Genomic DNA, 72,089 nt, shown 5'->3' on the forward strand with positions numbered 1-72,089 from the left:
AATCCACCCAGTATTTACCAATGATACTCATGTAATGTGTGGTTTTACAAATACTCAGATTACACCCATCCTTGTGACTGGATTTAGTGATACTGGTTATAGGGGACACTACACATATATTGGTCCTATGGTAAACATACTGGCCATCCAGGGGTATCTTTTGAAGAAAAGACAGCATATGAGATGTCTAGACGAGCCAATCTTACTGGACCCTGGGACTCTTAATAACTGTTTGGACATATTCTTTAAATGGAACTTTCTCTAACAAGCCAGTCATTGCCACAGAACATCTGCCAATACCTTACTGTCATAATCATTCTGCAATAGAATTTGGCACATTTCCTAAATGGATAGACTGTGCAGATGTCTTGCCAGTACAACAAAAAGGTTCTAAAAATAGTGGATATATTTTAGACTGGTCTCCAAGAATAGACAAAAGAAAATCACATAAAGATGCCATGATCCCTGGAGGTTTTGTTGGTAATATCCTAACCTTCAGTGAAGGCAGTATCCAAAAAGATGTTTGGTGCTTAATTGTAGCCTCATATTTCCTATACTACACTGACAGCCCTATGCCTGACTTTGTAGGCAGGGGGTGTAAAGAGGTTTCCTGGTATGGCCTGCAGGCCTGGTTTAATCTCCTTATGCTTTAATTACTGGAAATGTGAGAGTTAAGAGAAAAGATGTTAAATATCTTGTAGCCTGTAAAAAGTGCAGTTTACCTGATTGCATCTCTAGATATAACAAGGGAAAGGAACATTAATCCTTCACCAGTCTTCCTTTGTCTTACTACCAGCCAACATTTCAGAGCCATGGTATGCTGATGCTGGTTTTCAGGTTTTACAACAGACACATGCTCAGGTGACAAGACTCAAGCAAGCTTTTGGACTCATAATTCTTGGTTATAATTTTTCAAATTTTATTTAATCTCGTTCAACTGTCTACAGTTACGTTAGTGGCTAGATCTCAGAACATTTAGCATGCAAATTTTCTTAATAATTTGGCTCAAAATACTTCCAAGGTCTTCAATAATCACAAATATTGATTTTTGAAAGTATTGAAACTTGAATGCCTTAGAAACTTCTGTCATAAATATTGGTAACGAGCTTTCTGCTCTCTCATTTAAGGAAAGGTTTAAATGCCATCTGACTATGAAGGTCTCTGTTACTGTAACCAAATATAATGCTTCCCAATGGGATTTGGAGAAGGTTAAATCATCTAATGGGTATTTGGCATAGCAATAATAATAGACTGGATCTTATGGAGTTACATCACAACAGGATGTTCAAAAAAGCAAAATTGATCTTTTGGATCCTACTTCTCTAACTGGAAATACTTCAAGAATGGAATGGCTTTAACCCTGGAAACACGCTGAAACACTCTGCATGGTATATTATTGGAATGAGATGTTCGCTACTAGTTCTTTTTTGTATTGTGATAATAGGTTATCACACCCTCAGAACACAAATCTGGGAACTTAAAATAGTGGCTCATCATTTTCTATTGCAAAGAAAAAAAAGGGGAATATTCACGGTGCCACCCGTGAATTACTTGAGGGTCTTCTCTGGGTATGGAGCCATGGAGATTTAGGTCTAACCTTGGGAACTATCCGCAGCTCCCCAGAGTGCATTAGATTGCCCAAGGCACATGACTCTATCTCTGCTCTACCAGGAAGACCCCTCTTCTAGCTCTGAAGTTGGGCATAACCCGATGGGAAATGCAAAGCCCACTTTCTACCTTATTTGGCAAAAAACATTACATGGAAAACATTTGATATTCCCTGATATAAATAAAGCAAACATAGGTTCCATTTTGCTCTTTTGAGTTTGGAAGCTTCATCCCTAAGATCGCCTAGTCCATCCCACCCCTGCTTTTAAAATTACTTTCTGTATCCTGTGGGGAATTTTTGTCCCCTGCTTTACCTTTCTTAGCTTTTATTTTGCAGCCAGACCATTCCACCAAGAGAAACTCTATTTTTACCACCTGCAGTTTTGAATTAATGACACTCTTACCTCAGCCTCCCGAGTCACTGAACTACTGTGGCGGGCTCTTGATTGCTATTTTTATATTTTTATATTTATTTTTATTCTCATCCTGTCTTTGTTTTGGAATCTAAAGTGAATCTGATGTAGACAGCAGAATAATTTTGTTTGACTCTAGGTTTTTACCCAAGGGTGCCTTAACACTGGGCTACATCTCCAGCCACTTTTTAATATTATTATATTTTATTTTCAGACACTGTTACACTGAATTCCTGATGCCAGCATCAAACTTGTGATCCCCTAGCCTCAGTCTCACAAGAAGCTTAGTGACAGCATTGAGCCACTTTGCCCAGATGATGATGAGTTAGACAGGATCTCCATAAGTCACCGAGTGTGCCCTCAAACTTGGAGTCCTCTTACCTCAGCCTCCTGAGTTTCTAGAGTCAGAAATGTGTGCTGCATGCCCAACTTGATCAATATGTTCTCTAAAATTGGAACAAATTGGATCTATATGTAGTGATAGTCATGAAAAAAGTATTAGTAATGAACCAAATGCTTCTGCTATGTTGCCACTTGTTTTCTACCTATATGTTTTTTGTTCATCAATTTCCCATTATTTCCTATTAATGATTCATTTTTCTTGTGTACCATTTTTATTTCATTTTCTTCTTTTGTCGCATGTTTAGCTTTTCCTTAGTGATTGTTCTGGGAGCTCTAACATCTTAAATTCATGACAATCATTTTTTATTCATGCCAAATTAGTTTCAATTGTATAGAAAAATTTTGCTAATCTTACAGATTTGTCCCTCATTCCTGGTTTTTATATTTGTCATAGACTATAAATTCATGCATCGTGTGTCTTCTATGGCTTGGATATCATTTGTCCCCAAACAAGCTTAGGATTTGGACACTTGTTCATCATTATGGTAGCACTGAGGCATGGGAAACTTTCAAATGTGCTGTCTACTGGGCATTAATTCAGTCACTGGGGACACCACCCTCAGGAGGAATGGATGCTAGTCTCTTGGAATGAGTTTTTGAGAAAATGAGTTGTTATGAAAAATCAAGTCTGACCCTCTCTGGTCTGTGGCTCAAATTGGTCCATATGATTTTCCCTCTTCCACTTGTCCCCACTCTGATGACAGCCACCATGCTGGAATAGAGCAACATGGATACTCCCCAGAAGCCAAGTGGATGGGACTCTCAGACTCTAAAATTCTGATCTAAATGACTTTTTAATCACAAACTACTCAGTCTTAGGTATTTTTTGATAGCAATGAAAAATGGACTCTTGTAGTAATTCCACATCAATGTTTGTTTGGTTCTAAGAGTTATTTTTGTGTTCTAAGTGTTATTGTTGCACTCATTTATTTAAAAATCTTTTTAAATTTTATTTTTTAAATACACAACAGTGTAATGCATTGCAATCCTTATTACACATATAGAGTACAATTTTTTACACTTATATTAAAAAAAAAAGAGTTAGAAACTAAATATTCCATGGTACTGGCTATACTTAGCTACCATATTGAGCTAATGAGCTACATCTACCATTACTTCTCATTATTTTATTTGGGCTCAAGGATCTGTCTTTTATCATTTCCTTTAACCTTGGTGGCTCTATTGTCATTTCTTGAAGAGTTGTTTACTCACCACAAACATTTCCTTGTACAAATCTCCCCTTATCTTTTGAATCATAGTTTTGTAAGTAGAAAATTATTGATGGTTTAAAAAACAAGTTCCATCATGTCCTCCCACTGCCTTCCAGCTTGTTGGATTCTCTAGGGAAACCCACTAATGCTATCTTGTACCTGAACAACTGTTTCTCTCTGACCACTCACGAGATTGCCTCTTGGTATTTGTTTTACAGCAATTTGACTCTCATAGCTCCTCTTACCCATGGTTTCCCTTTCTGTAAGCTATAGACAATTCCAGAATGAGCAACTCATGAGTTTTAAATTGCAAAGTGTTCTGAGGAGCATGATGCAATCTCTCCCCACCTGACCCCATCCCTCCAGGGGCATGAGACTCTGCCTTCTCCAGCAGTTTCCCAGTTGATATACTGTTTCTGGAATACCTTCCTGTTAGTGGCAAGTTGCCATCTTTGTTGAGAGACTGACAGTTTTGATAGTGCTCCACATGTGTAGAAGAGAACATCTCTCCGATTACTCATGCACCACATTCTGTTTGTGTCCATGTTGCATTGTTAGCACCTTGGAGCTTAAGAATAGAAGACACACCTTGACCCTCTCCTAAAGAAAAACATGATTTCCCATGAGACTATGACCCAAGAAGTTGAGATATGTTTAATAAGTTTAGGATGAACCTCTTTCACAAATAACCTCAAGAAAAAGTACCAGTAACTAGGAAGTCAATTCTATTTGGTTGTAATGCTAAAATGTCCACCAGGAAGGAAGTTGAACCTCATTTCCATAGCATATAGTTTTATGCTAAAATGTCCTTAAGAATAGTTAGTGTGTAAACAAGGCAGTCTGGTTCATGCTTAACTCCCAGGATGGAACCTAATTTCATCTGACAATGCAAGGTAACCCACCCCGCCCAATGCCACCATGATCTGAGGGATGAGGTATCAGTCCCTGGGCATAATGAGGACCCACTGGAGGCCCTTGTTTCTCTCCAAAAGGAAAATGCTATAGTCGTCATTCATGGAAGAATACATCATCATTTGTCAGGCACATGGACAGACCTATTTAGAAAAGCAGATACAAATTCAGGAAAGAACGTGAGGGGCCCAGGATACAGTGAGGTCGGTAGTGCGCTTGCTTCACATTCACAAGATCCCAGGTTTAATCCCCAGCACCACAAGAAGAAAGAAAGGAAAAAATGTGAGAAACTATAAAAGGAGAGATGGCAAGTACAAGGTCAGAGGTGTTGCTATTTGGAGAGGGGCATTTAAGTGGGGCTGGACTAGAGATAGGGCCAGAGCAGGCTTCTGTAATTTCTCACCCATTTTTCTAAGCTTGCTCATATCATGCTAGTATTTGGGGGTCCAGGAAGTTGGTCTAGGAGAAATGCTGCATTGCAGGGAGTTGCTTTTTTTTTAAGTTGATTTTTATTTTTAAAAATATTTTTTAGTTGGACAGGATAACTTTATTTCTTTTTAATGTGGTGCTGAGGATCAAACCCAGTGTCTCACATGTGCTAGGCAGGTGCACTCTCACTGAGCCACAACCCCAGTCCCTTGTTTTTAATTTCAAAATTTTTTGTGGGCATTCCTGCATTCTGGTGATTTATGACCTTCTCCTTTGAGGTTCAGTGAAACTTTCTTCTTGGTATCCCAACATTTCTGCCCCAACCAGACATGTTCCACAGATCTTTATGGAAATCAAGTGTTACTAGAGGAATGGATAAATGATCATTTACTTATCAAAGCAAATAGAGCAGTGTTTTCAGGACAGAAGTCTTAAGAGAATGCTCATTATTAGATTCCTACTTTTACTTATGTATTTAGCCATGGACTCATATGTTTTTTGCAGTCATCCACAAATGGGGTCCACAAACCAGCAGATTTCAGAAACTTTTAATGTTGACACATATTTTCAAATGGTTGCATCTGATTGAGGCACATTTGACTTAGGGTAAACATTAAGATGCTTTTAAAGTGCTCATGAATTTTCCTGGCTAGAATACTGCAGAGGGTTTTGCCAGTTTTGTTGCCACTTTGTTTATCTCATTGGTGTTGAAAAACCTCTCAGATGCAAGGAATGCACCCCAGAGGCAATCTCCTGCAGCTGGCCACCCACAGACCCCCACACCCACTGATCCAATTCTCCATCACACATTAACTGGGTGTTGGGTGCTGTTGGATTGTTAATTATTGGGTAAAATCCAATGTTTTGTCCCCAAGGAGCCCAAGGTCTAGCTTGTTGGTTATTGGAACCACTGGGTTGGTTATTCACTTTTCCTTTCCTCTCAAGACAAATCTGAGCTCCATCAGGGACCTATATCTAATGGCACTAGTAGCTTAGTAAAATTTCTCATTTTGTTTAAGAAAACTAACAGCAAGAATAATATCCCTCATGGGGGAAGGAGGGGTTCTGGCCCCAAGGTGTCCTCAGCTCTTTCCCTCTTCTCACCCACATAATCTTCTCCCCATCCTGCGCAAGACAACTGTGTACTGCTCATCCCTGGAATCCTGGGCATGTGTCTTGACCTTCTCAGTCTTCCTTCAAGAGAAAAGTTCCCATTTCACAAATGCAGCAAAACTGGGCCCCCAATTATCTGGGCTGCTGTTACTGAGAAGCAAAAGAAAAAATACTGAAGATGGGGACTGGGGCTGGGGCTCAGCCCTTGAGCAGTCGCCTAGCACGTGCGAGGCCCTGGGTTCCATCCTCAGCACCATAGAAAAATAAATGGATAGAATAAAAGTATTGGGTCCAACTCCAACTAGAAAAAAATATTTAAAAAAAATAAATACTGAAAAGGCAATGTATCTAGCACTTAGGGAAATGCAAATTAAAACTGCACTGAGAATCTCTTTGACTCCAGGCAGAATGGCAATTATCAAGAATACAGTAACAATAAATTGGTGAGGATGTGGGGGACAGGGAATGCTCACACCTTGTTGGAAAAACTGCACATTGGAGCAACCCTTCTGGAAAGCAGGATGGAGATTTCTCAAACTAGGACTGGAACCACCCTCTGACTCAGTTATCCCACTCTTCAGCATAAAGAGGATAAAATCAGCATACTACAGGGACACAGCCACATCAATGTTTATGAGAGAACAACTCACAATAGCTAAGCTATGGAGCCAGCCTAAATGCCCATCAACAGATGAATAGATAAAGAAATTGTGGTGTGTATACACGGTGGAATATTACTCAGTTTTCAAAAAGGATGACTTCATAATATTGGCCTGTATGTGAATGGATCTGGAGATTATCATTCTAAACTAAAATAAGGCAATCTCCCAAAACCAAAGGTCACATGTTTTCCATGACATGCATTATCTATATCACAAGGAAGGTGGGGGGCAAAAAGAGAAGTTCTGTAGATGAGACAAAGGGGAGCAATAGGAATGGAGGGGAGATAAGAACAGAAAAGACAGTAGCATGAAGTGACCATAATGTTTCTATTTAATTATATGAAAATACCTAAGTGAATCTACCCATCATGCCCACCCACAAGAATGGGGTCCTAAGGGAATAAGGTATATTTTATGTTTGGATAAATTTACCACAATGGATTCTATGGCCATGTATAACTAAGGAGAACCAATAATATAGAACAAGATTTTAAAGTACTGAAAAGGACCATGGGACCAAATTGATAGCATCCTAGCCGGATGAGGAAATGTCTTTAGGTACATTCCAGAATTTTCTAAACCGCTCCCCCATTGAATGCTGCCAAAGGTGTTGGAGCCTGAGGGAAGGTGGAGGTACAGGGTGCTGCATGAGTAGAAAGGACTCCCCCCCCACGCATTCATCTACAGGTGCAGAGGTCCCAGGGGGCAGGTAATCTCCAGGCCTCCACTGTTAACTAAGGCAGAGAGGAGCAGGGTGCATTGAGTCTATGGAGTTATTTACCAAATTAGGAAAACCTGGAATTGGCTTTCCTGGACTCCCAATCAAACGCAAATTGTTTTTCCTTAAAGAGAGAGACCCTTGAGCCCATTTTAAGGAGAAGTCTTCTCTGTATTATGTGACTTTTTGCACTACTGAATTGGGGGGACAAGACCAGAGCTCTCTTTGGAAACACATTGACTTTGTTTGCATCAAGACAAGCAGGTAGGGTCTCTCTTTTTTTTCTTTTTTCTTGATAAGTGCAGCATATTCAGCTGATACTAAGGATGCACACCTGGGCAGGGTGTCTCTGTTTCTTTGGAGGAGGCAGGATCCCATTTCCTGGGATCCAGGGGGACCGCTGGGAACCGGGGAGAGCACCCAGGGTGGCCTTGATCTGTGCAAGGCTGTTATCCTGAGGCCACCGCAGGTATTTCTCTCAAAAAGAAAGAAAGAAAAGAGTGGTACATGCCTGTCATTCCAGCGGCTGGTGAGGCTGAGGCAGAAGGATGGCGAATTCAAAGCCAGCCTCAGCAAAAAGCAAGGGGCTAAGCAACACAGTGAGACCCTGTCTGTAAATAAAATTCAAAGTAGGACTGGGAAAGGGGCTCAGAGGTTGAGTCCTCTGAATTCAACCCCCAGTGCATCAGGGAGCAAGGGAGCCTGGGTGCAGCTGGGGTTTACCCAGGTCTGCGTTCTCGGGTCTCTTCTGTGCTGACCTCCTTACTCTGCTTCCAGCCTCCATGTGGGCAGGAGATAGATTCTACTCAGCTGGAGGAACATCAGCTCTCAGGCTGCTAACTGGGTGGCAAACTCCTCCAGGGTGCCTGCCAGGCCCCCAGTGAGCCTCCACTAGTGCTGGCCATGACGCACTGGGCAGTTCCCACTGGGCGAAAGACCAGTTCTGCTTGGAGAATTTTGCACAGATGAACAGAGGACAAGTCAGCACCCTGAAGATGCTTTGGGTGGTCTTATTATAGGAGGAGGCCCAGGTGGTGAAACTTTCCAGAAATGACTTCAATTTCCTAACATCAAAACCCAGCAGAACTTAGAATTCTTGTCACCCTAACCCTAACCCAATGCCCAGACCTCAAAATGAAAAGAAAAAAAGCTGCACCCAAATCCTGCCATTCTGTCTTCCTTCTTGCCTGAAGCGGATATCACCCCGCTGTCACTCAAAAAGAAGGCTCCCTGGGCTCAGGTTGGGGAGAGAAGAGACTGACTGACGCCCTGTCCAATCAGAATCCCCCGTGCTGAGCGCTGTCCAATCCTGAGCGCAGCCAGCGAGCAGGGGGCGGGCCTCCGCGCTCTGGGTGGGATTTATTTCTCCCTGCTCCGTGCTTCTAGGATTCCTGCAGTTGGACTCCAGGCTTCCCTCGTGCCCAGGATCCAGGGTGGCCCTGCCATGCAGGGACTGAAGCTCTCCAGGGCAAGCTTGGCTTCTGGGCACCAGGAAATGGTGAATATGCAGTGGCACCTGGTGCCTGGACAGGGAGGCTCAGGAGGGAGATGGGGCAGGGAGGCGGTCTGGCGGGTCCTGCTGTGGCGGGAACCCTAGTTGGCCCACCCGGACTCTGGGCGCTCGCTGCGTCCACAGGTCTGAGCCCATTGTGGACAGCGCCCCTCAGTCCCCCTGGCCAGCCGGGTGGAGAGCATGACAGTGGCGGAGACCCCTCGCAGCATCCCCATCCCCTGGGGCAGCCTCAGCCCCTGCTGGAGTCCTATCTATCTGGCAAGTGAGCATGGCTGCCTGGCATCTTCCCGGGCTGTGGTGATTGACAGGTGGGACCAGGACAAGAATCCAATTCCAAGCCAGGGGATCCTGCACACCTGTCATCCCAGTGGCTGGGGTGGGGGCTGATGCAGAAGGATTGCGAGGTCCACAGCCTCAGCAAGTGGGTGAGGCAATTAGAGACTGCTTCTAAATAAAATGCAAAATAGGGCTGGGGATGGGGCTCAGTGGTCAAATGCCCCTGAGTTCAATGCCACGTACCAAAAGAAAAAAAAATAATAATAAATCTCCAAACACCGTTCTCCTGCAGGAGGGGAGCTGCGGAGTACAGGGACCTCGCTTATTCCTGAGCTAGTTTGTGGAGTTTATTTGTTTTTGTTTGTTTGTTTTTGTTTTGTAGTTAACAGAAGGGTGCTTTACCACTCAGCTCTGTCCCTGGTAGTTTTTAGTTTTTATTCTGACCGCTGGTCTAGCTAAGTTGCTGAGATTGGCCTGGTTAAGGTTTGATTGATAATGACTTTTCCATTGCAATTAAGTGTATGATTTTTACACACTCATGGGCTCATGGATGGACTTTGTTGACGTCGTAATTCCTTGATGACAATTGTTTTTTTTTTTTTTATTGTTGGTCGTTCAAAACATTACATAGTTCTTAATATATCATATTTCACAGTTTGATTCAAGTGGGTTATGAACTCCCATTTTTACCCCGTATACAGATTGCTGTATCACATCAGGTACACTTAAAAAACTATTTCTTAAAAACTATTTCTTAAAAAACTATTTCTTCATTGATTTACATATTGCCATTCTAGTGTCTGATGTATTCTGCTGTCTATCCTTTTCTCTACTATCCCCCTTCCCCTCCCCTCCCCTCCCCTCCCCTCTTCTCTCTCTATCCCCTCTACTGTAAATCATTTCTTCCACTTGTATTATTCTTCTCTTACCCCTCCTTTCCTCTTATATGTAATTTTGTATAACCCTGAGGATCACCTTCCATTTCCATGTGATTTCCCTTCTCACTCACATTCCCTCCCACCTCTCATCACTGTTTAATGTTAATCTTCTTCTCAAGCTCTTCATCCCTACCCTGTCCTTGGTTACTCCCCTTATATCAATGAAGTCATTTGGCATTTGTTTTTTAAGGATTGGCTAGCTTCACTTAGCATAATCTGCTCTAATGCCATCCATTTCCCTCCAAATTCTATGATTTTGTCATTTTTTAATGCAGAGTAATACTCCATTGTGTATAAATGCCACATTTTTTTATCCATTCATCAATTGAAGGACATCTAGGTTGGTTCCACAATCTTGCTATCATGAATTGTGCTGCTATGAACATCGATGTAGCAGTGTCCCTGTAGCATGCTCTTATTAGGTCTTTAGGGAATAGACCGAGAAGGGGAATAGCTGGGTCAAATGGTGGTTCCATTCCCAGCTTTCCAAGAAATCTCCATACTGCTTTCCAAATTGGCTGCACCAATTTGCAGTCCCACCAACAATGAACAAGTGTACCTTTTTCCCCATATCCTCTCCAGCACTTGTTGTTGTTGGACTTCATAATGGCTGCCAATCTTACTGGAGTGAGATGGTATCTTAGGGTGGTTTTGATTTGCATTTCTCTGCTAGCGATGGTTAGCATTTTTTCATGTACTTATTGATTGATTGTATGTCCTCCTCTGAGAAGTGTCTCCTCAGGTCCTTGGCCCATTTGTTTATTGGGTTATTTGTTATCTTATTGTCTAATTTTTTGAGTTCTTTGTATACTCTGGATATTAGGACTCTATCTGAAGTGTGTGGAGTAAAGATTTGTTCCCAGGATGTAGGCTCCCTGTTTATCTCTCTTATTGTTTCTTTTGCTGAGAAAAAACTTTTTAGTTTGAGTAAGTCCCATTTGTTGATTCTAGTTGTTAACTCTTGCGCTATGGGTGTCCTATTGAGGAATTTGCAGCCTGACCCCACAGTATGTAGATCATAGCCAACTTTTTCTTCTATCAGACGCCGTGTCTCTGATTTAATATCAAGCTCTTTGATCCATTTTGAGTTAACTTTTGTGCATGGCAAGAGAAAGGGATTCAGTTTCATTTTGATGCAAATGGATTTCCAGTTTTCCCAGCACCATTTGTTGAAGATGCTATCCTTCCTCCATTGCATGCTTTTAGCCCCTTTATCAAATATAAGATAGTTGTAGTTTTGTGGATTTGTTACTGTGTCCTCTATTCTGTACCATTGGTCCACCCGCCTGTTTTGGTACCAGTACCATGCTGGTTTTGTTACTATTGCTCTGTAGTATAGTTTGAAGTCTGGTATCGCTATACCGCCTGATTCACACTTCCTGCTTAGCATTGTTTTTGCTATTCTGGGTCTTTTATTATTCCATATGAATTTCATGATTGTTTTATCTATTTCTACAAGAAATGCTGTTGGGATTTTGATTGCCATTGCATTGAACTTAGAGAGAACGTTTGGTAATATCGCCATTTTTGATGATGTTAGTTCTGCCTATCCATGAACAGGGTATATTTTTCCATCTTCTGAGGTCTTCTTCTATATCTCTCTTTAGGGTTCTGTAGTTTTCATTGTATAAGTCTTTCACCTCTTTGTTAGGTTGATTCCCAAGTATTTTATTTTTTGGGGGGATATTGTGAATGGAGTAGTTGTCCTCATTTCCGTTTCAGAGGATTTGTCGCTGATATACAGGAATGCCTTTGATTTATGTGTGTTGATTTTATATCCTGCCACTTTGCTGAATTCATTTATTAGCTCTAAGAATTTCTTTGTAGACCCTTTTGGGTCTGTTAGGTATAGAATCATGTCATCTGCAAATAGTGATAATTTAAGTTCTTCTTTTCCTATTTTAATGCCTTTAATTTCTTTCATCTGTCTAATTGCTCTGGCCAGTGTTTCGAGGACTATGTTGAACAGAAGTGGTGAGAGAGGGCATCCCTGTCTTGTACCAGATCTTAGAGGGAATGCCTTCAATTTTTCTCCATTCAGAATGATGCTGGCCTGTGGCTTATCATAGGATGCTTTTACAATGTTGAGGTATGATCCTGTTATCCGTAGTTTTTCTAATGTTTTGAACATAAAGGGATGCTGTACTTTGTCGAATGCTTTTTCTGCATCTATCGAGATGATCATATGGTTCTTATTTTTAAGTCTATTGATGTGGTGAATAACATTTATTGATTTCCGTATGTTGAACCAGCCTTGCATCCCATGGATGAATCCTACTTGATCATGGTGTACAATTTTTTGATTTTTTTTAATCCGATTCGCCAGAATTTTATTGAGGATTTTTGCATCTAGGTTCATTAGAGATATTGGTCTGTAGTTTTCTTTCTTTGAAGTGTCTCTGTCTGGTTTAGGCATCAGGGTGATGTTGGCCTCATAGAATGTATTTGGAAATTCTCCCTCTTTTTCTATTTCCTAAAATAGTTGAAATGTATTGGTGTTAGTTCCTCTTTAAAGGTTTTGTAAAACTCTGCTGTATACCCATCCAGTCCTGGGCTTTTCTTTGTTGGTAGTCTTTTGATCGTTTCTTCTATTTCCTCTATTGTCATTGGTCTGTTTAGGTCATCTATATCCTCCTGACTCAATATGGGCAGATCATATGACTTAAGAAATTTATTGATGCCTTCACTATCTTCTATTTTATTGGAGTATAAGGATTCAAAATAATATCTGATTATCTTCTGTATTTCTGAAGTGTCTGTTGTGATATTGCCTTTTTTATCCCGTATGCTAGTAATTTGGGTTCTCTCTCTTCTTCTCTTTGTTAGCATGACTAAGGGTCTGTCTATTTTATTTATTTTTTCAAAGAACCAACTTTTAGTTTTGTCAATTTTCTCAATTGTTTCTTTTGTTTCGATTTCATTAATTTCAGCTCTGATTTTAATTATCTTGCCTTCTACTTCTTTTGCTGTTGTTTTGCTCTTCTTTTTCTAGGATTTTGCGATGAAGTATGAGATCATTTATTTGTTGTTTTTTTTCTTTTTTTAAGGAATGAGCTCCAAGCAATGAATTTTCCTCTTAGAACTGCTTTCAATGTGTCCCATAGATTCCGATATGTTGTGTCTGTGTTTTCATTTAACTCTAAGAAGTTTTTAATTTCCTCCTTGATGTCTTCTAAAACCCATTGATCATTCAGTAACCTATTGTTCATTCTCCAAGTGATGCATGATTTTTCCTTCCTTCTTTTATCGTTGATTTTCAGTTTCATTCCATTATGGTCAGATAAGATGCATGGTATTATCTCTACTCCTTTATATTGTCTAAGAGTTGCCCTGTGACATAATATATGATCTATTTTTGAGAAGGATCCATGTGCTGCTGAGAAAAAAGTGTAACTACTTGATGTTGGGTGGTATATTCTATATATGTCAATTAAGTCTAGGATGTTAATTGTGTTATTTAGTTCTATAGTTTCCTTATTTAACTTTTGTTTGGAACATCTGTCCAGTGGTGAGAGGGGTGTGTTGAAGTCTTCCATGATTGTTGTGTGGTGGTCTATTAGACTCTTGAACTTGAGAAGAGTTTGCTTGATGAACATAGCTGCACCATTGTTTGGGGCATATATATTTATGATTGTTATGTCTTGTTGGTGTATGGTTCCCTTGAGCAGTATGTAGTGTCCCACTTTATCCCTTTTGATTAACTTTGGCTTGAAATCTATTTTATTGGATATGAGTATGGACACTCCTGCTTGTTTCTGCAGTCCATATGAGTGGTATGATTTTTCCCAACATTTCATCTTCAGTCTATGCATATCTTTTCCTATCAAATGCGTCTCCTTTAGGCAGCATAATGTTGGGTCTTGTTTTGTGATCCATTCAACTAGCCTCTGTCTCTTAATTGGTGAGTTTAAGTCATTAACATTTAGGGTTATTATTGAGATATGGTTTGTTCTTCCAGCCATATTTGTTTATTAATGTTACTAAACCTGATTTGTTTTCCTCTTTGATTACTTTCCCCCCCTTACTGCCCTACTTCCCACTGTTGGTTTTCAATGTTATTTTCCATTTCCTCTTCCTGTAATGTTTTGCCAAGGATTTTTTGTACAGATGGTTTTCTAGCTGCAAATTCTTTTAACTTTTGTTTATCGTGGAAGGTTTTAATTTCATCTTCCATCCTGAAGCTTAATTTCACTGGATACACGATTCTTGGTTGGAACCCATTTTCTTTCAGTGTTTGAAATATATTATTCCAGGATCTTCTAGCTTTCAGAGTCTGTGTTGAGAGATCAGCTGTTATCCTGATTGGTTTGCCCCTAAATGTAATCTGCTTTCTTTCTCTTGTAGCTTTTAAAATTCTCTCCTTATTCTGTATGTTAGACATCTTCATTATAATGTGTCTAGGTGTGGATCTCTTATGATTTTGCACATTCGGCGTCCTGTTGGCTGATAGGATTTGGGATTCTGTTTCATTCTTCAAGTCTGGGAAGTTTTCTCGTATTATTTCATTGAATAGATTGTTCATTCCTTTGGTTTGGAGCTCTGTGCCTTCGTGTATCCCAATGACTCTTAAGTTTGGTCTTTTAATGTTATCCCATATTTCTCCCTCTGTGCGGAGACATCGCCCGCGACCGAGCCACCGCAGCCGAACCTCGCACAATGGAAATCCATCCACTAGATTCTGGAGCACCTCAATTTCACTGGAAATTCCCAACAACATAGCCGTCAGCTCTTTCACCTCGTCTTTCTCCCGCACAGTGACGCGGCGCACTGGGGTGATGTACTCCCTTTGCCGCCATCTTCAGCACTTCCCCTTGATGACAATTGTAACAGTACCACTTCACAATGCACATGTTAGGGGATAACTTCTTTTTTTTTTCTCTTATAATTCAAAAGTTTCTTGGTTAAGTTTACATATATTTAACTTTGTTGATGAATTTTAGGACTGGATGCTTCCATTGAGTAAAGCATGCTGGATTGTTTATTAGTGCATCAGAGTTATACATAATGCCACATGCATATGGCACCCGTATAAAACTTACCCATGGTATTTTACACTATTTTTAAGATGAATGTACCATGACTATTAATGTATTATCCTGGTCATATGAACTGATTGCAGAAAGTCCCTGTGGTGGGGGACTATTATGTGTCTTTAATAGCAAAACAGTTTCCACAAATAATTAAGAAACACTTAAACTCCTTGAGTTTATTCGAATTCTTTTGTTTCTTATCTTCATTGATACTATTTAATTTTCTCTCTGATAGGTTTTAGTTTACATTTCTCGGGTTTCTAAAGATGTTGGATTCTTTTTATTCTTATTTTTGAACATATGGGTATCTCCTGTACAAATTGGCAGCTAAAGTCTCCTCCCTGAATTTCTTCTTTGGTGGATTTCAGAGTGTTGGGACCGTGGCCCCTTTCCTACCCAAGGGGGCTGAGATCTGCAGGGGTCTCAGGTTTTTCTTCCTCCTGAGCTTTTCTTTGGGGGGGGCATGGTGGGCATAGTGGATTGAATGCAGAGCTCCTTTCCCACTGAGCTACATCCCTCGTACTTTCTATCATTTATCTTGAGACAAAGGCTGAGTCAGGCCTTGAACTTGTGCTCAGCCTCCCGAGTGGCTAGGATTACAGGTATGTGCCCTCCTGCCTGGGTCCCCCTGAATGTTCTAAATGTAAGGGAAGCAAAATGTCAGATCCAGAACCCCGTCTCCCAGACAAAAGCTGTACACATGTATCAATGAATTCATCAAATTCCAGTCCCCTGTCCCCATTTCCAGTTAAAATTTGTGTGTGTGTGTGTGTGTGTGTGTGCGCGCGCGCGCACGTACGCATGTGTACTCCCTCTTTCTCTCCCAGGCCAGACACCTTGTCAGAATGACTTTGGGCTGAGTGTCCCCCCGTGGACTGCATGTCCCAGGGGTCTCATGCCCTCTGTGACATTTTCCTGGTCCTGTTTTGGCTCTGCCTGACTCGAGGATCCCACACCTGGCACATCTGAGCTCTCCTGAGCGTCTGGAACATATAAGCCACCTGTTGACCTATGAGCAGGTGCATTTAGGGGAAGTAGTATCTCAGGGGAGCAGGTGACTGCTCTGAGGCTGGGAGGAGTCTCCTTATCCAGAAGCCACTTCAGATGTTCCCTCCTCCTGGATCCTGTGGATCCTGGAACATCAGTATGCATGCAGCCATTTATTGACACACGGGTTCAAGTTCCTTTGGAAATGTGTCCAGAGTGGTTGTTAGCTTTTAAAGAACTCCATGCTATTTTTAAAAATGGCTGGACTAAACTGATATTGTAGCCCCATGTGAGCGGGTCTCTTTCTCCATACCCACGTCGTTGGAGGACTAGCTCCTTTGCCTATTTGATAGGAGCCTTTCCCACAGCTGGACTCAGGCTGCAGAAGCTCTCCTACTTGGCTGGGGGCTGAATTCCTGATGCAATTGGATAGAACCCAGGCTGCCTGTGCTCACTGCAAGAAGGTGGTATGAGCCTGTTCTAGAAAGAAACAGGGTTTTGACCGCTTTTGCTTCACTCCTGGTGCAGATTGTAGCACAGGGAAATACTCAGACATCAATGTGAAGCCCCTCCTTTGTGATCCAGGGAGATTTGCACGTGCACAGTTGCCATTGCTCCCAAAGCTTGGTGGGTTAGGATGGAGTCCATGAGATGGGAAAAAATGTTGGACTCTGAGTGCCTGGACATACTTCTTCCAGAAAGAACTGTTCAGGCCTGGAGTGATTACTGAGGTAGGGGGGAGAGGGCTCAGGCAGGGCTGCTGAGTGGCTGTGATCCCAGCCACTTGGGAGGCTGAGCACAAGTTCAAGGCCAGACTCAGCCTTTGTCTCAAGATAGATTATAAAATGTACGAGGGATGTTAGCAACCACAATTTGCAGATCATGCTGGCAAATCCCTTCTAGGGATAAACTGGGACCCTTGAGACCTCACTCCACTTCTGCCCTGGTCCCTAGGATAAAGCTCATGACCCTCCACAGCCATAGAAAACCACCCCTTTCCTTTCCTCCTGATACTTGTGTATATCCAGCTCTTTCTTCTATGAGCACCAGACAAATTGCGTTTCCAGCTACAAGTCATTTAGTGTTCAATGTGCTCCATTTGTGACCCCAATCAGTCTTCCTGTACCCTGGGTGACAGTGGATTGGGGTATTCTGTCCCAATTATGTGGCACATTGCTCAAGGCAGGGCTAATGCCTACGTGTCCCTCAACTTTGCCTGCCCTTCGAATGGTAGAGATTTTCTGAGTGGTCCAATGCATATGTCTCTCAATCCGTGTATAACTTTATTTAAGGGGGACTCAAAACAGAAGTAGGTGTTTATTTGGTGCATCCATGTGTGAAGAGAATCCAGGAGCATCCTATTCTGGTATAATTTTGAAACATAATCCTCCTCTATGTGCTTCTTTGGGGTGCTGGAGTATAATCCAGTACCACACACGTCCTGCCCCCAAGTCCTACCAGTGCTCTGCACCTCCAGTTCCCACACCTCCCTTCATGTTGGGTTGTCTTGTTCATTCACATTAAATCCTCTGCTGGAGATGGTTGCATTTAGCTAGGCCTTTTCATTGACTTCATAATAAAATTGACATTTACATGCATGTAGACTCATCTATGAAATTTCTGCATTGTGAATTTTTTGGTCCTCAAATTACTGCAATATGATAATTTTATAACATGCATTAGTGCCTGGTAATGGTAGCTCCTGCTTTTCCTCTTAGAGCTCAGAATTCCTGGCTAATTTCATATTAATTCAACCTTCCAGGAGAATTTTAAAACTGTTTGCTTTGGTTCTGTCTACAATGAAAAGGAAATCATGGTGAAATTTTGATGGGGTGTTGTCATAGATGAACCTGTGGGAAGCTGTCCTCTGTATAATGAGGAGTCCTATCATCTATACCCAGGGTGTGTAATTCAGTCTTTTATGTGCTGATCTGTATTTGCATTTTTTCAAATTCTGCAGATGTACTATTTAAGGATGCTTATATGTGAAATGTGACATTTATGTGACAGCTATATAAAACTGACATGGTGTTTCATAGTACTTGTCAAACTGTATGAAATATGGCAAACAAAATGTAGCTGATTGCCAGAAATGGTTATTTTCCATAGCTTATTATTTATCTATTACCGAATGAACATCCTCTGCCACCAGGCTCTGGAGGAGTGCGCCGTATCCCCATATGAAGAGGTGCTGTAGTGTCCACATCTGTTTCTGTGGACCTTCATGATAACCCCACATGTTCTTCAACACTGTCTCAATTTGTGTTCATTGTGACTTTAATGTTCAGTCCGTCCTTTCTAAAGACATTGATTGCTTTGTGATGAAGGGACATTTAGATACCAGCTATTTGAAGGGGCTGTTCATGGGTCTTGCCTGCATTTCTCTTGTAGTCTCTGTTCTCCTTTCTTAGAAGAGTTTGGTTAAAGGTGAGGCAATTTGTTTTTTTCATCTGTCACTTCTCCTTGTTCTCTTTAATGGAGTAATTTGAGGAATAGAATTTTTGTTTTCATATATACAATTTATAAATTTTAAAATATTTTTTCTGCAACTTTGAAAAAGACTTTTTTTTGTTCTTTGTTTTTTTCTTTTGTGAAACTGGGGATTGGAACCAGGGTGTCCTATTACTGAACACTATCCTCAGTCCTTTTAAAATTTTTATTTAAAAAATTTAAATTTTTCTTAAGTTTTAAAAAAAATTACTACTGCCTATTTCTTTTTAAATTTAGGCAGGGTTTCACTCAGTTGCTAGGGTAAGCTTCACAATTGTGATCCCCCTGCCTCAGCCTCCAGACCACTGGATATATCAGGTATGTAGCACCAAATGCATCCTATCTCAGTTTGTTTGTTTGTTTTTTCTTTGTTTGTTTGCTTCTTTCTTTCTTTTTCTTCTTTCTTTCTTTCTTTCTTTCTTTCTAGATGTTTTTTAGATCATGATTTTTTAATTGTTTTTATTATTTTTTTTAAATACATGACAACAGTGGAATGCATCATTATCCTTATTTTACATAGAGCACAATTTTTCATATTTCTGTATATAAAGTATGTTCACATCAATTTATGCCATTATACATGAACTTTTTTGCATTACAACTCTTAATATACATATATATCACAATTTTTCGTCTCTCTTTGTATATAAGGTATGTTGACACCCAATTCAAGTCTTCATATATGAACTTTGTATAAAGATGTCCATCACATTCCATCATCCTTGCTAATCATCTGTGCCCTCCCTTTCCCTTCCATCCCTCCGCCCTATTCAGAATTCATCTATTCCTCCCATGCTCCCCCTTCCTAACCCACTATGAGTCAGTCTCCTTTTATCAGAGAAAACATTTATCATTTTTGGGGGGAGGATTGGCTGACTTATTATCTTCTCCAACTCCATCCATTTACATGCAAGTGCCATGATTTTGTTTTTTTTTTTTTAATGATGAGTAATATTCCATTGTGTATATAAGCCACATTTTTTTATCCAGTCATCCACTGAAGGGCATCTAAGTTGACACCATAGTTTAGCTATTGTGAATTGTGCTGCTATGAACATTGACCTGGCTATGTCACTGTAGTGTGCTGTTTTTAAGTTTTTTGGTATAGTCCGAGAAGAGAAATAGTTGGGTCAAATGATGGTTCCATTCCCAGATTTCCAAGGAATCTCCATACTGATTTCCAAATTGGCTGCACCAATTTGCAGTCCCAACAGCAGTGTATGAGTGTACCTTTCCCCCACATCCTCGCCAACACTTATTGTTGTTTGTCTTCATAATAGCTGCCCGTCTGACTGGAGTGAGATGGTATCCTAGAGTGATTTTAATTTGCATTTCTCTGATTGCTAGAATGATGAGCATTTTTTCATATAATTGTTGATTGATTGTGTATTCTCTGCTGAGAAGTGTCTGTTCAGGTCCTTGGCCCATTTATTGATTGGATTATTTGGGTTTTTTTGGTGTTAAGATGTTTGAGTTCTTTATATACCCGAGAGATTAGTACTCTAACTGATGTGTGAGGGGTAAAGATTTGCTCCCAGAAAGTAGGCTCTCTAGTCTATTTTTTTTAATAAAAATCTTTAGTTTTAATTTATCCCATGTGTTGATTCATGGTTTTAATTCCTGTGCTATAGGAGTGTTATTAAGGAAGTAGTGGCCTAATCGCTCATGATGGAGATTAGAGCCTACTTTTTCTTTATTTGGAGAGTCTCTGGTTTAATTCCTAGACTCTTGATCCATTTTGAGTTAACTTTTATGCATGGTGAGAGAGAGGGATTCAATTTTATTTTGCTGCTTATCGATTTCCAGTTTTCCCAGCACCATTTGTTGAAGATGCTATCTTTTTTCCAGTGCATATATTTAGCACCTTCGTCTAATATAAGATAACTGTGGTTTTGTGGGTTGGTCTCTGTGTCCTCTATTCTGTACTATTGGTCTAGCAGCCTGTTTTGATGCCAGTACCAGGCTGTTTTTGTTATCGTGGATCTGTTTAAGGTCTGGTATAGCAATGCCACCTGCCTCCCTTTTCCTGCTAAGGATTGCTTTAGCTATTCTGGGTCTCTTATTTTTCCAGATAAATTTCATGATTGCTTTTTCTATTTCTATGAGGAATGCCATTGGGATTTTGATCAGAATTGCATTAAATCTGTAGAGTGCTTTCGGTAGTAGGGCCATTTTGATAATATTAGTTCTGCCTATTCAAGAACAATTTAAATCTTTCCATCTTCTAAGGTCTTTGATTTCTCTTTAGTGTCTCATAGTTTTCATTGTATAGATCCTTCACCTTTTGTTGATTCCCAAGTTTCTTTTTAGTTTTTGAGGATATTGTGAATGGTGTAGTTTTTCTCATTTCTCTCTCAGAGGATTTGTCACTGATATACAGAAATGCCTTTGATTTGTGGGTGTTGATTCTATATCCTGCTACCTTGCTGAATTCTACTTCTAGAAGTTTTCTAGTGGAGTTGTTTGAGTCTTCTAGGTACAGAATCATATTATCAGCAAATAGTGCTTGTTTAAGTTCTTCTTTTCCTATACATATTCTTTTAATTTCTTTCATCTGTCTAATTGCTCTGGCCAGTGTTTCAAGAACTATATTGAATAGAAGGGGTGAGAGAAGGAATCCCTGTTTTGTTTACCATGTTAGCAGGAATGCCTTCAGATTTTCTCCATTTAGAATGATGTTGGCCTGAGACTTAGCATAGATAGCATTTAAAATGTTGAGGTAAGTTCTTGTTATCCCTAGTTTTTGTAGTGTTTTGAACATGAAGGGGTGCTGTATTTTGTCAAATGCCTTTTCTGCATTTGTTGAGGTGATCATAAGGTTCTTCTCTTTAAATCTACTGATGTGATGAATTACATTTATTGATTTATGTATATTGAACCAACCTTGCATCCCTGGGATGAATCCCACTTGATCATGATGAACCATCTTTTTGATATATTTTTGTATTTGATTTGCCAGAATTTTATTCAGAATCTTTGCTTCTGCTTTTTAGTGGTATTGGTCTGAAGTACACTTTCTTTCCTGTGTTTGTCTGACTTTAGAATCAAGGAGATATTGGCCTTATAGAGTGTGTTTGGAAGTGCTCCCTCTTTTTATATTTCATGGAATAATTTGAGGAGTATTGGTGTTAGTTCTTCTTTGATGGTCTTGTATCCATTGAGTCCTGGGCTTTATTTAATTAATTATTTTTTTGGTTGGTAGGGTTTTGATGGTGTCTTCTATTTCATTGCTTGAAAATGATCTGTTTAACTTACTCAGTTTGTGTAAGTCACATGATTCTAGACATTTGTTGATGACTTCAATATTTTCTGTTTTATTGCAGTACAAATTTTCAAAATAATTTCTAATTATCTTCTGTAATTCTCTAGTGTTCATGGTGATATTTCCTTTTTCACCATGGATTTTAGTAATTGGAGTATTTCTCTCCTTCTCTACAGTAGCGTGGATAAGGTTTTATCAAATGTATTTGTTTTTCAAGCGCCAACTTTTCATTTTGAAAATTTTTTAAAAAACTAAAAATATATGGCAGCGGAATATATTACAATTCTTATTAAACATATACAGCACAATTTTTCATATTTCGTATATAAAGCAAGTTGACATCAATTTGTGTGTTCATACGTGTACTTTAGTGGAATATAATAGACATCATTATCCATCCTTGCTAATCCCTTTCCCCTCCCTATTACTCCTACCACTCAGCCCTATTTAGAATTCATCTATTCCTCCCATGCTCCCCCTCCCTACCCCACTATGAGTCAGCCTCCTTATGTCAGAGAAAACATTCAGCATTTCTTATTTCAGATTTGGCTATCTTCACTTACATTATCTTCTCAAATGCTATCCATTTACCTGCAAATGCCATGATTTTATTTTCTTTTATTGCTGAGTAATATTCCATTGTGTACAAATGCCACGTTTTCTTTATACATTCATCCACTGAAGGGCATCTATGTTGGCTCCACAGTTTAACTCTTGTGAATTGTGCTGCTAAAAACATTGTGACTGTGTCCCTGTAGTATGCTGTTTTTAAGTCCTTTGGTTATACACCGGGGAGTGGGATAGCTGGGTCAAATGGTGGTACCATTCCCAGTCACTTTGTCAATTTTTATTTGCTTCTTTTGTTCCAATTTTATTGATCTCAGCTCTGATTTTAATTATTTTCTGTCCTTTACTGCTTTTGGTGTTGATTAATTGTTTTTTCTAGGGCTTTGAGATGTAATTTTATGTCATTCATTTGACTTTTCCTTTTTTTAAGGAAAGAACTCCATGCAATATACTTTCCTCTTAGTAATGCCTTCATAGTGTCCCAGAGATTTTCATATGTTGTATCTGTGTCCTCCTTCACCTCTAAGAATTTTTAAATCTCCTCTTTGATGTTTTCTGCAAACCATTGTTCATTGACTAGCATATTATTTAGTCTCCAGGTATAGGAGTAGCTTCTATTTTTATCATTGATTTCTAATTTTGTTCCATTATGATCTGATAGAATGCAGGGTAGTATCTTTACTTTTCTGTATTGCTTAGAGTTCCTTTTTGGCATGGCATATGGTCTATTTTAGAGAAGGATCCATTTGCTGCTGAGAAGAATGTGTCTTCGCCTGTTGAAAGATGAAATAGTCTATGTATGTCAGTTAAATCTAAGTTGTTGATTGCATTATGAGTTCTATGGTTTCTGTCTGGATATTGTTTGGAAGATGTATCCAGGGGTAAAAAAGGTGTGTTAAAGTCACCCAGAATTATTGTCTTGTGGTCTACTTGGCCCTTAAACTTGAGAAGAGTCTGTTTGAACATAGATGCTCCATTGTTTTGGTGGTGTGTGTATATTTACAATTGTTCTGTCTTGTTGGTGTATGGTTCCTTTAAGCAGTATGTAGTGTCTTTCTTTATCCCTTCTGATTAACTTTCACTTGAATTCCACATTTTTTGATATAAGAATGGAAACCCCTGCTTGCCTCCAAGGTATATGTGAGTGGTAGGTTTTTTAATATTCATTTTTGTATATGGACACAATACCGTTATTATTTACTTTTATGTGGTGCTGAGGATCAAATACAGGGCCTCACATGTGCTAGTGGAGTGCTCTACCACTGACCCCCAGTCCCAGCCCCAGCCTGAGAGATATTTTTTTTTTCCAACCTGTTACCTTCAGTCTGTGGGTGTCTTTTCCTATGAGATGAGTCTCTTGGAGTCAGCATATTGTTGGTCTTTTTTAAATCCAATCTGCCTGTCTTTTGATTGCTGAGTTGGAACTAAACTTTCAGGGTTATTATTGAGACAAGATTTGTATTCCCAGTTATTTTTGTTTATTTTTGGTATTTAACTCAGTCAGTTTCTCTTTCATAGGTTTTTCCTTTAGAGTGATACTACCCTCTTCTGATTTTTTATTGTTGTTCATTTCCTTCTCATGGAATATTCTGCCAAGGATGTTCTGTAGTGCAGCTTTCTCATTGTAAATTCTTTTAATTTTGTGTATGATGGAAGGTTTTTATTTTGTCATAAAATAACATCTGAATCGAAATCGAATTGCTAATCAAAATTTAATGTTGCTGGGTATGATTCTTGGTTGGCATCCATTTCTTTCACAGCTTAGTTTATATTGTTGCAGGATCTTGTAGATTTCAGGGTATCAGTTCAGAAATCAGAGATCCTGATTGGTTTTCCCCATATGTAATTTGATTCCTTTCTCTTGTGGCTTTTGAAATTCTCTGCTCCTCCTGTATGCTAGGTGTTTTCATTATGATGTGTGTTGGTGTAGACCTGTAGTGATCTTGTTCATTTGGTGTCCTATTTGATCCTTGTATTTGGTTTCCCAATTCACTCTACATGTTTGGAAATTTTTCTGGTATTGTTTCATTGAATAGATTGTCCATTACTGTAGTTTAGACCTCTATGCCTTCATCTATCCCAATAGTTGTTAAATTTGGTGTTTTTATATTATCTCACAATTCTTGAATCTTCTGCTCATGGTTTCTTACCATCTTCACGGGGGTCAACTTTATTTTTTCAAGATTATATATTTTGCCTTCAATGTCAGAGCTTCTGTCTTCCAAGTGATCTATTCTGTTGGGTTCTTAATTTGGTTTACTGTTTCCTTCATTTCAAGGATCTCTGTATTTGTTTTTGTTTTTTTTTTTTTTTCAAAATCGCTATCTCCTCATTGAAGGAATATTTTGCTTTCTGTATTTGCTTATGTAACTCTTTATCAAAATAATCCTTTGCTGCCTGTATTTTCTCTCATATCATCCTTTAATTTACAGAAAATTATGTACCTTCTCCCATTTATCCTGCTATTCTGACCATGGATTCTAATAATGTAGCATCCTTGTTTGGGGCATATTCTTTCTTGGTTTCTCTTGTTGTTCATGCATCTTCCCTTCCAACTCTGTGTTTTTAAGATATATAGCCATATACGCTTATAGTGTCCCCAGTGGGTTTCAATACATTTCTTTTTAAAAAACTTATTTATTTTTTAAATACATGACAACAGTGGAATGCATTACAATTCTTATTACACACATACAGCACAATTTTTCATATCTCTGTATAGAAAGTATATTCATGCTAATTTATGCCATTATATGTGTACCCATTTCCTTCTGCAATACAACTCTTAATACATATATATATCACATTTTTTCATATCTGTGGTTGTATATAAGGTATGTTGGCACCAATTTGGGTCTTCATAATGTACTTTAGATAATGGTGTCATCACAATCCACAATCACTGGTAATCCCCTGCCTCCTCCCCTCCCCTCCAACCCCTCTGCCCTATGTAGAATTCATCTATTCCTCCCATGCTCCCCCTCCCTACCCCACTATAGTCAGCCCTCTTATATCAGAGAAACCATTCAACATTTATTTTCTGGATTTGCCTAACTTCACTTCTCCAATAACATCCAATTACCTGCAATTGCCATGATTTTATTAATGCTGAGTAAAATTGCATTGTGTATATATGCCCCATATTTATATCCATTCATCCACTGAAAAGCATCTGGGTTGGCTCCACAGTTTGCTATTCTTCATTGTGCTGCCATTAACATTGACATGGCTGTGACCCTGTAGTATGCTGTTTTCAAGTCCTTTGAGAATAGTCCAAGAAGAGGAATAGTGGGGTCAAATGATGTTTTCATTCCCAAATTTCGAAGGAATCTCTATACAGTTTTCCATGTTATTTGCACCAATTCGCAGTCCCACAAGCAGTGTATGAGTGTGCCTTTTCCCCCACATCCTTGCCAACACATGTTGTTTGTGTTTATGATAGCTGCCATTCTGACTGGAGTGAGATGATATCTTAGACAATTTGTGATTTGCATTTCTCTAATTGCAAGAGATGATAAACTTTTTTAAAAATATTTGTTGATTATTCTACATCCTTTTCTGAAAAGTGTCTGTTCAGGTCCTGGGCCAGTTTGTTGATTGGATTATTAGGTTTTTTGGTGTTTAGCATTTTGAGTTCTTTATATACTAGATATTAGTTCTCTATCTGATGTGTGAGGGGTAAAAATCTACTCCCAGGATGTAGGCTCTCTGTTCACCTCAGATTTTTTTTTCTGAGAAGAAAGTTTTTAGTTTTAATCCATCCCATTTTTTGATTATTGGTTTTAATTCTTGTGCTATAGGCATCTTATTAAGGAAGTTGGGGCAGCCTAGCCCCATGTGATGAAGATTATGGCCTACTTTTTCTTCTATTAGATGCAGAGCCTCTGGTTTAACTCCTAGGTCCTTGATCCACTTTGAGTTGAGATTTGTGCATGGTGAGAGATAGGGTTTTAATTTCATTTTTTTGAAAATGGATGTCCAGTTTTCGCAGCACCGTTTGTTGAAGAGGCTATCTTTTCTCCAATCCATGTTCTTGGCACCTTTGTCTAATGTAAGATAATTGTAATTTTGTGAGTTTGTCTATGTGTCCTCTATTCTGTACCATTGGTCTACCGGCCTGTTTTACTGCCAATACCATGCTGTTTTTGTTTCTATTGCTCTGTAGTATAGTTTAAGGTCTGGTATAGTGATACCACGCACCTGCTTTGCTCTTCCTGCTTATAATTGCTTTAACTATTCTGGGATTCTTATTTTTCCAGATGAATTTCATGATTGCTTTTTCTATTTCTATGAGAAATGTCATTGGGATTTTGATCAGAATTGCATTAAATCAGTATAGTGCTTTTGGTTGTATGGTCATTTTGATAATATTAATTCTGCCTATGGAAGACAAAGGTAGATCTTTCCATTTTCTAAGGTCTTCTTTGATTTCTTTCTTTAGGGTTCTGTAGGTTTCATTGTATAGATCTTTCACCTCTTTCGTTAAGTTGATTCCCAAGTATCTTATGTTTTCTTTTGTTGAAATTACTGTAAATGGGGTATATTTTCTTATTTCCTTCTTGAGGCTTTGTCACTGATATACAGAAATGCCTTTTGTAATGTGTGTTAATTTTATATCCTGCTGCTGTGCTGAGTTCATTTTTAGTTCTAGAAGTTTTCTGGTGGTGCTTTTGGGGTCTTCTAGGTATAGAATCGTATTTTCAGCAAATAGTGCTAATTTAAGTTCTTTCCCTGTAGTTATTCCTTTAATTTCTTTTGTCTAATTGCTCTGGCCAGTGTTTCAAGAAATATGTTGAATAGAAATGGTGAGAGACAGCACCCCTGTCTTGTTCCAGTTTTTCGGGGCAATGCCTTTAGTTTTTCTCCCTTTAGAATGATGTTGGCCTTAGGCTTAATGTAGAGAGCCAGTATGATGATGAGGTATCTTTCTTTTGTCTCAAGTTTTTCTAATGTTTTGAACATGAAAGGGTGCTGTATTTTGTCAAATGTTTTTTCTGTGTCTCTTGAGATGATCATATGATTCTTATTTTTAAGCCTATTGATGTGATGAATGACCTTTGTTGATTTCCAAATGTTGAACCAACCCTGTATTCCTGGACAAACCCCACTTGATCTTGGTGCACAACCTTTTTATGTTTTTGTATTTAATTTGCCAGAATTTTATTCAGAATTTTTCATCTATGTTTATTAGAGATATTGGCCTGAAGTTTTCTTTCTTTCATTTGTCCCTGCCTGGTTTGGGGATCAGGGTGATTGGCCTCATTGAATGAGTTTGGAAGTGCTCCTTCTTTCTGTATTTTCTAAAATAAATTAAAGAATATTGGTATTTTTTAATTTCTTCTTTAAAGGTCTTATTTAACTCAGCAGTGTATCTATCTGGGCCTGGGCTTTTCTTGGTTGATAAGCTTCTGATGGAATCTTGTATTTCACCATTTAATATTGGTCTGTTTAAATTGTGTATGTTTCCTGATTCAATCTGGGCATATCATATGACTTAAGAAATTTGTTGATGCCTTCAATGTCTTCTATTTTATTGGGATATACATTTTCAAGATAATTTCTAAATATCCTCTCTATTTCTGAGGTGTCTGTGGGATACTGCCTTTTTCATCATGTATGCTGGTAATTTGAATTTTCTCTCTCCTTCTCTTCATTAGCACAGCTAGGGGTCTGTCAGAGAACCAACTTTTTGTCAAGGTTTAATTGTTTCTTTTAATTAAATTTCAGTTCTAATTTCAATTATTTCTGGCTTTCTAATGCTTTTGCTGTTGATTTCTTCTTCTAGGGTTCTGAGATATAGTATGAGATCAATTATTGACTTTTTCTTCTTTTAAGGAATGAACTCCATGCAATGAAGTTTCCTCCTAGTACGGATTTCGTGGTGTCCAAGAGATTTTGATATGTTGTGTCTATTTTCTTGTTTACCTCTAAGAACTTTTTAATCTCCTCCTTGAAGTCTTCTGTAACCCATTGTTCATTCTATTGTACCAAATTGATTCACTCATTGAACTGCTTATAGAACTTGAAATATTTCAGGTTTCTCTTTTCACAAGGTGGAAGTGTCACTTTACATGTCTCCAAATATTAATATTTTATGAATATTTTACACATTGGGAATGTGTCATGGATGATACTTGAAACTAATTGTATTGGGGATCTCAATCTATCTCATGGATAGAAAGCAGAGAGAATAGGAACCAGACTGTTTTCAAAAGCTTTTTTACCAGTCTTTTTGTCTCCCTTGTGCACAATCTCCTTGTGAGAATATCTTTGACAAGTCTGATCTGCATCTGGAATGTCTGCCAAATTTTACATTCACTGATGACAGAAAAGTTAGGAGTTGGGCTTTTATTCAGTGCTTGGGTTATGGTATATATCCTTCACATCATTCTGATATGGAATATATATACTGTTTTTGGACTCATGTATATTCCTCTGAATTAGATAATGGAAAGTATCTTATTACATAATTAAAGTCACTCTCCTACATGACAGTCAGTTCTACAAACTCTTAATTCAAATTAAAACCTGAATAGTGGTTTGGTCCATGTTCTACTGATCTAACAATTTTTATTTCAGGAGCCATTGACATTCGGGGATGTGGCTATTGATGTCTCTGAGGAGGAATGGGAATGCCTGGATCCTGCTCAGCAGAATTTATATAGAGAAGTGATGTTGGAGAACTACAGCAACCTAGTCTTTGTGGGTGAGCATGACTTTCCTTCAAAATTCCTAATTATCATTATTTAGTTTTCTTCCCTTGAAGTATATCTTTTGGGAACTTCTCCACAAAATGTGTTGCAGATTTATGCTTTCAATAAAGAAGATGGTGTAGTTCTTGGTGCTGACAAGAAAATGTTAATGATGTTTATTTTCATCCTTAATGTTTTCCTTTGGTGGTGTGATATATATCCTTAACTTGACATATGGTTGACTTAGAGGAATGCAGTGATGTCAGATCCTGTGGCCCGCATATAGCAGAGGACATAGTTGAGGTAGGGGAGGAAGCCTATATTTAAAAAGGTTCATTGAGAAATTATCCAGCAGAAAATATTTTTGAGAAGCTTTGAATTCTTTCTCTTGTTATTAGAAAAAACCTGTCCTGAATTTTGTACTTTAAAATTATGTAGTATCCTGCTTTTTCTCCAGTAATGTCTGCATATATTCAAATTAACAACAAAACAGTCCACTTGCCTTGTGAATGTCAATATTATCGGACAGCTCTTCAATAATTAAAAAAATATTTTTAGTTGTTAATGAATTTCCTATTTATCCACATATGGTACTGAGAATTGAACCCAGGAACTCACACATGCTAGGCAAGCACTCTACCACTAGTCTACAACTCCAACCCTTCTTGCATTATTTGCAGGAAATTTTTGCACATTTCTCAAGACCTCTAGGTCAAGCCATTGTAATACATTACTATCATAAGTCAGTTTCTCTAATCTTATTTGTACATTTTTTTCACTAAAATTTTCTTATCAGTGTTCTTTCTGATATGTGTAATGGATTTTCTGTGAAATTATCTGCCATGGAATGAATGTCAAGTTGGACAAAGACTGCTGTTTCGAGAGATGGTGTAAGTTTTATTTGAGTTAGAGGATTTGTGAAATAATACATTGGTAGATATTTACAATTTGCTTGTTTTCTTTTTCTTTTTTTTAATTCTATACAGTAGTTTCCCTGTTAAGGACTGGGTTTCCTCATATCAGTTAAATGCTTCACAAACTAAGATATGTATGATTCTGGTTTGTATTGCCAATAATATTATATGTGCTTTTGCTTGTATAAATATTAAGCCTCTTTTGTCCATGACTTTTGTATTTTATCTTGATTGGCTTTTCATTCTGCCCATGTACATAGAAATTGAAGTTTTCTATGTAAAAGTGTAATGGGGATTGATGGAAGTGATACTGTCATGCTGAACTAAACCCCAAGCCTCTTTTCACTCATATTTAGAGGGAGGTTCTCATTAAGTTTTTGAGGATGTCTTGAATTTGCAATTCAATTGCCTCAGAGTTCCTAGTAGCTGAGATTACATGCATTCTCATCATTTGTATATTGATGAGCTTGTTCTGATTTATAGGATAAAGACCAATTTATTTTAAATGTAGCTTTGAGAAATGTTGCAATTCTCTTTCTTATAATTTTCATTGTAATCAAAATCACAAAATAAAACCTTCTGTCTCCAAAATTTTAAATATACAGTTCAGTAAAAGTAATTCAAATTGTTATGCAATATATCTCCACAAAGTTTACATCTCAAAAAAAAAATAAAGCCTAGGAAGCAAGGGCTCATTTCTGTCTCCTCATCACAAACCTATTCTCTTTTGTTCAGAAAGCTTCTTTTTTAGTTTAGAGATGTCATGTTCATAGAATTCTGGAGTATTTTTTCTGTGACATTTCAGTTAACCTAGTGTGCATATATTTTGTAAAATATATAATTAGAATAAATTCTTTGACTTCAAAGTTCTATAGTTTCTATATTCCAATATGGCTCATCATTTTTTCAAGGGATATTTGGTTTGTGTCCCCCATGATGGCTCTGTTGAATAACAATGTAACAACACTGGTGTGCAATGTTTCTAATTTGCTATTGATGTGAGGGCTTATTGCCACCCTCACTAAGAACTCCATCTACCTGACTCCACGTTTGCATTCACAATTGAATGCTGTAACATTTAGTATATTTTTTTAGCAGGGATATAGTCTTATTTGTGTTTGGGCGGGGGATATTCATACAATATAAAGGATAGATTTCTCTGCAAAAAAAAATAACTATGGGAAGTTGATGAGTACTACATGGAGCCTCTAGTTAACTTTAAGTAGTATAAACATCATTAAATTTAATCTTTCAACTTTGAACAACAGCATGCCCAAGAGTGTTTAATCAACTGACACATATTTAGGGATTTTTGAAAATCCCTACCACTTTTGATTTCAAATATTTATTCCATGTTGGTTACAAAATAACTATCACTTAAATATTTACTAACCTTTGTTATAATATATAAAATTGATCTAACCAGCATAATATCCCACTTGTGATTAAGAACAGGGATGCTATAAGTCTATAGTAGTTTCAAAATATTTTCAAAGTATTATGCTTTGGAATTACCATTTTGCTTCACTGTATTTCCCTTTCCAGTAAGTGGGGATTTATGTCTCTTAGTATGACAGTGATTCTTTGTTTTCATTCAACCCTCTCAGTGTTTTCTTTGTGTGTTTGGGAAGTATGAAGTATGTAGCGAATGTATTTACTCTTAATTCAGAACCTAGGGAAAGGGTCCTTTTCTCTCTTTGCCTATTTTTAAAGTTTTTTTTTAAATTTAAAACGTCTTCTATGTCCTATAACTGTCTTAAAACTATGTTTTGTGTACTATAATTTAGAAAGCCCAGGTTTTGTTCGATCACTTTTGTATGTGTCATTCTTATATCCTTTTGCTTTCAGTATGTGTCTGTTCTTAGATTTAGTATATCCTGTAGACTACCTACAGTTGCAATATTTAGAGTTAATTCAGATATCCAAGTTTTGTTTTGATCAGAATTTTGTAATCTGGCATTTGCCAACAAAAAACTCTAAAAATGAAGAATCTCCTTCTCATACTTTGTTTGAGTATCAACTTGACTTCAATTTATTAAAAAACTGAATATATTTATGTGTCCTTTTAAAATTATATTTTTGTTACAGGTATATATGCCTATTAACAGTATTGTTGTAATGCTTTTATCTTTCAAATTCTATTGCAAAATTACATGTTTTATGACCCATCATTACAATTCAATAGAATTGTTTTTGCCAAGAAATATTTAAAATTTCACATGACTTATGATGCTGTACACTTACATTTTATTATGAAAGATTACCTTTAGTACTTTTTGGAGAACAGATCCAGTGTTGATGAATAGTGTGTGTATTTTTATGTTTAAAATCTTAATTTTCCTTCTCTTTTGAAAGGAAGTAGCTGTGAATATAATGTCTTGGTTGATAATTTTATTTTTTCATCCCTTGAATATAGATAGACTCGAATTCCTTTCTGTGTTGTAAAGATTCAAATAAGGATTTCACAATTATATACTTACACATTTCTAGTTGACTCATCTTTCTCTCTTGGATGCTCTCAGTATCCTGAGTTTTTAAACTTGTGTTAAAATCTACTTTGCGTCTTTACAACTTGGAGAAAACTGAGCTGCTTGGATGTTTCATTTTTCCTATTTTCTGAGATGTGTTTATTAGTACTGGAAAGAGAACTAAAGGGCGATTTAGCACTTTGCATTATTTACTTTGGCCTTCAAATTTTGATCCTCTAGCTCAACCTCTTATGTTGGTATGTACAACCACCCCTGACTCTTTCAGGCGTTTTCTAAATAAAGTCTTTAAACATACATTTTCTGCTTATTACTGTTAATAATTCTTGACTAATTTTTATTCTGTTTCTTTGTGTGTTGGTTTAGTTCAGTAAACTTCTTTTAAATGATAAATGAGTATTCCCTTTGAGTGTTTCATAAATTTGCTTACAGTTGATTTAGCCATGTTTTTTTTTTTTCTGTTGGTAAGCAGGAACCCCTTTTTGAACACTCCCCAAATATTCACGTTTCATATTTTTATCTTTAATGCAACAGGAGTAAGTTGGTGGATTTTTAAAATATACTCTTATGGAGGAAAATCTTTATGCAACACAATGTATTTTTCTCTACTATATTACTCTCCATAGTAATGTACTCACTTTGGATACTGTGAACACAAAGATGATTAGGAAAATCTTCAAAGTAATTTTCTGTGTGTATTTTTATTTGATTTATATATTTCTACAGTAATGATAGACTTGTATTTAATAATCCACTCCACTGCTGATGTTATTTTTTGCTGTAATTTCTTAGGTTTGCAAAATATACTCAGCCCAGTACAGTAAGTAAACATGTTTGTCATTTTTATTTATTACAGCCATGACTTCTCATCATCCTCGACAAATTTTACCAGAGCAGGGAATAAAAGAGAGAGAAGGAAGATATGGAAAGTGTGACTTTGACTATTTACAACCAAGAAAACAATGGGAAAATATAGGTGAGAGTAAAGTTCAAAAATTGTATTATACTAGACAAAATCAATCAGTAGTCCCTATTTATGATAAAAATTTTATGGTAAAAAGACACCAGAGACCACTAATATCTGAAACAAAAATTCAATGTATTCCAATTATTTTGAGGAGTTTTATATGTCTTTAAGAATAAATCCACAGCCATTATTTAACTGAAAGGCAATGTGGAAAATTTGAAATCTAGTCCATGCGTCAGTTTTTAGCTTGGCCAATTATAAAAGTAGCACTGAAATCAAATTCCAGTCAAACATTTGCACAGGAAAGATATTTCTAAAAGTGATCCTTTGGGGAGTTTCTTTATAAAATGTCCATTTTTCTGAAACAAAAGATGAATTTCTGTTTGTGCCCAAATGGACAATATTAAGAATTGTAGAAAAGTGTCTACTTTCCCACTATTGCTCAATGACAATTCTCATACAGATTTCTGGAAAGTGTACTATATAGATAATACTATAAGTAACACAATAAGCCATGTCTCTACCCTGAGTAATGACACATATATTTACATTGGTGATAAAAATTATGAATATAGAGAAATCCAAGTCCTTTTCTAAGGAAATTTACCAAGATGAAAAATGTAGGAAAGTCTTGCTTTAGGGATCAAAAACTAGTTTTCCTTAAAATATTCATAGTCAAGACAAAACCTGCAAGTGTAAGATATGTGAAAGGGCTCTTAACCACAGTGCACAGCTTGCTTAATACAAGAAAATTTATAGAGAAATAGAGCCCTATATGTATAGAAGATATTGAGCAAGCAAATGCTTTGCTATATTTTTTAAACACAGCAGATACTATGACAGTGATAAATTCTACATAATGAAAGAATGTGGAAAAACTTTTAGTGAAAAGTTACAACTTGTTAAGTATCAGAGGATTTAGACTGAAGGAAAGACCTGTAAATGTAAAAATTGTGGGAAAGCCTTAAAAAGTTTTTCAACCCTTACTCAACACCAAAATATTTATTCTGCAGAGAAGACCTACCAATGTGAAGAATGCAATGTATCCAAGAACTTTACTCAACATCACAGTGTTCATACTGGAGATATGACATGCAAATGCAATGAATGTGACAAAACTTCTAATAAAAGCTCCAATCTTATTTGTCACCAGTGGACAAACCCTAGAGTGATGCCCTACATATGTAAACAATTTTGCAAAGGTTTCCGTCAAAAACCAAGCCTTAAAAATTATCAGAGAACTCATACTGGAGAGAAGCCCTACAATTGTAAAGTGTGTGGCAAGAGTTTTAATACAAACTCAAATCTTGATCGCCACAACAGGATTCATACTGGAGAGATGACCTACAAATGTAAAGTGTATGGCAAGAGTTTTAATACAAACTCAAATCTTGATTGCCACAACAGGATTCATACTGGAGAGAAGCCCTATAAATGTAAAGTGTGTGGCAAGAGTTTCAGTCAAAAATCATCACTTACTCATCACCAGCGAATCCACACTGGAGAGAAGCCCTATAAATGTAAAGAGTGTGGCAAAGTTTTTAATAGCATCTCACATCTCTATTGCCACAACAGGATTCATACTGGAGAGAAGCCCTACAAATGTAAAGTGTGTGGCAAGAGTTTCAGTCAAAAATCATCGCTTACTCAGCACCAGCGAATCCACACTGGAGAGAAGCCCTACAAATGTAAAGAATGTGGCAAAAGTTTTAATCAAAAAATAGTACTTACTCAGCACCTGAGAATCCACACTGGAGAGAAGCCCTACAAATGTTCAATGTGTGGTAAAAGTTTCAGTCAAAAATCATCACTTAATCAGCACCAGCAAATCCACACTGCAGAGAAGCCCTACAAGTGTAAAGAGTGTGGCAAGAGTTTTAATCACATATCATCACTTACTCAGCACCAGCGAATTCACACTGGAGAGAAGCCCTACAAGTGTAGAGAATGTGGCAAAGCTTTTAATCAACAATCATCACTTACTCGACACAAGAGAACCCATACTAGAGAGAAATCCTATAAATGTAAAGATTTGCAAAGCTTTAAATATTGAAGATCACATCTTACTAAACATTATAGATATTATACTGGAGAGAAGTTTTACAATGAAAACATTGCATCAGTGTCTTTAAGAATGAATCAACCCTATTTCACAGTATTTTAACACTATTTCACACCAGAGATATGACAGCACAGAAATTGTATAAATGTAAAATAAGTGACAGAGTCTCCAATAGTTGTTCACACCCTACTCAGCACCTCAGAATTCATACGAGTGAGAGGACGTGTGGAAAAATTTTTGCAAAGCTTTTGGGCATTGATCAAACATTTTTTTTAAAGCACTGGAGGATTTATAGCATATAGAAACCCAAAGAATGTGTCCAAGACTGTATTCAAAATTCTGACATTTTTGAATTTCTGACCTCATATCTGTAGCAAATGTGGAGTAGCATTTGTCCAAAGTGTGTACCTTAGATAACAGCAAAATATTTACAAAAACACCTTGAAAAATAGGAAGATTGTAGTAAGTTTCTTATCTATAGCCCATCCCTTGAAGTATTTGGGACCTAGGAGGGAAAATAATCATTTATATGTAGAAAATGGGTAATTGCTTTTGACATTTGCTGAAAATTTTCTTAACATCTTTAGCTGATATTTTAGAAATAAGGAAATACAAGTATAGAATTGTGCATCCCTAAAAGGATATAATTTTAGTATAAATCAACAATTACTAAAGAGTCTCATTTTTCATAACTGGAGAAATAATAATACTCAAACTTGATTATTTCACAAGTCTCTTAAGATTTATATGAAATTCAAAATTTAAAATTTTAAGAGACTCTTAAACTTAGGGACACTTAATCAGAAAACCACATCCCCAGATTTTTTTTCTTTTTTTACTTAGAGATAGGTTTTGCTAAGTTGTATAGGGCCTCACTAAGTTATGGAGCCTGACTTTGAACTTGCAAAGCTTCTCACATCCCTAGGGTCATGGCATGGTCCACCATGCCGGTTTTACAGAGCATTTTTACTTATATTTCATTACAGATACAATTTGTTACTAAATAAAGTGTGAATTTCTTAATGTTAACCACGTTGTGCATTTAATGATGTTATTAGGTCACACAACTCCCATGATTCACTTTGCTAATTGATCGATGCAATAGTAAAACATTCTATTGGGTAAATAATGCTATAATGTCTCCATTAATTATTTCATATGTTTAATCAAGTATTATTTGGAGAATATTATTTATGTGAATTATATACTCTCTTGTTTGTAATTATGGGAAAATTAAGAGAGTTATAGGAAGGACCTAGGGATACTAAAATAATGCCCAGATATCCCTAGTTTGAATTATGAGTTTAACATTTCACCTTATAGAGTAGCAGTACATCCTAAGGGATCTACAACTCTGGAGAGGTATACAAGCTCCCAATCAGGGAGAGGAGAAAGACCCAAGAGACTAGGAGCCAATGTGCATAGTTAGGCAATAAAGGAGGGTTGCTGAAGGGGGAAATAGTCTTAATGTTTCCTGGGGAATCCACATGGTCCATAGTCCCATCCTGAATCTTGGACTGAAGAAACCATGCAGTTCCTCATGAATTCTATGACTTTCATCACTGAGGTGACTATAGTCGCCTCTAGTATAGGAAAAACATCACAATTTGGGAACACCTATTTAGTTTTGGATACCAGTAGAAAAGTGTAACTAGAAATATGTAAAATGATGACTATAAAAAGAAAAATACATACTATAGGAGTGTTTATGCCCCCACATTTTTTATTTCATTATATATTTTGATTTTGTAGACCTTTTGTTTCTACTTAATAACTTACAATATAATATTTGTTATATTTATTGGATCATATGATAGATAGAATGTGTCATGGTCTCACAGAACCCTCTGCAACCCGGTAATTATAAGATACTATAAACTAACCCTGTCCCTCCTCAGATCTTATAACTCCAAGAGCCCATGATGCCACAGAGAGAAACACAATTTTGATTGAATTAAACCTCTAGACTCTCATCTACAAGTTCTGATCAAAAAGTAAAGACACAATATTCTCTTCATATGTGAGCCTTTTGGGTCAAAAAAGCACCACCCACCAACATTTCATTTAAATTTATTTGGGAAAATAAATATTGAAATATAATGATAATTCTAGGAGAATAATAGTCACACCATTCTTTATTCCAAAGGGTAAATATCTAGGTTTCATGCTTATCTCCACATTATTTTATGCAGAAAACTGGCTTCATTTTACATATGAGAGTTTAAACTGTTTATATGGCCAGGAGGGAAGAGGAGGTCTAAGGAAAATACTAAAGATCTTCCATTTTCTTGATTGAATGATGTCTGCAATCCTTAATGAAACAGATAAAGAATGCTGATTTCTCAATGCATCTGGCTGGGTGGCTCATTCATTGGAATCCCAATTTATTTAGTCATCTCAAGGCTATCACTCCCTCCTCTAGGATCTGACCTGTTCTTGGGAGGACTTGGTGTTCTTCAGGGAATCACCAGGTCATGCAAGATGTTAGAATGAAGTTTTCTTTGTTCCAACTTGTATTTATTTGGCCTCACTTTCAATACAAGGTAGAACAAGACTTCAGACTCTCACCTGTGGAGAGGATGCTCTGCCCAGCACTTCCCATTCAGGACCCTGAAAAGCTCTTTGGGACTCCCCAGTACATAGGTTCAGTGGTTGGGTTTTCCTAGTCTGGCAATACAGTTGCCTGGGTCTTTCACTTTTGCTTTCTCTCTTGCTTTCATAGTATTACTCAAGGCAACACTGTCTTGTGTGAAGAGAGTGTCTTCCTTATCTATTGGATCTGACCTGCGAAGTTGAGCAGTTGCCCACATACTGAATGTCACAAACACATGTATGTGTTATCTAATCAGTAACTAGTGTATCTTTCAACTGCATGATTTTTTATTGCATGGGGAAGGAAATTGAGAATGCTCTCTTTGAGTGCCCACAGCACTATTCATAGTATTCATAACACTGCTATGTAATGTTTCCTCTCTGCTCAACTTCTAAGTATGGTTCCATTCTGGTTTTTCCAGGTGTCTCCATACTGCTTTCCATGGTGGTTACACCAATTTGGAGTCAATCTCATGAGCAATGTGTGAGTGTTCCTTTTCCCCCACAACCTCACCAACAATTATTGTTGCCTGTATTATTAATGATTGCCATTCTGACTGATGTGAGATAAAATCTTAAAGTAATTTTGATTTACATTTTCCTAATTGCTAGATGGGTGGAATGTTTTTTCATATATTTGTTAATGTTATTTCTTCTGTGAACTGTCTGTTCAGTTACTTAGCCCATTTGTTAATTGGTTTTTGTTATTGTTGTTTGTGTTAATTTTGAGTTCTTTATATACCCTAGATATTAGTGGTTTTTCTGAATTATGTGTTGTAAAGATTTGTATAAAATCTGTAGGTTCTTTCTTCACATTATTGTTTCTTTTGCTGAGAAGCAGCTTTTTATTTTGAATCTATCCCCTTTATTTATTCTTGGTTTTTAATTTTTGTGCTGTAGGGGTCTTGTTATGGAAGTCAGATTGTGGACCAATCATTCATCAGATTTTTAAATAGCATCCAAAGTTCATGAATGTTTCAGTTTTATTGTTTCTCTTACTATCTTGCCTTATAGATCTACATGTTCTAAAGAGACATGAAATGATCTAGCTTCACATACATGATTTTCTAATGACTATTATTTTTCAATATGTAGCTGCAGATTATTTAAAATATAAATCTACTATTTCAGACTTTAAATAAAGCACATATATGCCTTGCGTAGGAAATATTCCATCAATAGATCAACATCAAATTTATAATATATAGATATATGTAAAAGCCTGGATTCAAATGCATGCACATCCAACCCAGAGCTTGGCCCATAACACTTATTCTATACTAGTTCTACACTTTAGAACCTCCATGAAAGCTGTTATAAATCCAAAGCCTGAGACTCACTCCCCAGACATTCTCCTTTTTTTTAGGGGGGGGTACATTTCTGCTGAACATTTCTGCTGAAGTTGTCATCAGTCCCAAGCCCACTTGCTTGTAGCAAGACCAGTCTCAATTCTCCATCTCCCTTTTGTCTGTTAGTGAATACCAAGAGGACATGGGGAGGGTTGGCAGTAGTGGTGAAGTTGAGCTCTGTGATGAGGACAACCCCAAGCTGTAAGTGTGCACATGTGTTGTTAGGGGTGACAGATCCTATTTCTTCTCCCGTTATGAAAAGGATGGTGCTCAGATTGCATATGGGAGAAGAGATGTTTCTTCCTCTCACTTTCACCCTGGAATGTGCCCACCCAGAGGGTCCAAATAACCCTGACTTGCAGTGAGGTGTCCTTCTCCTGTAATTTTCTCTACTTCTGTCCTGACCACCAGCTCGTGTCCACTGCCTGAGCAGTCCTCACTAGGTGGTTGCAACACAGATGATGGTGCATGTATCACACAGCCTCCCCTGACTTTAGTGACAGCACCATATCTAACATGACTCCTTCCTGGATCTAGATACTAAAGGGAGTCTTTACTATCAGCTCTAAGAAACAAAACTTGTGAGTTTTTTTGAAAATTTCTTTTTCATGTGTGATCTGTTTTTTCTCATCTCCTCACTTGGCCTTTCCTTCTTCTTACCATATGTGAATTCTTCAAATGTAACCTATTTCAGAAATCTGTGTTAGATTTCCTGTGATTTACATATCTTTCCACACAGAATGCCCACTCTAGGGGGCAGCTTGATTTTTTCAGTGCATAAAGGACATGTGTGCCCAGTACGATAGGGCACCCATGGACCAAGCTGGAAGTATCACTCCGTAGACCCTTGTTTGAGGAGTGTTTCTCAGATTAACTCCTTGATGTCAGAGAGCTTGTGTTATGTCTCATGATCTCCTGGACTATGTTGTGCCAGGCATAATGTGTACAGCTGGAAAGGTACATAGCTCAGGATTTCATTCATCTATGAATCATTCCCATTCTCCAGGATGCTTCCTAACAACAAGGGTACCTTAGCATGGACATTACTATAGATATTTCTTCACAACACTACCATGGTACATTTACACAATTTTAACCATATATACTTGATTCACATCATTTAGTGATGATTGTAGTTCAAAACTGGAGCTAGCAGAATGACCAGACTGTGCTTTCTCCTGGCCACTACCTGTATGAAGATTAGTTCTCCTCATTATTGCATGAAATTGTGTCCCTTTCTTTGAAGCATACTATCAGGAAAGGGTCTAAGTTCTTCCCAATACTGATATATAAATTTACCATCAGAAAACAATTTTCCAACAGTTTCAAGGCAATGAACAATCCATCCATGATTTCTTGACTATTACTGCAAATTCATGGCACCTGCACACTCCAGTTTGTATAACTGCAGATTCCTCAGCTACACTGACCTTAAATTCATCCAATGGCCTGGAGACCTGCGTGATTAAAACATGTCATTTATTGAATGGTAGAAAACTTGGATTGTATAAGATTCAAATGTTTAAAATGAATTAAAACAGATTATGTTTGTCACAGAAAAGTGATAGAATGCAGTTTTTGGTTTTAAATTTCACATTTGATTTTGTTGTTGAGACAAGGCAATTTAAAAACCCTCCTCCTTTCCTTTGTACCACAGATTGAACCCAGGGCACTTTGTCATTAAACTATATCACCAGCCATTTTTTATATTGGGGAAAATATTGCTAAGTTACTGAACTTTGGCCTTGCAGTCCTCTCACTCCTGAGCCAATGGGATTGCAGGCATTCAGCTTCACCTAAAACAATTTTTAAGTTATTTTTTACATGATAATATAGATCAATTTAAGCTTATACTATAAAAATATTTATATAATATTTGACTTACATAAAATAAATTCATAAGAATTGTTATATGCCATTTATATATAGATCTTTCAAAAATAACTAAGGCCTAGTGATTAAATGTGAACCCTAAATATTTGGGGGATACCAGGGATTAAACTCAGGGGCACTCAACCAGTGATCCACATCCTCACTCCTATTTTATATTTTATTTAGAGACAGCATCTCACCATGTTGCTCATGGCCTTGCTATTGCTGGATTTGAACTCATCATCCTCCTGTCTTAGCCTCACAAGGCACTGGGATTATAGTCTACAATTTTTAAATGTATATTCTTTTTTTTCCAGATTTACCATGGGAGACTGTCTTTGTCTAGTGATTTTTCATATTTCACAAATCCTGTTTGTTTGCACTCACATGTTGAAGCTGAAAAAGTTGATCACAAAGAACCACAAATGAGAAAAGCTTTTTATATCTGTTTTAAGAGACAGTTGGCAAGGAGTGCCAAAAAGCAGTTAAGAGGGTTTTATAGCCCATTGTTTGAATTGTATAAGTAATTTTTAGACTCTGGACTTTCTAAGAAGACTTCACAGGTTTCAAACATCAAAATGATATTTTAGAAGGTAGAAATTGCACTGATTTGCTCACTACACATGTTCCTTTAAAATTAAATTAATTTTTAACTTGTATCAATATGTAGATACAAATTAAAAATTAAACAATAATTAATACTTCAAGTCAAGTAGCAAAAATAAATAAAGATGGCTGGAAATACAAACCATGACTCTATAATAGCCTTAAATATTAATGGCTTAAACACACCAATCAAAAGACATATGTTGGTAGCCTGAATTTTAAAAAATCCAACAATATTCTGCCTCCAGGAGACTAATGAAAAGACAGACTGCAGGTGAAAGATTGGGAAAAAACATACCCCTCACATGAACCGTGAAAGCAAGCAGGGTTCTCCATACTTATATTAAATAAAGTAGACTTCAAGCCAAAGTTAATCAAAATAGATAAAGAAGAACATCTCATACTGCTCAAGGGAACCATTCGCCAACAAGACGTAACAATCATCAATATATATGCCCCCCAAAATGGGGCATCTATGTTCAAACAAAATATTTTCAAGTTCAAGAATCAAATTGACCACAACGTGATCTGGGGTGACTTTAACACACCTCTCTCACCACTGGATAGATCTTCCAAACAAAAGTTGAATAAAGAAACTATAGAGCTCAATAACTCAATTAATAACTCACATATATAGAATACATATCAGATCAGAGGAGGAAACCCGCACCGCTCCAGGCCAGACCAGAGGAGAAAGCTTGGCCCCACACCATGCGCTAGTCTGGAGGAAGCCTATCAACCCTTAAAACCCAAAATCAAACTTTTAATCATTGAATATTAACAGTTTTCACATTTTGTTTCCATGATCTTTTTTGCATTTTACTTTCACCTTTACTTTTTACTTTGCAGTGAACAGTTATTTTGATAATAGTTTCATTTAGATTATTTTCTCTATGTTTGTGAATGGATTGTGCCTCGATTTTAATATTGCTCATTGCTATTGTATATAATTTAAATGATTTAATGCTGACCATTTTACCCATAACATTATTGAACTAATTCTTGTTTCATTAGTTCATGGATATTTCTTAGAAACATTATAGAAATAATAGTATCATCTGCATATGGTATTTGATTTTTGATGTATAAAATCCCATTTAATATTCTCAAACAATATTTAGAAGTTAGAAAAGCATACATTTTTTGTTTTTCTAAAAATAAATTGATAAATACTTCAGTTCACACCATTAAGTATGAAAACATTTCATAGCTGCCCTTAAGTGGATTTAAAAAGAATTTTTCCCTGGTCGTAATTGGCCATAGGTTTTACAGTAATTTGGTAAGTGATATGCCAAAATCTTTTCTCTATCAAAATGATTTTTGGAAACTTACCATATGACAATGTCCCTCTTGGTCATGAAGTCCAATAATACTTTTTGTTGTTGTTCTTAGTTTGCTAGGGGTTTTGAATATCTGGGTCAACATCTATAGGAAGATGGTCTGCAATTTCTATTTTTATGCTGTGTTATCTGGTAATTCTTGTCTTACAGAATTAGTCAGTTTTTTTCTTCTACATTTAGATATGATCATGAATTATTGTTCCTGATTCCTTATTACATGTTTTGTAGAAATCACCTGTGAAGGCACCTTTTAAAAATGTTATTACTGTTTTTTTTTTTGTGGGTCAATTTTTAGAGCTGGTTGCCAGGTTGGCCTCAAATTTATTAGACTAAATCCTCCTCCTGCTGTGGCCTCGAGGTAGTGAAGACTAGTGGCATATGCTCCCATATCAGCATAACTGCAAGTATTATTATGAGCAGCTGTAAAGTTAAATGTTGATTTGTACATCTATTTTATATTTCTTCACATCTGGGTCTACTAATGTATTTATTGATTTCTGAAGTAATTTTCAAAGTTGATGATTATCTAGCAATTTATCTATATTTTGTTGTTTTCCAGACTCGAGATTTTCTTGGCAATTAACATGGAATAATGAGGAAGCATAATGTGGGAAAATGAGAACCTGGCATTTTGCTAATTGATCTCAAGATGCCCCATGAAGGATGGAGAGTGTGCACCCATAATTCTGTGAGACAAATAAAGCAGTTTATGTAGCCTAATATGTGATCTTGAGTAACTTTCATATGCCTTACACACTTGTTTAATTTTTAGGGCAGAATCTAAGTATTTTACCATATTTAAATTAGGTTATGGGGGGTTTATATTAAATTTTGGTGAGTTGTGTAAGTTTCTTATATTTTGGATTTTGAGCTTTTTCAGACATGGGGCTAGAATCGGTTTTCTTTAACCCAGTCTACTTTTACATTTCATTGATTGATTCCTTTGCTGTGTAGAAGCATTTTTAGCTTTATATAGTCTCAGCTGTTTTTCCTTGCCCAGTCTCTGCATATTCTATCTAATGGCAAAAAAATTCTCATTTTCTTCTGGAATTTTTATGCTTTCAGGTTATATCACAATGAGATATAACCACATGCTTGTGGACTCAATCCTCAAAATGTTGGTAGGTAACACATACTGCTGTGGATATGCAGAAAAGGAAACATTTGGACATCCTTGCCAGGAATATAAATTTGCATACACATTAAAAATACTATAAGTTTTTTTTCAAAAACTAGAGATGCAATATGACCTAGACCTTGAGAATATGCCTGTATATTTAGGATTCATCAGAAAAATAGAATACACACAAAATGTACATGTGTATACAGAAGGGAGCTTATTATATTTACTCACATAATCATGAGAGGAATAGTCACCAAATATTTGCCTACAGGATGGCAACACTGGGAAACTGGTAACACCTCAGTCCAAGAAGCTGGAAGATTCACAATATGATGAAGCAAATGAAGCAGCTGTGGTCGAGGACAGAGGACTTAAATAATCCTGGTAGATGAAAAAACAAATAACCTGGTCAACAAGTGGGCTAAGGACCTGAACAGATACTTCTCAGGAGAGAATATACAATCAATAAATATATGAAAAATGCTCATCATCTCTAGGAATCAGAGAAATACAAATCAAAACTCCTCTAAGATTTCATCTAACTCCATCAGAATGGCAGCAATTATGAAAACAAACAACAGTAAGTGTTGGTGAGGAAGTGGGGAAAAGGTCCACTCATACATTGCTGGTGGGACAGCAAATTGGTGCAGCCAATTTGGAAAGTAGAATGGAGATTCCTTGGAAATATGGGAATGGAACCTCAATTGGACCCACCTATCCCCTCTCCTCAGTCTAAGCACAAAGGTTTAAAAACAACATACTATAGGGACACAGCCAGATCAATGTTTATGGCACCACAACTCACAATAGCTAAACTATGGAGCCAACACAGAATCCCTTCAGTGGATGAATAGATAAAAAAATGTGGCATATATACACAATGAAATTTTACTCAGCAATAAAAGAATAAAATTGTGGCATTTGCATGTAAATGGATGGAGTTGGAGAAGATAATGATTGGTGAAGTTACCAATGTCCCCCCCTAAAAACAAATGCTAAATATTTCCCTGACATAAGGGGGCTGACTTATAGTGGAGTACGCAGGGGGAGCATAGGAGGAATAGATGAAATCTAGATAGGGCAGAGGGGTGGGAGGAAAAGGGAGGGGGACAGGGATTACCAAGGATGGTAGAATGTAATGGACAACATCATCCAAAGTACATGTATGAAGACTTGAATTGGGTGTCAACTTGTTACATAAAAAAGATACAATATTGTGATTTATATGTGTATTAAGAATTGTAATGCAAAAGAAAAATAGAATAGCATTAACTTACATTAGGTAGAGCAAAGTGAAAGGAGGGGAAGGCAGGGGATGTGGGAATAAGAAAGAGAATGAAACAGACATTAGTACTTTATGTATATATGTGACTGTATGACCCATGTGATTCTACAATATGTATACTCAGAAAAATGAGAAACTATTTCCCATCTATGTATGATATATCAAAGTATATAAATTCATTATACTGTCATGGATAACTAATTAAAACAAATAATTTTTTTTAAAGACCATGGTAGAGCCAATGGTGCAAGTCCACAAAGGGGACTTCAAGAAGCTTGGAGCATAAGCAGGTGACTGCTTCTCTTGCTTATTTCCAAATCAAACCTATTGAAAACCAATATATATGTTCATTATTGGTATCCCCCATGCTTTCTGACTCAGGCTTCTGGAAGCACACCCACAGACACCTGCAGAGATCTTCCACATTCTGTCTTAAAACTGAAAAAGAAAATGATGGTGGATCTCTCTCACTGGTAAGGCAACCCTGGGTCAAAACCCCAGAAACAAAAGAATATTCTCCAATAACACAGACAAGCTGGAGGACTTTAGGCTAAGTTAGATGATTCAGATGCAGAAATACATTGTATCCTCTAAGTTCAGAACCTGGAAGAAAATAGAATGGATGTGTAGGGAGAGCCTGGTTGTTATCAGGGAGAATCATCATTAATATCACATCATATACTGAAATTCCAAAAGACAGCAGGATTGTGTTCTTAGTATAGAATTGGATAATTATGAGAGATGATGGGTTTTATCATCACATAGCAATTGCACATACTTATGGGATTCAGTGTGATGTTTATATATATGCATATACATGTATTCATAATATCCAAACACCCTCTTCTGCCCCTGATGCCCCCACACACTCCTCAGCCATACTCATCACTATTGTACTTGCACATGATATTATATTAGTTAACATATGAGATGTGACACTATTATGCATGTCTTCACTTAGCATGACATCATTCAATTTCATCTATTTTTCAGACCATTAGAGGAGTTTGTATTGATGGCTGAGTAATACACCATGGTGAATATATAATATACTTTCTGGTGGATATGTTGAATTGCTTACCTAAATCACTGGTTTTTCTCTATATCTTTATTATTAAACATACTGTTATTCAACTTGAATTTATGTAACAAACGAAAGCAACAACTACAAAAGAATGAAGAAACTGGGAGTGGGGGCGCATACCTGCAATCCCAATGGCTTGGGAGGCTGAGGCAGGAAATTCACGAGTTCAAAGACAGACTAAGCAAATTAATAGGGACCTATACAACTCAGTGACACTCTGTTTCTAAAAAAAAAATAAACATGACTGGGCAAGTGGCTGTGTGGTTGAGTGATACTGGGACCTATCCCTAGTATACACCCCCCCCCAAAAAAAAAAGAATAAAGAAAGTAGAAAACTATGTCCTAACCTGATTTTATCAAGTGAAAAGAAGCCAAAGCATAAGAAAAATCATATTCTTTAAGTTTGTTAATATAAAGTTAATAAGATATCTCTTTGAATATTTCACAAAGTGCAATATTTTGAGAGCATTCAGTAGGTTATATTACATGAAAAACTGTTCTTGTGCAAAAAATGAAATAAAACCTTAGCCAGGTGTGGTGGTGCATGACTGTAATCCCAGTGTCTCTGGAGGCTATACAAAGCCAGCCTCAGAAACTTAGGAAAGGACTAAGCAATTCAGTGAAACCCTGTCTCTAACTAAATTACAAAAAAAAAAAAAAAAAAGATTAGAAATGTTGCTGAGAGGTTGAGTGCCCATGGGCTCAATCCACAGCATTAAAAACCAAAACGAAGATAAAAAATAAATAAGACATTAGGCTGGTGAACATTTATATTTTCAGTATTCCAAATATTTCTCACAATACTCCCAAGTTCACTTCATCCATCAAATTATAATTGAAATCTCTAGATATTTGTTTGTGTGAGAAAAGAGACAGAGATGTTCCTGAACTCTGCCATTCCTTTGCTAGTTTCTGCCATAAGCTAGGCAAAGATCTGCCCATTGTGATCCTCAAGGTACTGTGGCTCAGTCTTTTCTCTTCATGCAAGGATGCACCTTGAGGAGTGGGTGTTGACTTGACTACTAAAGTGGGGAAGAGGTAAAAGGGAAGTAATGTGTGTGGGTGTGTGGGTGGGGTGTGATAATGATGACTTCTGACCAAGTCCTACCCATGATCATCTTTTTAAAATGTACCCAGTAAATGGTTTATTTTCTTATATATCTTCTGTGATCCAACAGTTAAATGTGAGGGACCGTATTCGCCATACCCAGCTACCTTAGCATTGTTTTCCTCAGTCTGATGCCTCAGAATTTGAAATACCTAGTCCCCCTCCCTCAGACCCTGGACCTTGTGTCTCTTTTGCTTATATTTTTAAGATCTGGGCAATCCTCAAATACTAAGTTGCAGGTCAATCCACATTTGATGTTCTCTCTTCCAAGGATAAGGATAGACATTTTATCTCATTGTGGTCTCTACCTTTTACTCACAAAATGGGGACATTATTCATGTTTGCAAACCTAGATATTATCCTGAGCCAACCTGTAATATGAAACTCAAGAATTTAATACCTGGGGCTGGGGCTCAAGGTTAGACCACCTGCCTAGCACTTGTGAGGCACTGGGTTCAATCCTCAGCACCACATAAAAATAAATATATAAAATAAAGGTACTCTGTTTACTACAACTAAAGAAAACAAAACCAAAAAAGGCGAATCCCTACCAGGGTTGTGATGGCACATGCATGTAACCCCAGCTGCCCTGGAAGCCAAACCTTCAGGGTCACAACTTTGAGTCTAGCCTCACTAAATTGGCAAGACCATATCTCAAAGAAAAATAAAAATGGGATGATGATAGAGCTCACTGGTAGACCATACCTAAGTCCTGTCCTCAGGATCACAGGGGAAAGTTTTTATTCCTATCTTTTTTCTATGAGTTAAGGTCCCCACAAAAAAGAAGGTGGCTTAGGGATAATGTTATATTTTCTAAAAACAAGCCATGTTAAATGTTCAAGTGTTCACATTTCTTGAAAAATTCCCAAGTATTTTTCTTTAGATATTATGGTCAGCAGAACTGTCTTTAATTTTATGTTTGCTACTTATTTTCTTATGCACATAAATAACTGATGATACTAAATTTTATTACTGTTCTGAGTTCATCTGTTGCTTCTAATAGTAATTAGTGAACTCCTAGAATAAAAATATCCACTTAAAATCTACTTCTACCTCATACCTCATATTGGAAAACCACAAAAGTTAGATAGCAAGAAACACAAGTAAGTTGCAATACCCCTTTGACAAATGCAAAGATACTGGTGAGAATCTCAGAAAAAACTCTATTCCCTAAAAATCAGAAACCAAGAGAACAGGACCATAATCTCTCCCCCCACACACACATGATTTTATTATTTTATTGCTGAATAAAATTCCATTCTGTATATATAATGCATATTTTTTTTTATCCATTCATCCACTGAAGGGCATCTAGGTTGGCTCCACAGGATATCTGGGTAAAATGGTGGTTCCATTCTCAGATTTCCAATGAATCTCCATACTGCTTTCCATATTGGCTGCACCAATTTTCAGTCCCACCAGCAGTGTATGAGTGTACCATTTTCCCCACATCCTCGCCAACACTTGTTGTTGTTTGTCTTCATAACAGTTGCCATAATAACATTTTTATTATGGTAAAATTAACAAACACACACACACACACACACACACACACACTCGGGTTTTGCTTTGGTGTCTCTGGACAAGACCATGTGGAGTAGGAACCTACAAATACGATGTCATCCTACTGCCAGTTAAGAGTAGGAATTTGTCCATGGGCAGAATTCTGGAATCACCAACAGCATCTCCCATAAACTTCAGGATCAAAGGGGTGTGAGGCCTAGAGATGTCAGAGAAGCCTCACTGTTTTCCTCCCCATTTCTTGATAGTGGTTTCTGGGCCATTGAGCTTTGCTCTACTTTGGTTACATTTTATGTATTATCTAAAATCCTCTCTTTCAAGAACACAAGAGCCAAGAAACACAACATAACCTCCATATCCCTGGGATCACAACCAGCTACAGTGTCAGATCTTTTATTGCTTTAGTTATTTACTCACTTCATTTGATCTATTTATTAATACAGGTAGACACCAGCAACCGCTCTAGGTCCTGTTGGAAGGTAACAGTCACATACCTACACACAGCATCCTAAAGGGAGACTGTTGAAACAGGAATTCTGACCCTTCGTTGTTCATGAAGACTCACCCAATATCAGAACTTTGAATATTTTATTTTGAGGCAGGGTCTTGCTAAGAGGCCAACTGTGGCCTCCGACTTGAGATCCTCCTGAAGCAGCCTCCCAAATGCCTGGCCTTACAGACATGCTACCAAACCTTGTCCTTTGCTTATTAAAAAAAAAATGCATAGCTGCTGGTTACCATCCTCCAGTGATATATGTGATATCACACCCCAAACAATAAAAAACCCACACAATTCCAAAGCTCAAATCTGACTCTGGCTGTGGGAGGTTGTGTAATGGGAAGGGACTCCAGGGAGAGACAGGGACAACAGCTAAGAAAAAGTAGTTTCCTTGGTTTTCATGGCAAAAAAGAACTTTATTTGTCAGGCGCATGGATACACCTATTTAGAAAAGCAGATACACATTCAGGAAAGAATATGAGGGGCCGGGAATTCAGTGAATTCGGTAGCATGCTTGCCCTGCATGCACAAGGTCCCAGGATCAATCCCCAGCACCACAAGATGAAAGAAAGGAAAAAAATGTGAGAAAGCCCTAAAGAGAGAGACAGCAAATACGTGGTCTGAGGTTTTGCTATTTGGAGAAGGACATTTAAGTGGGGCTAGACTAGAGATGGGGCCAGATCAGACTTGTGTACTTTCTCACCTATTTTTCTAAGCTTGCTCACATCATGCTCGTATTTGGGGTTACAGGAAGCTTGTCTAGGAGAAATGCTGCATTGCAGGGAGTTGCTTTTTATTTTATTTTTTTTCTCTTTTTTCCACATTTTTATTTGGTGCTCTATAGTTAGTTGTACATAATGATGGGATTTGTTTTTACATATTCAAACATGCACACAATATAATAATTTGATCAATATCACTCCCCAGCAATTCCCCCCACCCTAGCCTCCCACTCCCTGGTCCCTTTCTTCTAATAATCTCCCTTTGATTTTCATGAGATCCACCCCCTACACCTTTCTTTTCCTTTTACCTTTCTAGCTTACACATACAAGAGAAAATATATGACTCTTGACCTTCTGAGTTTGGCTTAGGCAATTACTATTTTAATGGAGTTCTCGACTGACCAACTATTTTTAAAAATCCAAGTAATTAGTAGGGAATTTATTGCCATTATTAGTTCATTTTGTTCTGGTCAGTCATTTACTAACTAGATGCTAACTTGGCCGTAATTGAAATTATGTCTCATCCTTCATGTGAAGACTGAGCTATTTTGTTTAAGTTCAAGTTTGTTATATAAAGTATCAACATATTAACTCTTAATTTTAAAAAGTGGTGCCAAATAGAACGCACAGTAAAATCAATTCCCAAATAGCATGTAAAATATCAAGATATGATATATACCTTTATACAATGAGTATTATAAACACCTTGGGTAATGGACTTTATGAAGACTTAAAATGCATAATTCAGTTTCTGAAACATGAAATTAGTCCTAGAATATAACATGAGATGAAAACCTCTTTGGTCCTAGAAAATAAACTTAAAAATAAAAATGTGTTTTATTTAGTAAATCATTGGTTTTCTCATTTGGGTTTAGACTATAGTTCTTTGCTTCCAGGTGTAATTTTTCTTTCTTGTTCTCTTGTGGCAAATCCCTTCAATCCTGAGAGATAATGGTAATGATAACTGACATCTTATGTAGTACCTAATATTTACCAAGCTGATATAAAGTCCTGTGGTAAATATTTTATATACATTATGCTTTTCAACACCTTACTTTAGATATTAGAAAACTAGAACTGCAAAGGGTTAAGTACCTGACCTTAGATCTGTCAGCTGGGACAGAGTAGAGCATGAACATATAGATTGGCCATATAAAGTTTTGGTCTTCTCATTTTTGCAGCATTTGCTGAATGTTAATTTCATGTCTATCACTGGCATGGGGATTCTATTGACTTCTTTTTTTTTTAAGATATTCTTTTTTTTTATTGGTTGTTCACAACATTACAAAGCTCTTGACATATCATATTTCATACATTAGATTGAAGTGGGTTATGAACCCCCAATTTTACCCCAAATGCAGATTGCAGAATCACATCGGTGACACATCCACAATTTTACATAATGCCCTATTAGTAATTGTTGTATTCTGCTACCTTTCCTATCCCCTACTATCCCCCCTCCCCTCCCCTCCCTTCTTCTTTCTCTACCCCATCTACTGTAATTCATTTCTCTCCTTGTTTATTTTCCCATTCCCCTCACAACCTCTTATATGTAATTTTGTATAGCAATGAGATTCTCCCTTCATTTCCATGCAATTTTCCTTTTCTCTCCCTTTCCCTCCCATCTCATGTCTCTGATTAATGTTACTCTTTTCTTCCTACTCTTCCTCCCTGCTCTGTTCATAGTTGCTCTCATTATATCAAAGAAGACATTTGGTATTTGTTTTTTTAGGGATTGGCTAGCTTCACTAAGCATAATCTACTCTAGTGCCATCAATTTCCCTGCAAATTCTATGATTTTGTCATTTTTTATTGCTGCATAGTACTCCATTGTGTATAGATGCCACATTTTTTTATCCATTAATCTATTGAGGGGCATCTTGGTTGGTTCCACAGTATAGCTATTGTGAATTGTGCTGCTATGAACATCGATGTGGCAGTATCCCTGTAGCATGCTCTTTTAAGGTCTTCAGGGAATAGTCTGAGAAGGGCAAAAGCAGGGTCAAATGGTGGTTCCATTCCCAGCTTTCCCAGGAATCTCCAAACTGCTTTCCAAATTGGCCACACCAATTTGCAGTCCCACCAGCAATGTACAAGTGTACCCTTTTCTCCACAACCTCACCAGCACTTGTTGTTGTTTGACTTCATAGTGGCTGCCAATCTTACTGGAGTGAGATGGTATCTTAGGGTGGTTTTGATTTGCATTTCTCTGACTGCTAGAGATGGAGAGCATTTTTTCATGTACTTGTTGATTGATTGTATATCCTCCTCTGAGAAGTGTCTGTTCAGGTTCTTGGCCCATTTGTTGATTGGGTTATTTGTTATCTTATTGTCTAATTTTTTGAGTTCTTTGTATACTCTGGATATTAGGGCTCTATCTGAAGTGTGAGGAGGAAAAATTTGTTCCCAGGATGTAGGCTCCCTATTTACCTCTCTTATTGTTTCTCTTGCTGAGAAAAAAACTCATAAGTTCAATTAAGTCCCATTTGTTGATTCTTGTTATTAACTCTTGTGCTATGGGTTTCCTATTAAGGAATTTTGAGCCCGACCCCACAATCTGTAGATTGGAGCAAACTTTTTCTTCTATCAGACGGAGATGCTCTGATTTGATATCAAGCTCCTTTATCCATTTTGAGTTAACTTTTGTGCATGGCGAGAGAAAGGGATTCAGTTTCATTTTGTTGCATATAGATTTCCAGTTTTCCCAACACCATTCGTTGAAGATGCTATCCTTCCTCCATTGCATGCTTTTAGCCCCTTTATCAAATTTAAGATAGTTGAAACTTTGTGGGTTAGTCTCTGTGTCCTCTATTCTAAACCATTGGTCCACCTGCCTGTTTTGGTACCAGTACCATGCTGTTTTTGTCACTATTGCTCTGTAATATAGTTTGAAATCTGGTATCGCTATACCACCTGATTCACACTTTCTGTTTAGAATTGCTTTTGCTATTCTGGGTCTTTTATTTTTCCATATGAATTTCATGATTGCTTTATCTATTACTACAAGAAATGCCTTTGGGATTTTGATTGGCATTGCATTAAACCTATAGAGAACTTTTGGTAATATCGCCATTTTGATGATGTTAGTTCTGCCTATCCATGAACAGGGTATATTTTTCCATTTTCTAAGATCTTCTACTTATCTCTTTAGGGTTCTGTAGTTTTCATTGTATAAATCTTTCACCTCTTTTGTTAGGTTGATTCCCAAGTATTTTATTTTTTTGAGGATATTGTGAATGGAGTGTTTTTCCTCATTTCCGTTTCAGAAGTTTTGTCGCTGATATACAGAAATGCCTTTGATTTATGCGTGTTGATTTTATATCCTGCCACTTTGCTGAATTCATTTATTAGTTCTAGTAGTTTCTTTGTAGACCCTTTTGGGTCTTCTAGGTATAGAATCATGTCATCTGCAAATAGTGATAATTTAAGTTCTTCTTTTCCAAATTTTATGCCTTTAATTTCTTTCGTCTGTCTAATTGCTCTGGCCAGTGGTTCGAGAACTATATTGAATAGAAGTGGAGATAGAGGGCATCCCTGTCTTGTTCCGGATTTTAGAGGGAATGCCTTCAACTTTTGTCCATTCAGAATGATGCTAGCCTGAGGCTTAGCATAGATAGCTTTTAGAATGTCGAGGTAAGTTCCTGTTATCCGTAGTTTTTCTAATGTTTTGAACATAAAGTGATGCTGTACTTTGTCAAATGCTTTCTCTGCATCTATCGAGATGATCATATGGTTCTTATCTTTAAGTCTATTGATGTGGTGAATAACATTTATTGATTTCCGTATGTTGAACCATCCTTGCATCCCAGGGATGAATCCTACTTGATCAAGGTGCACAATTTTTTTGATGTGTTTTTGTATTGGATTCATCAGAATTTTATTGAGGATTTTTGCATCTAGGTTCATTAGAGATATTGGTCTGTAGTTTTATTTCTTTGAGGTGTCTTTGTCTGGTTTCGGAATCAGGGTGATGTTGGCCTCATAGAATGAATTTGGAAGAGCTTTCTCTTTTCCTATTTCCTGAAATAACTTGAAAAGTATTGGTATTAATTCTTCTTTAAAGGTTTTGTAAAACTCCGCTGTATACCCATCCGGCCCTGGGCTTTTCTTGGTTGGTAGTCTTTTGATGGCTCCTTCAATTTCATCCATTGATATTGGTCTCTTCAAATTGTGTGTATCCTCCTGACTCAGTCTGGGCAAATCATATGACTTAAGAAATTTATCGATGTCTTCACTATCTTCTATTTTATTGGAATATAGGTTTTCAAAATAATTTCTAATTGTCTTCTGTATTTCTGTAGCGTCTGTTGTGATATTGCCTTTTTCATCCCGTATGTTAGTAATTTGAGTTCTCTCTCTTCTTCTCTTCGTTAGCATGGCTAAATGTCTGTCGATCTTATTTATTTTTTTGAAGAACCAACTTTTAGGTTTGTTAATTTTTTCAATAGTTTCTTTTGTTTCAATTTCATTGATTTCCTCTCTGATTTTAATTATTTCTTGCCTTCTGCTACATTTGCTGTTGTTTTGCTCTTCCTTTTCTAGGGCTTTGAGATGAAGTGTGAGCTCATTTATTTGTTGGTTTTTTTCTTTTTTTGAGGAATGACCACCAGGCGATTAATTTTCCTCTTAAAACTGCTTTCATTGTGTCCCATAGATTCTGATATGTTGTGTCTGTATTTTCATTTATCTCTAAGAATTTTTTGATTTCCTTCTTTATGTCTTTTGTAACCCATTGATCATTCAGTAACATATTGTTCATTTTCCATGTGATGTAGGATATTTCCTTCCTTCTTTTATCATTGATTTCCAGTTTCATTCCATTATGATCAGATAAAATGCATGGTATTATCTCCACCCCTTTATATTTACTGAGGGTTGCCCTATGGCATAATATATGGTCTATTTTTGAGAAGGATCCATGTGCTGCTGAGAAAAAAGTATATCCATTTGATGATGGTTGATATATTCTATATATGTCAGTTAAGTCTAGGTTATTGATTGTGATATTGAGTTCTATAGTTTCTTTATTCAACTTTTGTTTGGAGGATTTGTCCAATCGTGAGAGAGGTGTGTTGAAGTCACCCATAATTATTGTGTTGTGGTCTATTTGATTCTTGAACTTGAGGAGAATTTGTTTTATGAATGTCGCACACCATTATTTGGTGCATAAATATTGATAATTGTTATGTCTTGTTGGTGAATGGTTCCTTTTAACAGTATATAATGACCTTCTTTATCCCTTTTGATTAACTTAGTCTTGAAGTCGATTTTATTTGATATGAGGATGGCCACCCCTGCTTGCTTACGAGGACCGTGTGCATGGTATATTTTTTCTCATCCTTTCACCTTCAGCCTGTGTATGTCTTTTCCAATCATATGTGTATCCTGGAGGCAGCATATTTTTGGATTTGTTTTTTTAATCCATGATACCAGCCTATATCACTTTATTGGAGAGTTTAAGCCATTAACATTCAGAGTTACTATTGATATATGGTTTGAACTTCCATCCATGTTTGATTGTTTATCCTTTTTTTAAAAAAAAAATTTAGTTTGTTTCTCCATGATTATCTTTCCCCTCGCCCTCTGTCTTTACTGAGGTACTTCCCACTGATGGTTTTGGTTATTGTTTTTCATTTCTTCCTCGTGTAGTGTTTTGCTCAAAATGCTTTGCAATGCTGGTTTTCTGGCTGCAAATTCTTTTAACTTTTGTTTATCATGAAAGATTTTTATTTCGTTGTCATACCTGAAGCTTAATTTTGCTGGATACAGAATTCTTGGTTGGCATCCATTGTCTTTCAGTGTTTGAAATACATTGTTCCATCACCTTCTTGCTTTCAGTGTCTGTGATGAAAAATCCGTTGTTAACCTTATTTGTTTATCCCTGAATGTAATCTGTCTCCTTTCTCTTGTAGCTTTTAATATTTTCTCTTTGTTCTGTATATTGGATATCTTCATAACAATGTGTCTTGGTGTTGGTGTACTGTGATTTGGTGTGCTCAGTGTCCTGTATGCATCTTCAATTTATATATCTGTTTCCTTTTATATTTCTGGAAAGTTTTCTGTAATTATTTCATTCAGCAGGTTACTCATTCCCTTGGTTTGAATCTCTGTATCTTCTTCTATCCCGATGACTCGTAAGTTTGGTTTTTTTATGTTATCCCATAACTCTTGGATGTTTTACTTGTGATTTTTTACCAGCCTTTCTGAGTTGGCGAGACTATTTTCAAGATGGTATATTTTGTCTTCATTATCTGACGTTCTGGCTTCTACTTGCTCCACTCTGTTAGTGATACTCTCAATTGAGTTTTTAATTTGGTTTATCGTTTCCTTCATTTCTAGAATTATTGTTTGATTATTTTTTATAATCTCTATCTCCTGATAAAGATGCTTAACTTCTTCTTTTATCTGTTTATGTAATTCATTCTCAATGTGTTCTTTCGCTGCTTGAATTTGCTGTCTTGTATCCTCTTTAAGGTTCCATTCCATCTGTCTAAAGTGTTCCTTGAGTTCTTTATATGACCATTTTTCTGATGACTCTAGGTCCTCTTTATATTTAGGCTGTCCTGCATTGTTTGTACTCCTTTTCTTCCTTGCTTCTCGAAGCTGCTCATGTTACTTCTTGTTCTGTTTGACTGCTGAGTTACTGTTTACTCCTATAAATTAATTTGATGCTTGGGAGGAAAGGTAGTAGAAGGGAAGGGAAGAAGTCACTAAAGAGAATGAGAGTAGGCAGGTAGAATTCAAGGAAGGGGGGATAAGAAAAATGAAAAGACAAAAGAAGAAAGAAATTGGAACTAAAAAAAGAAAAAAAAATTAAAAAAATAATAATAATAATTTAAAAAAATTAAAATTAAAATTAGAAGAGAAAAAAGAAAAAAAATTAAAAAAACAACAAGAAAGAAAAATGAAAATGAAAGAAAAACCCAAATCACAAAAAAAGAGAAAAGAAAAAAAAAGAAAAAGGAAAAAAAAAACTAATAAATGCAGTCTTAGAGTTTGATTAACTTCTCTTCCAGTAGGTGGCGCTGTGCCCATCAGGTCAAGTTTCTCCTGTCGACACGCGGGAACCAATCACTGTGCAGCAGCTCCTCCCAGACTGGGCGAGTCTCCAATCCTGAGTGCCTAGGGCCTCCTCTTGTGTCTAGTCACTTCCCACTTTTCCTCTAGCCAGGCCCCTCTCACCACAATAGTGGCTACACACCTGGTCTGCTGCTCCTGGGAGCCCTGTTTTCATGAATGACTGGGCTCACTCTTCCAGTTTGCCATTCCCTCAGACCCTAAGTTTGTAGAGCTTGGGGCTAAGAATCCTCAGCGAATTTTACTTGCCCTCCAGTAGCCACTCCCCCGTAGCTGGTGCAAGACACCTCATCAGTCAGCCCTGGTGGGAGCGGTAGTCCCGAGCTGCGGGTCCCGCACCACCTCTGATTTCCTCGGGCTGGCTGTAGCACTCATGGGAGAGCTGGGAGGGGCCCTTAAGGTTTCCCCGATGTGTGGAGAGGGAAGGCTAGGGAATTACACACCTGTACCCGCAGGTTTCAATGAAGTTATCTCCTCCGCCGCAGTCTGATGACGTCAGTTCTCTGCCATAGTGGTGTCTCTTGCAAATGGTGACAGTTCGTTTCCCTTTGCCGAGTGACCAATGCAACGGGAGGGTCCTTACTGTCTCTCTCAAGCCCCGTTTCGAACCTGTGGCCTCTACTTATGAAGGCTCGGTAGGCATTTACCTTCGCAGGATGAGAAGGGCTGACCAGCTGTTTCAGTCAGATGGATTAATGCTGAGTCAGAGCTGTTTGTCTGCGGGAAGCAGGTGAACAGGAGCTAGAATTCAGCCAATCAGGGCTCAGTGTGTGTTCTCGGATCACTTAGATTTTAAATTGTCACTCATCTTATCAGCTGTTTTATTTAACTCTGCAGCTCACTCGCGCGGTGAAGAGTCTGCTCTATGGTGCTCTGCGGGAGGCAGCGGCGGCAGCGGCAGCGGCCTTTGGGACCCCTGGGGAAGGGGTGTGGGCTGGGGGAGGGGAGGCAGCGCCTCGGGGCCTCACGGGCCTGGTACCGGACACGCAGGAGAGCGGGCGGGGTGGAGGAAAGAAATTGAGATCTAGATTTAGGGACTGAGCTTGGGAGGAGAGACAGCTGGGGAGAAGCAAAGCGGAAAGGCGGAGAGGAGAAGGAGAAGGGGCCGAGGGAGCCGGGCAGCTGGGGCTGCAGCCTTACTGCTCCAGCTGAAGTCGTGATGGGCTCTCTCCACCTTGGCTGGAGTCGTGGCAGATTCACTCCACCTAGGCCCCTTTCTTGACACGGTGCTGGGTTTTTGTCGACAGATCTCCTTTAATGATCTTTACCTCATCTTTTCAGACTCAGTGGCGTGGAGCACGGAGCGGCTTACTCACTTCCCGCCGCCATCTTCCCCTCTTCCGGGAGTTGCTTTTTAAAATGTAAATCAGATCTTTATTGTTAAAAATAGTTTTTAGTTGGACAGTATACCTTTATTTTATATATTTATATTTAATGTGATGCTGAGGATTGAACCCAGTGCCTCACAGGTGCTAGGCAGGTGCGCTGTCACTGAGCCAAAACCCCAGTCCCTTGAGTTTAATTTCAAATATTTTGTGGGCATTCCTGCATTCTGGTCATTTATGAATCTTTTCCTTTGAGGTTCAGAGTAACTTTCTTCTTGGTATCCCAGCTTTGCTGTCCCAACCAGACGTGTTCCACAGTTCTTTATGGAACTCAAGTGTTGCTAGAGGAATGATTAAATGATCATTTAGTTATCAAAGCACATAGGGCAGTATTTTCAGGACAGAAGTCTTAAGAAAATGCTCATTATTAGATTTATAGTTTTACTTATATATTTAGGAATGGACTCATATGGATAAGCAGTGATCCAAAAACCAGCAGATTTCAGAAACTTTTCATGTTGACAGCTCTTTTCAAATGGTTTCATTCAGATTGAGGCACATTTGACCGAGTGTAAACATTAAGATGCATTTAAACTGCTCATGAATTTTTCTGGCTAGAATATTGCAGAGGGTTTTGCCAGTTTTCTCACCACTCTTCTTCTCTCATGGGTGTTGAAAAACCTCCCAGATGCAAGGAATGCACCCCAGAGGCAAGCTCCTGCAGCTGGCCACCCACAGACCCCCACACCCACTGATCCAATTCTCTGTCCCCTGTTAATTGGGTGTCAGGTGCTGTTGGATTGTTAATTATTGGGTAAAACCCAGTATTTTTCCCCCAAGTAGCCCAAGGTCTAGCTTGTTGGTTATTGGAACCACTAGGTTGGTTTTTCACTTTTCCTTGCCTCTCAAGACAAATCTGAGCTCCATCCAGGGACCTATATCTAGTGGCACTGGTAGCATAGGGAAATTTTGAATTTTGTTTAAGAAAACTAACAGCAAGAATAATATCCCTCATGGGGGAAGGAGGGGTTCTGGTCCCAAGGTGTCCCCGGCTCTTTCCTTCTTCTCACCCACATAATCTTCTCATCATGGGCCAGACAACCGGGTACTGCTCATCCCTGGAATCCTGGGCATGTGCCTTGACCTTCTCAGTCTTCCTTCAAGAGAAATGTTACCATTTCACAAATGCAGAAAAACTGGTCCCCCAAATACCTGGGCTGCTGTTACTGTGAAGCAAAAGTAAAAATACTGAAGATGGGGACTGGGGCTGGGGCTCAGCTGTAGAGCACTTGCCTAGCACGTGCGAGGCCCTGGGTTCCATCTTCAACACCACAGAAAAATAAATGGATAGAATAAAGGTATTGGGTCTGACTCCAACTAGAAAAAATATTTTAAAAAATAAATACTGAAAAGGCAATATATCTAGCAATTAGGAAAATGCAAATTAAAACTGCACTGAGCTTCTCTTTCACTCCAGTCACAATGGCAATTATCAAGAATACAGTAACAACAAATTGGTGAGGATGTGGGGGACAGGGAATGCTCAAACCTTGTTACAGAAACTACATGATGGTGCAACCCCTCTGGAAAGCAGGTTGGAGATTCCTTAAGAAACTCGGACTGGAACCACCGTCTGACACAGTCATCCCACTCCTCAGCATAAAGAGCATACTACAGGGACACAGCCACATCAATGTTTATGATAGCATAACTCACAATAACTAATCTGTGGAGCCAGCATAAATACCCATCAACAGATGAGTAGATAAAGGAATTGTGGTATCTATACATGGTGGAATGTTACTCAGCTTTAAAAAAGAATGACTTCATAACATTGGCCAGTAAATGAATGGATGTGGGGATTATCATTCTAAAGTAAAATAAAGCAATCCCCCCAATCCAAAAGTCACATGTTTTCCCTGATATGTGATATCAACATCACAAGGAATGGGGGGCACAAAGAGAAGTTCAGTAGATTAGAAAAAGGGGAACAACAGGAAGGGAGGGGAGATAAGAACAGGAAAGACAGTAGCATGAATCAACCATAATGTTCCTATTTAAATATATGAAAATACCTAAGAGAATCAGTCCATCATGCACACCCACATGAATGGGGTACTAAGGAGAATAAGGTATATAGGTGTATTTTATGTTTGGATAACTTTATCAAATTGACTCTATGGTCATGTATAACTAAAAAGGATGAATAAAACAGAAAAAGATAAAAAGTACTTAAAAGGACCATGGATCCAACTTGATAGCATCTTAGCCAGATAAGGAAATGTCTTTAGGTACATTCCAGAATTTACTAAACCACTCCCCTATTGGATGCTGCCAAAGGTGTTGGAGTCTGTGAGAAGGTGGAGGTTCAGGGTGCTGCATGGAGAAGATAGGACCTCCCCATTCAACTGCAGGTGCAGGGGTCCCAGGGGGCAGGTAATCTCGAGGCCTCTATGGTTAACAAAGGCAGAGAGGAGTCGGGTGCATTGGAGTCTATAGAGTTATTTACCAAATTAGAAAACCTGGAGTTGTCTTTCCTGGACTCCCAATCAAACGCAAATTGTTTTTCCTTAAAGAGAGAGACCCTTGAGCCCCTCTTAATGAGAAGTCTTCTCTGTATTATGTGACTTTTTGCACCACTGAATTGGGGGGGGGCAAGACCAGAGCTGTCTTTGGAAACACATTGACTTTGTTTGCATCAAGACAAGCAGGTAGGGTCTGTCTTTTTTGTTGTTTCTTTTCTCTTGTCAACTACAGAGTATTCAGCTGATACTAAGGATGGGCACCTGGGCAGGGTGTCTCTGGTTTTTGGAGGAGGCAGAATCCCATTGCCTGGAATCCAGGGGACTGTCAGGAAACAGGGTGGCCTTTATCTGTGTAAGGCTGTTATCCTGTGGCTACCGCAGGTAAAAAAAAAAAAAAAGTGGCACATGCCTGTCAGGCCAGTGGCTAGGGAGGCTGAGGCAGAGGAATGGCAAATTCAGAGCCAGCCTCAGCCAAAGCAAGGTGCTAAGCAACTCAGTGAGACCCTGTCTCTAAATAAACTTCAAGCTAGGTCTGGGGAAGGGGCTCAGAGGTCGAGGCCTCTGGATTCTACCCCCAGTTCGCCAGAGAGTGCAGGAGCCTGGGTGCAGCTGGGGTTTACCCAGGTCTGCTCTCTGGGGGTTTCTTCTGTGCTGATCGCCTTACTCATTCTCCAGCCTCAAAATGTGCTCCAGATAGATTCAACTCAACTGGAGGAACATGAGCTCTCATGCTGCCAGTTGGGTGGTAAACTCCTCCAGGGCACCTGCCAGGCCCCCAGTGAGCCTCCACCAGCACTTGCCATGACGCACTAGGCAGTTCCTACTGGGCGAAAGGCCAGTTCTACTTGGAGAATTTTGCACATATAAACAGAGGACAAGTCAGCCTCCAGAAGATGCTTTGGGTGGTCTTATTATAGGAGGAGGTCCAGGTGATGAAACTTTCAAGAAATGACTTCAACTTCCTAACATCAAAACCCAACAGAACTTCCCTGACCCTAACCCAATGCCCAGACCACAAAAGGAAAAGAAAAAAAGAAAAAAGCTGCACCCAAACCCTGCCATTCTGGCTTCCTCCTTGCCTGGAGCAGATATCAGCCCGCTGTCACTCAAAAAGAAGGCTCACTGGGCTGGAGGGGAGGGGGGAGAGCAGAGACTGACTGACGCCCTGTCCAATCAGAAGCCCGGGTGCTGAGCGCTGTCCAATTCTGAGCCGCAGCTAGCGAGCAGGGGGCGGGCCTCCGCTCGAGGTTTGGGATTTATTTCTCTGTGATCAGCGGTTCCAGGACTCCTGCAGTTGGACTCCAGGCTTTGCTTCATGCTCGGGATCCCGGGTGGCCCTGCCATGCAGAGGCTGAAGCTCTCCAGGGCAGGCTTGGCTGCTGGGCACCAGGAGATGGTGAGTGTGCAGTGGCACCTGGTGCCTGGACAGGAAAGCTCAGGAGGGATGAGGGGCAAGGAGGCTGTCTGGCAGGACAGGCTGTGGTGGGAACCTGAGCTGGATGACCCTGACTCAGGGCACTCTCTGTGTACACAGGCCTGAGCCCATTGGGGACAGCGCCCCTCAGTCCCCCTGGCCAGCCGGGTGGGGAGCGTGACAGTGGCGGAGACCCCTCACAGCCTCCCCATCCCTTGGGGGCAACCTCAGCCCCAGGTCAGGTCCTATGTGGCAGGTGAGAGCTGCTGCCTGGCGTCTTCCTGGGCTGTGGTGATTGACAGGTGGGACCACTGGGAGAATCCAATTTCCAAGCCGCGCGATGGCGCACACCTGTCATCCCAGAGGCTGGGGGAGGGCGGGTTATGCTGGAGGATTGGGAGGTCAAGGCCAACCTCTTCAAGTTGGGGAGGCACTTAGAGACTCAGTGTGACACTGCCTCTAAATAAAATGCAAAATAGGGCTTGGTATGGAGCTCAGTGGTCGAGGGCCAATGAGTTCAGTGCCCTGTACACAAAAATAAAAATAATAATAATAATAAAAACTCAAATCCCCAAACACCATTTTCCTGCAGGAGAGGAGCTGCTGTGTACAGGGACCTCGCTTATTCCTGAGGTAGTTTTGTGGAGTTTGTTTTATTGTTTTTGTTTGTTTGTTTGTTTCGTAGTTAACAGAAGGGTGCTTTACCACTCAGCCATGTCCCTGGTAGTTTGTAGTTCTTATTTTGCCCGCTGGTCTAGCTAAGTTGCTGAGATTGGCATTTTGTGTGTGTGTGTGTGTGTGTGTGTGTTTGTGTGTATGTGTGTGTGTGTGTGTGTGTTTATTTTTTATTTATTTATTTTTTTAATTAGTTGCTCAAAACATTACAAAGCTCTTGACATATCATATTTCATACATAAGCTTCAAGTGAGTTATGAACTCCCATTTTTACCCCAAACACAGATTGCAAAATCATATGAGTTACACATCCACATTTTTACATAATGCCATACTAGTAACTGTTGTATTCTGCTACCTTTCCTATCCTATACTATCCCCCTTCCTTACCCCTCTCATCTTCTCTTTCTACCCCATCTACTGTAATTCATTTCTCTCCTTGTTTATTTTCCCATTACCCTCACAGCCTCTTATATGTAATTTTGTATAACAATGAGGGTCTCCCTCCATTTCCATGCAATTCCCCTTTTCTCTCCCTTTCCCTCCCCCTTCATGTCTCTGTTTAATGTTAATCTTTTCTTCCTGCTCTACCTCCCTGCTCTATTCTTAGTTGCTCTCATTATATCAAAAAAGACATTTCTTGTTATGGTTTAATTGATAATGACTTTTCCGTTGCAATTAACTGTATGATTTTCACTTCCACATGGGTTCCTGGGTGGACACTGTTGACGTCGTGATTCCTCGATGACAATTGTATCAGTACAGCTTCCCAATGCACATGTTGGGTAATAACTTTTTTTTTGCTCTTATAATTTTTTATTCTTGTTATTCAAAAGTTTCTTGGCTAAGTTTACATATATTTAACTTTGTAGATGAATTTTCGGACTGAATGCTTCCATTAAGAGTAAAGCATGCTGGATTGTTTTTTAGTGCATCAGAGTTATACATAATACCCCATGCATATGGCACCGTGTAAAACTGACCCATGGTATTTTATACCATTTTTTACTCTGAGTATCTCATTTTTATTAATGTATTATCCTGTGAACTGATTTGAGTAAGTGCACTCTGGTTGGGGATTCTCAAGTGTCTTTAATGGCAAAACAGTTTCCACAAATAGTTAAGAAGCACTTAAACTCCTTAAGTTTATTAGAATTCTGTGGTTTCCTATCTTCATTGATACTATTTCATTTTCTTTCTGATAGGGTTTTAGTTTACATTTCTCGGGTTTCTAGAGATGTTGGATTCTTTTATTCTCATTATTAAACACATGGGTATCTCCTGTACAAATTGGCAGCTCAAGTCTCCTCCCTGAATTTCTTCTGTGCTGGATTTCAGAGTGTTGTGACCCTGAGAACCACCACTCTGTGGGCCCTTTTCCTACCCAAGCGGGCTCGGATCTGCAGGGGTCTCAGGGTTTTCTCCCTCCTGAAGTTTTCTTTCTTTTTTTTTGGGGGGGGGGGCATGGGGAGCATAGTGGATTGAACGCAGAGGTCCTTTCCCACAGAGCTACATCCCTCATACTTTTTATCATTTATCTTGAGACAGAGGCTGAGTCAGGCCTTGAACTTGGGCCTCAGCCTCCTGAGTGCCTGGGATATCAGGTGTTGCCCTCCTGCCTGGGTCCCCCTGAATGTTGTAAATGTAAGGGAAGCAAAGTGTAAGATCCACAACCCCGTCTCCCAGATGAAACCTGTACACATGTATCAATGAATTCCTCAAATTCCAGTCCCCTGTTCCCATTTCCAGTGACAGTTTTTCCTCCCCACTGTAATAAAATAAGAAGCAAAGGTTTTGTTTTCTGTTTATGAGCATTTCACATGAGAGAAAAGTACACCAAAACCACTTGACATTTGAAAAAGTGTGTGTGTGTGTGTGTGTGTGTGTGTGTGTGTGTGTGTGTTTGTGCATGTGTATTCTCCTTCCTCTGCCAGGCCAGACACCTTGTCAGAATGTGTTTGAGCTGAGTGTCCCCCATGTGGACTGCATGTCCCAGGGGTCTCATGCCCTCTGTGATATTTTTCTGGTCCTGTTTTGGCTCTGCCTGACATGAGGATCCCACACCTGGGTCATCTGAGGTCTCTTGAGTGTCTGGTACATATCAGCCACCTGTTGACCTATGAGCAGGTGCATTTAGGGGGAGTAGTTTCTTAGGGGAGTAGGTGATGGCCCTGCAGCTGGGAGGAGTCTCCTTAGCCAGAGCCACTTCAGAAGTTCCCTCATCCTGGCTCCTGTGGATCCTGGAACAGTGATGGGCATGCAGCCATTTATTAACACACTGGTTCAAGTTCCTCTGGGAATGCATCCAGAGTTGTTGTTGTTCTGTTAGCTTTTAAAGAACTCCATGCTGTTTTCAAAAATGGCTGCACTGAGCTTATATTCTAGCCCCATGTGAGCAGGTCTCTTTCTCCATATGCATGTCATTGGAGGACTGGTTCCTTTGACTGTTTGATAGGAGCCTTTCCCACAGCTGCACTCAGACTGAGAAGCTGTCCTAATTGGCCGGGGGCTGAATTCCTGATGCAATTGGTTAGAACCCAGGCTGCCTGTGCTCACTGCAAGAAGGTGGAGTGACCCTATTCTAGAAAGAAACGGGGAGCTGTGCTTTTGACAGCTTTTGCTTCACTCCTGGGAGGGGGGATCATAGTCCAGGGAAGTGCTTGCACACTAATGTGAAGCCCCTCCTTTCTGAGATATGCACATGCACAGTTGCCACTGCTCCCAAAGCTTGGTGGGTTAGGATGGAGTCCATGGAAAGGGAAAAATATTGGGACCCTGAGTGCCTGGAGATCCTTCTTCCAGAAAGAACTGGCTAGACCTGGAGTTATTACTGAGGTAGGGGGGAGAGGGCTCAGGCAGGGCTGCTGGGTGGACTGCATTTGTCCTCTCTACCCTTAGGGACTGGCTATGGAGGAGCTCAACTGTTAGCAACCACACTTTGCAGATATTGCTGCAAATCCCTTCTAGGGGTAAACTGGGACCCTTGATGTCACTCCCCTTCTGCCATTGTCCCATGGATAAAGCTCATGACCCTCCACAGCCATCGGAAATCACCCCCATTCTCTCATCCTGATACTTGTGTATATTCAGCTCTTTCTTCTGTGAGCACCAGACAAGTTATGTTACCAGCTACAAGTCACTTCGTGTCCCATGTGCTCCATTTGTGATAACAATCAGTTTTCCTCTACTCTGGGTGACACTAGATTTTGGTATTCTGTCCCAATTATGTGGCACATGCCTCAAGGCAGGACTAATGCCCACGTGTCCACCAACTTTTTCTGCGCTTTGGATGGTAGAGATTTTTTGAGTGGTCCAATGCATAGGTCTCTCAGTCCATTATAACTTTATTTTAAAGGGACTCAAAACAGAAGTAGGTGTTTATTTGGTGTATCCATGTGTGAAGGGAATCCAGGAGCCTCCTATTCTGGTATAATTTTGAAACATAATCCTACACAATATGTGATTCTTTGGGATGCTGGAGTGTAATCCAATAACACGCATGTCCTGCACCCATGCCCTACTAGTGCTCTGTGCGTCCAGTTCCCACACCACCCTTCACGTTGGGTTGCCTTGTTCATTCACATCAAATCCTCTGCTGGAGATGGTTCCATTTAGCTAGGCCTTTTCATTGCACTTTATAATAAATTTGACATTTACATACATATGGAGTCATCTATGAAATTTCTGCATTGTGATTTTCTTGGTCCTCAAATTACTGCAATATGATAATTTTATAACATGCATTTTATAACGTGTCTGGTAATGATAGCTCCTGCTTGTGCTCTTAGAGTTCAGAATTCTTGGCTAATTTCATATCAATTCAACCTTCCAGGAGAATTTTCAAACTGTTTGCTTGGTCTCTTCTTCAATGAAAAAAAAAACATGGTGAAATATTGATGGGGTGTTATCATAGATGAACCTGAGGGAAGCTGTCCTCTTCATAATAAGGAGTCCTATCATCTATACCCAGGATGTGTAATTCAGTCTTTTATGTGCTTATCTGAATTTGTATTTTTTTCAAATTCTGCAGATGTACTATTTAAGTACGCTTATATGTGAAATGTGACATTTATGTGACAGCTATATAAAACTGACATGGTGTCTCATAGTATTTGTCAAACTGTATGCAATATGGCAAACAAAATGTGGCTGATTGCCAGAAATGGTTATTTTCCATAGTTTATTATTTATCTATTACCAAATGGACATTCTCTGTCACCAGGCCCTGGGTCTCGACTCTGGAGGAGTGTTCTGTGTCCCCGTATGAACAGGTGCTATAGGGTCCACATCTGTTTCTGTGGACCTTCATGATAACCCCACATGTTCTTCAACACTGTCTCAATTTGTGTTCATTGTGACTTTATGGTATAGTCCCTCCTTTCTTAAGACGTTGATTGCTTTGTGATGAAGGGACATTTAGATACCTGCTATTTGAAGGGGCTGTTTTTGGCTCTTCCCTGCGTTTCTCTTGTAGTCTCTGTTCTCCTTTCTTAGGAGAGTTTGGTTAAAGGTGAGGCAATTTGTTTCTTTCATCTGTAACTTCTCCTTGTTCTCTTTAATGGAGTCATTTGAGGAATAGAATTTTTGTTTTCATACATACAATTTATAAATTTAAAAATATTTTCTGTATCTTTGAAAAGGACTTTTTTTCATTCTTTTTTTTCCTTTTGTGAAATTGGGGATTGGAACCAGGGTGTCCTATTACTGAACACGATCTTCAGTCCTTTTAAAATTTTTATTTAAAAAATTTAATTTTTTCTTAATTTTTTAAAAATTACTACTGCCTATTAATTTTTAAATTTAGGCAGGGTTTCACTCAGTTGCTATGGTAAGCTTCAGAATTGTGATCCCCCTGCCTCAGCCTCCAGACCACTGGATATATCTGGTATGTAGAACCAAATGCATGCTATTCCAGTTAGTTAGTTTGTTTGTTTCTCTCTTTTTATCTAGGCGTTTTTTAGATCATGATTTTTTTATGGTTTTTATTATTTTTTAAATACACGACCACAGTGGAATGCATTATAATCTTTATTTCACATAGAGCACAATTTTTCATATTTCTGTATATAATGTATATTCACATCAATTTATGGCATTATACATGCACTTTTTTGCATTACAACTCTTAATACACATATGTATCACAATTTTTCATCTCTCTTTGTATATGAGGTATGTTGATACCCAATTCAAGTCTTCATACATGAACTTTGTATAAAGACGTCCATCACATTCTATCATCCTTGCTCATCCCCTGTGCCCTCCCTTTCCCCTCAGCCCTATTTAGAATTCATCTATTCCTCTCATGCCCCCCCTCCCTAACCCACTATGAGTCAGCCTCCTTATATCAGAGAAAACATTCGGCATTTTTTTGGGGGGGGTATTGGCTGACTTCACCTAGATTTGTCTTCTCCAACTCCATCCATTTACGTGCAAGTGCCATGATTTTGTTCTTTTTAATGATGAGTAATATTTCATTGTGTATATAAGCCACATTTGTTTTATCCAGTCATCCACTGAAGGGCATCTAGGTTGACTCCACAATTTAGCTATTGTGAATTGTGCTGCTATAAACATTGACCTGGCTGTGTCCCTGTATTATGCTGTTTTTGGTATAGTCCGAGAAGAGAAATAGTTGGGTCAAATGGTGGTTCCATTCCCAGATATCCAAGGAATCTCCATACTGGCTGCACCAATTTGCGGTCCAACCAGCAGTATATGAGTGTGCCTATTCCCCACATCCTCTGCAACACTTATTGTTGTTTGTCTTCATAATAGCTGCCCTAATGACTGGATGGAGATGGAATCTTTTAATGGTTTTAATTTGCATTTCTCTGACTGCTAGAGATGATGAGCATTTTTTCATATAATTGTTGATTGATTGTGTTTCCTCTTCTGCGAAGTGTCTGTTAGGGTTTATTGATTGGATTACTTGTGGGTTTTATTTTTCATTTTTTGCTTTTTTTTGGGGGGGGTGTTAAGATGTTTGAGTTCTTTATATACCCTAGAGATTAGTGCTCTAACTCAGGTGTGAGGGGGTAAAGATTTGCTCCCAGAAAGTATGCTCTGTATTCTATTGTTTTTTTTTTTTTAAATAACAATCTTTAGTATAAATTGATCCCATGTGTTGATTCATGGTTTTAATTCCTGTGCTATAGGAGTGTTATTAAGGAAGTTGTGGCCTAATCCCACATGATGGACATTAGGGCCTACTTTTTCTTCTATTTGGAGAGTCTCTGGTTTAATTCCTAGACCCTTTATCCATTTTGAGTTAACTTTTATGCATGGTGAGAGAGAGGGATTCAATTTTGTTTTGCTGCCTGTCGATTTCCAGTTTTCCCATCACCATTTGTTGAAGATGCTATCTTTTCTCAAGTGCATATTTTTAGCGCCTTTGTCTAATATAAGATAATTGTAGTTTTGTGGGTTGGTCTCTGTGTCCTCTTCTGGGCTATTGGTCTACCAGCCTGTTTTGATGCCAGTACCATGCTGTTTTTGTTACTATGTCTCTGAAGTATAGTTTAAGTTCTGGTATAGCAATACCAATTGCCTCACTTTTCCAGCTAAGAATTGCTTTATCTATTCTGGGTCTCTTATTTTTCCAGATGTATTTCCTGATTTCTTTTTCTATTTCTCTGAGGAATGCCATTGGGATTTTGATCAGAATTGCATTAAATCTGCAGAGTGCTTTTGGTAGTATGGTCATTTTGATAATATTAATTCTGCCTATTCAAGATCAAGTTAAATATTTCCATCTTCTAAGGTCTTTGATTTCTCTTTAGTGTTTCATAGTTTTCAATGTATAGATCCTTCACCTCTTGTTGATTCCCAAGTATTTTTTTTTGAGGATATTGTGAATGGGGTAGTTTTCCTCATTTCTCTCTCAGAGGATTTGTCACTGATATACAGAAATGCCTTTGATTTATGGGTATTGATTTTATATCCTGCTACTTTGCTGAATTCTAGTTCTAGAAGTTTTCTAGTGGAGCTTTTTGAGTCTTCTAGGTACAGAATCATATCATCAGCAAATAGTGCTAGTTTAAGTTCTTCTTTTCCTATACTTATTCGTTTAATTTCTTTCATCTGTCTAATTGCTCTGGCCAGTGTTTCAAGAACTATATTGAATAGAAGTGTGAGAGAGGGCATCCCTGTCTTGTTTCCAATTATAGAGGGCATGCCTTCAGTTTTTCTCCATTTAGAATGATGTTGGCCTGAGGCTTGGCATAGAGAGCCTTTAAAATGTTGAGTGAAGTTTCTGTTATCCCTTGTTTTTCTAGAGTTTTGAATAGGAAGGGGTGCTGTATGTTGTCAAATGCTTTTTCTGCATTTGTTGAGATGATCATAAGGTTCTTTAAATCTACTGACGTGATGAATTGCATTTATTGATATCTGTATATTGAACCAACCTTGCATCCCTGGGATGAATCCCACTTCATCATGATGAACCATATTTTTGATATGTTTTTGTATTTGATTTGCCAGAATTTTATTCAGAATTTTTACTTCTGCTTTTTAGAGGTATTGGTCTGAAGTACACTTTCTTTTCTGTGTTTGTCTGATTTTAGAATGAAGGAGATATTGGCCTTATAGAGGGAGTTTGGAAGTGCTACCTCTTTTTATATTTCATGGAATAATTTGAGGAGTATTGGTGTTAGTTCTTCTTTGATGGTCTTGTATCCATTGAGTCCTGGGCTTTATTTATTTATTTTTTTGGTTGGTAGGCTTTTGATGGTGTCTTCTATTTCATTGCTTGAAAATGATCTGTTTAACTTACTCAGTTTGCGTAAGTCACATGATTCTAGACATTTGTTGATGACTTCAATATTTTCTGTTTTATTGAAGTACAAATTTTCAAAATAATTTCTAATTATCTTCTGTAATTCTCTAGTGTTCATGGTGATATTTTCTTTTTCACCATGGATTTTAGTAATTGGAGTATTTCTCTCCTTCTCTACAGTAGCATGGATAAGGTTTTATCAAATGTATTTGTTTTTCAAAGAGCCAACTTTTCATTTTGAAAATTTTTTAAAAAATTAAAAATATATGGCAGCAGAATATATTACAACTCTTATTACACATATACAGCACAATTTTTCATATCTCAGTATATAAAGTAGGTTGACATCAATTCGTGTGTTCTTACGTGTACTTTGGTGGAATATAATAGACATCATTATCCATCCTTACTAATCCCTTTCCCTTCTCTATTCCTCTCACCACTCTGCCCTAAATAGAATTCATCTATTCCTCCTATTATCCCCCTCCCTATCCCACTATGTGTCAGCCTCCTTATATCAGAGAAAACATTCAGCATTTGTTA

This window comes from Spermophilus citellus (genome assembly GCF_964194105.1).
Source record: "Spermophilus citellus genome assembly, contig: SCAFFOLD_172, whole genome shotgun sequence".
Classification (NCBI taxonomy): Eukaryota; Metazoa; Chordata; class Mammalia; order Rodentia; family Sciuridae; genus Spermophilus; species Spermophilus citellus.